The sequence below is a fragment of the Eubalaena glacialis genome, chromosome 5 (assembly GCF_028564815.1).
Source record: "Eubalaena glacialis isolate mEubGla1 chromosome 5, mEubGla1.1.hap2.+ XY, whole genome shotgun sequence".
In the NCBI taxonomy this organism is placed as follows: domain Eukaryota; kingdom Metazoa; phylum Chordata; class Mammalia; order Artiodactyla; family Balaenidae; genus Eubalaena; species Eubalaena glacialis.
Window position 1 is genome coordinate 131,014,059 of NC_083720.1, and position 72,089 is coordinate 131,086,147.

Here is a 72,089-nt window from a genome sequence, read left to right on the forward strand (position 1 = left end):
CCGTTCAGGGTCTCTGATGCAACCTGGATTGACCATATCTAGACCCACAGCTGGATGAGACATCAGGCTGGACACTCTTGGGGCTGAGAGGATTGGTGAGGTTGGGTGAGCAAATGCAGATACTTTAAAGTAATACCGCGGTGTACCCACCCCATGGGTCTCAAATCTCCAGGTTCAAGGGCATCTTCCTACATCAAAACATGCATGGGAAACCCAAAAGATGGTATGCCGTGAGATCGGGAAAGGTTTCTAAAACGCACCTCATTTCTCCTCTCCTTGTGCTGGGGTTCGCCATTCCAGCCGCTTGACTAACCATCTCCCTACTTGGAGAATCAGCACCTTTAACCTCCTGTTTCGTACAGGTTGCAATTTGTCCTGAGGATGAACGGGAAGATGGGGAACCAACGAGAGACTAGCCCTAGGTGTTGGGACAGGCACAGGTCACTCAATTTTCCCATCAGGAAGAAGAATGAACCACAGGCTCAGCCTGCCCCCCAGAACCAAAATAGGGCCTGAAGCAATCCTGAGCTTTTGCGGCCAGCTCCCAAAAAAGCGAGTAGAAATATGGAGCTCAGGGGCACTGCAATTCACAAACGAGCAGAGTTATAAAAGATAACTCTCGTCCACAAATATATTGAGGGAAGGCAACGAAGAGGATTTGAAAGCAAGGCAGATTTGCAGGAAACAGATTTCAGGAGGTAGATTCGACTCGATTTAAAGCACATGAAAAGCGGCAAAACGTTGACAATGATACCCTTGGCCAAAAAGGGCGTATGCGTTTTTTCCTGAATATATTCAGGAAAAAACGCATACGCCCTTTTTGGCCAACCAAGCAAGCCGGAAGGGCAAATCAGTGCTACAAAGAAGTCTCTCTTGCCCTCGGTCAAAAGGGCCATGCTGAAAAAAGTGTAAAAACAGAAAAGCAGGACAGGCCATGGAGACATGGGAGCCTTGCTACGCTGATGGGTGGGATGTAAATTGCCAACAGGCACTCTGGAGAAGTGTACTGTGTGTCCTGAAACAAGTAATAAACACAGCTTAGAGAGCATAGGGCACTTCCACTCATGGGCGTATAAATTGGGAAAACTAAAAATCAACAAGACACAGGCACCCCAAACTTCATGGCTGCTCTGTTTCCAAGAACCTCCACTTCGGTACACCTTCAATATCCCAGGAAAGAGAAAAATGGATAAAGAAATGGTGGTACTTGGCACAATGGAATATCACTCAGCCATGAAATCAATGTCATAAGGCTAGATAGCAGCATGATGAGTGGATTTAGGTACGATGATTCTAAGTGAAATAAGTCACACAGAAAAAGACACTTATCCTAAGATATCGCTTATAGAGGGAATGTCAAAATCGCTACACTTGAACTGAATTACAAAACAGAACAGAGTCACACCTTTAGAAGACACACTATGGCTGCTTAACGGGAAAGGTGAGGTGGGGTGATGCATAAAACAAGGGTTTGAAATTAGCTCAGAGACCGTTCCATAAGCCAAATATGTAATAGACAAGGCCTACTCCCTGCTCAGTGAACTGGACTTAACACCCCCTAGTCACCGCACAAGAATATATCTGACTAGTAAGAATCTGAAAACCTATGTATTGACATCTATCTGCAAGTGAATCAAGAGGGTGTAAAGCGCCATAAACACAGCAGGGAAAAGCAGCGAGGCCCCATTCTAAACATAAATTACTTTAAAAAACCCACAAAACAAAGACAGTGAAAGAGAGAGAAATTCTTACAAAATCCGTTCAGGGTCTCTGATGCAACCTGGATTGACCATATCTAGACCCACAGCTGGATGAGACATCAGGCTGGACACTCTTGGGGCTGAGAGGATTGGTGAGGTTGGGTGAGCAAATGCAGATACTTTAAATAATACCGGGGGTTCCCACCCCATGGGTCTCAAATCTCCAGGTAAAAGGGCATCTTCCTACATCAAAACATGCATGGGAAACCGAGAAGATGGTATGCCGTGAGATTGGGAAAGGTTTCTAAAACGCACCTCATTTCTCCTCTCCTTGTGCTCGGGTTCGCCATTCCAGCCGCTTGACTAAACATCTCCCTACTTGGAGAATCAGCACCTTTAACCTCCTGTTTCGTACAGGTTGTAATTTGTCCTGAGGATGAACGGGAAGACGGGGAACCAACGAGAGACTAGCCCTAGGTGTTGGGACAGGCACAGGTCACTCCATTTTCCCATCAAGAAGAAGAATGAACCACAGGCTCAGCCTGCCCCCCAGAACCAAAATAGTGCCTGAAGCAATCCTGCGCTTTTGCGGCCATCTCCCAAAAAAGCGAGTAGACAAATGGAGCTCAGGGGCACTGCAATTCACAAACGTGCAGAGTTATAAATGATAACTCTCGTCCACAAATATATTGAGGGAAGGCAACGAAGAGGATTTGAAAGCAAGGCAGATTTGCAGGAAACAGATTTCAGGAGGTAGATTCGACTCGCCTTTAAAGCACATGAAAAGCGGCAAAACGTTGAAAATGATGCCCTTGGCCAAAAAGGGCGTATGCGTTTTTTCCTGAATATATTCAGGAAAAAACGCATACGCCCTTTTTGGCCAACCAAGCAAGCCGGAAGGGCAAATCAGCGCTACAAAGATGTCTGTCTTGCCCTCGATCAAAAGGGCCATGCTGAAAAAATGTAAAAATCAGAAAAGCAGGACAGGCCATGGAGACATGGGAGCCTTGCTACACTGATGGGCGGGATGTAAATTGCCAACAGGCACTCTGGAGAAGTGTACGGTGTGTCTTGAAACAAGTAATAATCACAGCTTAGAGAGCATAGGGCACTTCCACTCATGGGCGTATAAATTGGGAAAACTAAAAATCAACAAGACACAGGCACCCCAAACTTTACGGCTGCTCTGTTTCCAAGAACCTTCACTTCGGTACACCTTCAATATCCCAGGAAAGAGAAAAATGGATAAAGAAATGGTGGTACTTGGCACAATGGAATATCACTCAGCCATGAAATCAATGTCATAAGGCTAGATAGCAGCATGATGAGTGGATTTAGGTACGATGATTCTAAGTGAAATAAGTCACACAGAAAAAGACACTTATCCTAAGATATCGCTTATAGAGGGAATGTCAAAATCGCTACACTTGAACTGAATTACAAAACAGAACAGAGTCACACCTTCAGAAGACACACTATGGCTGCTTAACGGGAAAGGTGAGGTGGGGTGATGCATAAAACAAGGGTTTGAAATTAGCTCAGACACCACTCCATAAGCCAAATATGTAATAGACAAGGCCTACTCCCTGCTCAGTGAACTGGACTCAACACCCCCTAGTCACCGCACAAGAATATATCTGACTAGTAAGAATCTGAAAACCTATGTATTGATATCTATCTGCAAGTGAATCAAGAGGGTGTAAAGCGGCATAAACACAGCAGGGAAAAGCAGCCAAGCCCCATTCTAAACACAAATTACTTTAAAAAACCCACAAAACAAAGACAGTGAAAGAGAGAGAAATTCTTACAAAATCCGTTCAGGGTCTCTGATGCAACCTGGATTGACCATATCTAGACCCACAGCTGGATGAGACATCAGGCTGGACACTCTTCGGGCTGAGAGGATTGGTGAGGTTGGGTGAGCAAATGCAGATACTTTAAAGTAATACCGCGGTGTACCCACCCCATGGGTCTCAAATCTCCAGGTACAAGGGCATCTTCCTACATCAAAACATGCATGGGAAACCCAAAAGATGGTATGCCGTGAGATCGGGAAAGGTTTCTAAAACGCACCTCATTTCTCCTCTCCTTGTGCTCGGGTTCGCCATTCCAGCCGCTTGACTAACCATCTCCCTACTTGGAGAATCAGCACCTTTAACCTCCTGTTTCGTACAGGTTGCAATTTGTCCTGAGGATGAACGGGAAGATGGGGAACCAACGAGAGACTAGCCCTAGGTGTTGGGACAGGCACAGGTCACTCAATTTTCCCATCAGGAAGAAGAATGAACCACAGGCTCAGCCTGCCCCCCAGAACCAAAATAGGGCCTGAAGCAATCCTGCGCTTTTGAGGCCAGCTCCCAAAAAAGCGAGTAGAAATATGGAGCTCAGGGGCACTGCAATTCACAAACGAGCAGAGTTATGAATGATAACTCTCGTCCACAAATATATTGAGGTAAGGCAACGAAGAGGATTTGAAAGCAAGGCAGATTTGCAGGAAACAGATTTCAGGAGGTAGATTCGACTCGATTTAAAGCACATGAAAAGCGGCAAAACGTTGACAATGATACCCTTGGCCAAAAAGGGCGTATGCGTTTTTTCCTGAATATATTCAGGAAAAAACGCATACGCCCTTTTTGGCCAACCAAGCAAGCCGGAAGGGCAAATCAGCGCTACAAAGATGTCTGTCTTGCCCTCGATCAAAAGGGCCATGCTGAAAAAAGTGTAAAAATCAGAAAAGCAGGACAGGCCATGGAGACATGGGAGCCTTGCTACACTGATGGGCGGGATGTAAATTGCCAACAGGCACTCTGGAGAAGTGTACGGTGTGTCTTGAAACAAGTAATAATCACAGCTTAGAGAGCATAGGGCACTTCCACTCATGGGCGTATAAATTGGGAACACTAAAAATCAACAAGACACAGGCACCCCAAACTTTACGGCTGCTCTGTTTCCAAGAACCTTCACTTCGGTACACCTTCAATATCCCAGGAAAGAGAAAAATGGATAAAGAAATGGTGGTACTTGGCACAATGGAATATCACTCAGCCATGAAATCAATGTCATAAGGCTAGATAGCAGCATGATGAGTGGATTTAGGTACGATGATTCTAAGTGAAATAAGTCACACAGAAAAAGACACTTATCCTAAGATATCGCTTATAGAGGGAATGTCAAAATCGCTACACTTGAACTGAATTACAAAACAGAACAGAGTCACACCTTCAGAAGACACACTATGGCTGCTTAACGGGAAAGGTGAGGTGGGGTGATGCATAAAACAAGGGTTTGAAATTAGCTCAGACACCACTCCATAAGCCAAATATGTAATAGACAAGGCCTACTCCCTGCTCAGTGAACTGGACTCAACACCCCCTAGTCACCGCACAAGAATATATCTGACTAGTAAGAATCTGAAAACCTATGTATTGATATCTATCTGCAAGTGAATCAAGAGGGTGTAAAGCGGCATAAACACAGCAGGGAAAAGCAGCCAAGCCCCATTCTAAACACAAATTACTTTAAAAAACCCACAAAACAAAGACAGTGAAAGAGAGAGAAATTCTTACAAAATCCGTTCAGGGTCTCTGATGCAACCTGGATTGACCATATCTAGACCCACAGCTGGATGAGACATCAGGCTGGACACTCTTCGGGCTGAGAGGATTGGTGAGGTTGGGTGAGCAAATGCAGATACTTTAAAGTAATACCGCGGTGTACCCACCCCATGGGTCTCAAATCTCCAGGTACAAGGGCATCTTCCTACATCAAAACATGCATGGGAAACCCAAAAGATGGTATGCCGTGAGATCGGGAAAGGTTTCTAAAACGCACCTCATTTCTCCTCTCCTTGTGCTCGGGTTCGCCATTCCAGCCGCTTGACTAACCATCTCCCTACTTGGAGAATCAGCACCTTTAACCTCCTGTTTCGTACAGGTTGCAATTTGTCCTGAGGATGAACGGGAAGATGGGGAACCAACGAGAGACTAGCCCTAGGTGTTGGGACAGGCACAGGTCACTCAATTTTCCCATCAGGAAGAAGAATGAACCACAGGCTCAGCCTGCCCCCCAGAACCAAAATAGGGCCTGAAGCAATCCTGCGCTTTTGAGGCCAGCTCCCAAAAAAGCGAGTAGAAATATGGAGCTCAGGGGCACTGCAATTCACAAACGAGCAGAGTTATGAATGATAACTCTCGTCCACAAATATATTGAGGGAAGGCAACGAAGAGGATTTGAAAGCAAGGCAGATTTGCAGGAAACAGATTTCAGGAGGTAGATTCGACTCGATTTAAAGCACATGAAAAGCGGCAAAACGTTGACAATGATACCCTTGGCCAAAAAGGGCGTATGCGTTTTTTCCTGAATATATTCAGGAAAAAACGCATACGCCCTTTTTGGCCAACCAAGCAAGCCGGAAGGGCAAGTCAGTGCTACAAAGAAGTCTCTCTTGCCCTCGGTCAAAAGGGCCATGCTGAAAAAAGTGTAAAAACAGAAAAGCAGGACAGGCCATGGAGACATGGGAGCCTTGCTACGCTGATGGGTGGGATGTAAATTGCCAACAGGCACTCTGGAGAAGTGTACGGTGTGTCCTGAAACAAGTAATAAACACAGCTTAGAGAGCATAGGGCACTTCCACTCATGGGCGTATAAATTGGGAAAACTAAAAATCAACAAGACACAGGCACCCCAAACTTCATGGCTGCTCTGTTTCCAAGAACCTCCACTTCGGTACACCTTCAATATCCCAGGAAAGAGAAAAATGGATAAAGAAATGGTGGTACTTGGCGCAATGGAATATCACTCAGCCATGAAATCAATGTCATAAGGCTAGATAGCAGCATGATGAGTGGATTTAGGTACGATGATTCTAAGTGAAATAAGTCACACAGAAAAAGACACTTATCCTAAGATATCGCTTATAGAGGGAATGTCAAAAGCGCTACACTTGAACTGAATTACAAAACAGAACAGAGTCACACCTTTAGAAGACACACTATGGCTGCTTAACGGGAAAGGTGACGTGGGGTGATGCATAAAACAAGGGTTTGAAATTAGCTCAGAGACCGTTCCATAAGCCAAATATGTAATAGACAAGGCCTACTCCCTGCTCAGTGAACTGGACTTAACACCCCCTAGTCACCGCACAAGAATATATCTGACTAGTAAGAATCTGAAAACCTATGTATTGACATCTATCTGCAAGTGAATCAAGAGGGTGTAAAGCGCCATAAACACAGCAGGGAAAAGCAGCGAGGCCCCATTCTAAACATAAATTACTTTAAAAAACCCACAAAACAAAGACAGTGAAAGAGAGAGAAATTCTTACAAAATCCGTTCAGGGTCTCTGATGCAACCTGGATTGACCATATCTAGACCCACAGCTGGATGAGACATCAGGCTGGACACTCTTGGGGCTGAGAGGATTGGTGAGGTTGGGTGAGCAAATGCAGATACTTTAAATAATACCGGGGGTTCCCACCCCATGGGTCTCAAATCTCCAGGTAAAAGGGCATCTTCCTACATCAAAACATGCATGGGAAACCGAGAAGATGGTATGCCGTGAGATCGGGAAAGGTTTCTAAAACGCACCTCATTTCTCCTCTCCTTGTGCTCGGGTTCGCCATTCCAGCCGCTTGACTAACCATCTCCCTACTTGGAGAATCAGCACCTTTAACCTCCTGTTTCGTACAGGTTGTAATTTGTCCTGAGGATGAACGGGAAGACGGGGAACCAACGAGAGACTAGCCCTAGGTGTTGGGACAGGCACAGGTCACTCCATTTTCCCATCAAGAAGAAGAATGAACCACAGGCTCAGCCTGCCCCCCAGAACCAAAATAGGGCCTGAAGCAATCCTGCGCTTTTGCGGCCAGCTCCCAAAAAAGCGAGTAGACAAATGGAGCTCAGGGGCACTGCAATTCACAAACGTGCAGAGTTATAAAAGATAACTCTCGTCCAAAAATATATTGAGGGAAGGCAACGAAGAGGATTTGAAAGCAAGGCAGATTTGCAGGAAACAGATTTCAGGAGTTAGATTCGACTCGATTTAAAGCACATGAAAAGCGGCAAAACGTTGACAATGATACCCTTGGCCAAAAAGGGCGTATGCGTTTTTTCCTGAATATATTCAGGAAAAAACGCATACGCCCTTTTTGGCCAACCAAGCAAGCCGGAAGGGCAAGTCAGTGATACAAAGAAGTCTCTCTTGCCCTCGGTCAAAAGGGCCATGCTGAAAAAAGTGTAAAAACAGAAAAGCAGGACAGGCCATGGAGACATGGGAGCCTTGCTACGCTGATGGGTGGGATGTAAATTGCCAACAGGCACTCTGGAGAAGTGTACGGTGTGTCCTGAAACAAGTAATAAACACAGCTTAGAGAGCATAGGGCACTTCCACTCATGGGCGTATAAATTGGGAAAACTAAAAATCAACAAGACACAGGCACCCCAAACTTCATGGCTGCTCTGTTTCCAAGAACCTCCACTTCGGTACACCTTCAATATCCCAGGAAAGAGAAAAATGGATAAAGAAATGGTGGTACTTGGCGCAATGGAATATCACTCAGCCATGAAATCAATGTCATAAGGCTAGATAGCAGCATGATGAGTGGATTTAGGTACGATGATTCTAAGTGAAATAAGTCACACAGAAAAAGACACTTATCCTAAGATATCGCTTATAGAGGGAATGTCAAAATCGCTACACTTGAACTGAATTACAAAACAGAACAGAGTCACACCTTTAGAAGACACACTATGGCTGCTTAACGGGAAAGGTGAGGTGGGGTGATGCATAAAACAAGGGTTTGAAATTAGCTCAGAGACCGTTCCATAAGCCAAATATGTAATAGACAAGGCCTACTCCCTGCTCAGTGAACTGGACTTAACACCCCCTAGTCACCGCACAAGAATATATCTGACTAGTAAGAATCTGAAAACCTATGTATTGACATCTATCTGCAAGTGAATCAAGAGGGTGTAAAGCGCCATAAACACAGCAGGGAAAAGCAGCGAGGCCCCATTCTAAACATAAATTACTTTAAAAAACCCAAAAAACAAAGACAGTGAAAGAGAGAGAAATTCTTACAAAATCCGTTCAGGGTCTCTGATGCAACCTGGATTGACCATATCTAGACCCACAGCTGGATGAGACATCAGGCTGGACACTCTTGGGGCTGAGAGGATTGGTGAGGTTGGGTGAGCAAATGCAGATACTTTAAATAATACCGGGGGTTCCCACCCCATGGGTCTCAAATCTCCAGGTAAAAGGGCATCTTCCTACATCAAAACATGCATGGGAAACCGAGAAGATGGTATGCCGTGAGATCGGGAAAGGTTTCTAAAACGCACCTCATTTCTCCTCTCCTTGTGCTCGGGTTCGCCATTCCAGCCGCTTGACTAACCATCTCCCTACTTGGAGAATCAGCACCTTTAACCTCCTGTTTCGTACAGGTTGTAATTTGTCCTGAGGATGAACGGGAAGACGGGGAACCAACGAGAGACTAGCCCTAGGTGTTGGGACAGGCACAGGTCACTCCATTTTCCCATCAAGAAGAAGAATGAACCACAGGCTCAGCCTGCCCCCCAGAACCAAAATAGGGCCTGAAGCAATCCTGCGCTTTTGCGGCCATCTCCCAAAAAAGCGAGTAGACAAATGGAGCTCAGGGGCACTGCAATTCACAAACGTGCAGAGTTATAAATGATAACTCTCGTCCACAAATATATTGAGGGAAGGCAACGAAGAGGATTTGAAAGCAAGGCAGATTTGCAGGAAACAGATTTCAGGAGGTAGATTTGACTCGCCTTTAAAGCACATGAAAAGCGGCAAAACGTTGAAAATGATGCCCTTGGCCAAAAAGGGCGTATGCGTTTTTTCCTGAATATATTCAGGAAAAAACGCATACGCCCTTTTTGGCCAACCAAGCAAGCCGGAAGGGCAAATCAGCGCTACAAAGATGTCTGTCTTGCCCTCGATCAAAAGGGCCATGCTGAAAAAAGTGTAAAAATCAGAAAAGCAGGACAGGCCATGGAGACATGGGAGCCTTGCTACACTGATGGGCGGGATGTAAATTGCCAACAGGCACTCTGGAGAAGTGTACGGTGTGTCTTGAAACAAGTAATAATCACAGCTTAGAGAGCATAGGGCACTTCCACTCATGGGCGTATAAATTGGGAACACTAAAAATCAACAAGACACAGGCACCCCAAACTTTACGGCTGCTCTGTTTCCAAGAACCTTCACTTCGGTACACCTTCAATATCCCAGGAAAGAGAAAAATGGATAAAGAAATGGTGGTACTTGGCACAATGGAATATCACTCAGCCATGAAATCAATGTCATAAGGCTAGATAGCAGCATGATGAGTGGATTTAGGTACGATGATTCTAAGTGAAATAAGTCACACAGAAAAAGACACTTATCCTAAGATATCGCTTATAGAGGGAATGTCAAAATCGCTACACTTGAACTGAATTACAAAACAGAACAGAGTCACACCTTCAGAAGACACACTATGGCTGCTTAACGGGAAAGGTGAGGTGGGGTGATGCATAAAACAAGGGTTTGAAATTAGCTCAGACACCACTCCATAAGCCAAATATGTAATAGACAAGGCCTACTCCCTGCTCAGTGAACTGGACTCAACACCCCCTAGTCACCGCACAAGAATATATCTGACTAGTAAGAATCTGAAAACCTATGTATTGATATCTATCTGCAAGTGAATCAAGAGGGTGTAAAGCGGCATAAACACAGCAGGGAAAAGCAGCCAAGCCCCATTCTAAACACAAATTACTTTAAAAAACCCACAAAACAAAGACAGTGAAAGAGAGAGAAATTCTTACAAAATCCGTTCAGGGTCTCTGATGCAACCTGGATTGACCATATCTAGACCCACAGCTGGATGAGACATCAGGCTGGACACTCTTCGGGCTGAGAGGATTGGTGAGGTTGGGTGAGCAAATGCAGATACTTTAAAGTAATACCGCGGTGTACCCACCCCATGGGTCTCAAATCTCCAGGTACAAGGGCATCTTCCTACATCAAAACATGCATGGGAAACCCAAAAGATGGTATGCCGTGAGATCGGGAAAGGTTTCTAAAACGCACCTAATTTCTCCTCTCCTTGTGCTCGGGTTCGCCATTCCAGCCGCTTGACTAACCATCTCCCTACTTGGAGAATCAGCACCTTTAACCTCCTGTTTCGTACAGGTTGCAATTTGTCCTGAGGATGAACGGGAAGACGGGGAACCAACGAGAGACTAGCCCTAGGTGTTGGGACAGGCACAGGTCACTCCATTTTCCCATCAGGAAGAAGAATGAACCACAGGCTCAGCCTGCCCCCCAGAACCAAAATAGGGCCTGAAGCAATCCTGCGCTTTTGAGGCCAGCTCCCAAAAAAGCGAGTAGAAATATGGAGCTCAGGGGCACTGCAATTCACAAACGAGCAGAGTTATAAAAGATAACTCTCGTCCACAAATATATTGAGGGAAGGCAACGAAGAGGATTTGAAAGCAAGGCAGATTTGCAGGAAACAGATTTCAGGAGGTAGATTCGACTCGATTTAAAGCACATGAAAAGCGGCAAAACGTTGACAATGATACCCTTGGCCAAAAAGGGCGTATGCGTTTTTTCCTGAATATATTCAGGAAAAAACGCATACGCCCTTTTTGGCCAACCAAGCAAGCCGGAAGGGCAAGTAAGTGCTACAAAGAAGTCTCTCTTGCCCTCGGTCAAAAGGGCCATGCTGAAAAAAGTGTAAAAACAGAAAAGCAGGACAGGCCATGGAGACATGGGAGCCTTGCTACGCTGATGGGTGGGATGTAAATTGCCAACAGGCACTCTGGAGAAGTGTACGGTGTGTCCTGAAACAAGTAATAAACACAGCTTAGAGAGCATAGGGCACTTCCACTCATGGGCGTATAAATTGGGAAAACTAAAAATCAACAAGACACAGGCACCCCAAACTTCATGGCTGCTCTGTTTCCAAGAACCTCCACTTCGGTACACCTTCAATATCCCAGGAAAGAGAAAAATGGATAAAGAAATGGTGGTACTTGGCGCAATGGAATATCACTCAGCCATGAAATCAATGTCATAAGGCTAGATAGCAGCATGATGAGTGGATTTAGGTACGATGATTCTAAGTGAAATAAGTCACACAGAAAAAGACACTTATCCTAAGATATCGCTTATAGAGGGAATGTCAAAATCGCTACACTTGAACTGAATTACAAAACAGAACAGAGTCACACCTTCAGAAGACACACTATGGCTGCTTAACGGGAAAGTTGAGGTGGGGTGATGCATAAAACAAGGGGTTGAAATTAGCTCAGAGACCGTTCCATAAGCCAAATATGTAATAGACAAGGCCTACTCCCTGCTCAGTGAACTGGACTCAACACCCCCTAGTCACCGCACAAGAATATATCTGACTAGTAAGAATCTGAAAACCTATGTATTGACATCTATCTGCAAGTGAATCAAGAGGGTGTAAAGCGCCATAAACACAGCAGGGAAAAGCAGCGAGGCCCCATTCTAAACATAAATTACTTTAAAAAACCCACAAAACAAAGACAGTGAAAGAGAGAGAAATTCTTACAAAATCCGTTCAGGGTCTCTGATGCAACCTGGATTGACCATATCTAGACCCACAGCTGGATGAGATATCAGGCTGGACACTCTTGGGGCTGAGAGGATTGGTGAGGTTGGGTGAGCAAATGCAGATACTTTAAATAATACCGGGGGTTCCCACCCCATGGGTCTCAAATCTCCAGGTAAAAGGGCATCTTCCTACATCAAAACATGCATGGGAAACCGAGAAGATGGTGTGCCGTGAGATCGGGAAAGGTTTCTAAAACGCACCTCATTTCTCCTCTCCTTGTGCTCGGGTTCGCCATTCCAGCCGCTTGACTAACCATCTCCCTACTTGGAGAATCAGCACCTTTAACCTCCTGTTTCGTACAGGTTGTAATTTGTCCTGAGGATGAACGGGAAGACGGGGAACCAACGAGAGACTAGCCCTAGGTGTTGGGACAGGCACAGGTCACTCCATTTTCCCATCAAGAAGAAGAATGAACCACAGGCTCAGCCTGCCCCCCAGAACCAAAATAGGGCCTGAAGCAATCCTGCGCTTTTGCGGCCATCTCCCAAAAAAGCGAGTAGACAAATGGAGCTCAGGGGCACTGCAATTCACAAACGTGCAGAGTTATAAATGATAACTCTCGTCCACAAATATATTGAGGGAAGGCTACGAAGAGGATTTGAAAGCAAGGCAGATTTGCAGGAAACAGATTTCAGGAGGTAGATTCGACTCGCCTTTAAAGCACATGAACAGCGGCAAAACGTTGAAAATGATGCCCTTGGCCAAAAAGGGCGTATGCGTTTTTTCCTGAATATATTCAGGAAAAAACGCATACGCCCTTTTTGGCCAACCAAGCAAGCCGGAAGGGCTAATCAGTGCTACAAAGAAGTCTCTCTTGCCCTCGGTCAAAAGGTCCATGCTGAAAAAAGTGTAAAAACAGAAAAGCAGGACAGGCCATGGAGACATGGGAGCCTTGCTACGCTGAGGGGCGGGATGTAAATTGCCAACAGGCACTCTGCAGAAGTGTACGGTGTGTCCTGAAACAAGTAATAAACACAGCTTAGAGAGCATAGGGCACTTCCACTCATGGGCGTATAAATTGGGAAAACTAAAAATCAACAAGACACAGGCACCCCAAACTTCATGGCTGCACTGTTTCCAAGAACCTCCACTTCGGTACACCTTCAATATCCCAGGAAAGAGAAAAATGGATAAAGAAATGGTGGTACTTGGCACAATGGAATATCACTCAGCCATGAAATCAATGTCATAAGGCTAGATAGCAGCATGATGAGTGGATTTAGGTACGATGATTCTAAGTGAAATAAGTCACACAGAAAAAGACACTTATCCTAAGATATCGCTTATAGAGGGAATGTCAAAATCGCTACACTTGAACTGAATTACAAAACAGAACAGAGTCACACCTTTAGAAGACACACTATGGCTGCTTAACGGGAAAGGTGAGGTGGGGTGATGCATAAAACAAGGGTTTGAAATTAGCTCAGAGACCGTTCCATAAGCCAAATATGTAATAGACAAGGAATACTCCCTGCTCAGTGAACTGGACTCAACACCCCCTAGTCACCGCACAAGAATATATCTGACTAGTAAGAATCTGAAAACCTATGTATCGATATCTCTCTGCAAGTGAATGAAGAGGGTGTAAAGCGGCTTAAACACAGCAGAGAAAAGCAGCCAAGCCCCATTCTAAACATAAATTACTTTAAAAAACCCACAAAACAAAGACAGTGAAAGAGAGAGAAATTCGTACAAAATCCGTTCAGGGTCTCTGATGCAACCTGGATTAACCATATCTAGACCCACAGCTGGATGAGACATAAGGCTGGACACTCTTGGGGCTGAGAGGATTGGTGAGGTTGGGTGAGCAAACGCAGATACTTTAAAGTAATACCGCAGTGTACCCACCCCATGGGTCTCAAATCTCCAGGTACAAGGGACTCTTCCTACATCAAAACCCAGAAGTTTTGCATGGGAAACCCAGAAGACGGTATGCCGTGAGATCGGGAAAGGTTTCTAAAACGCACCTCATTTCTCCTCTCCTTGTGCTCGGGTTCGCCATTCCAGCCGCTTGACTAACCATCTCCCTACTTGGAGAATCAGCACCTTTAACCTCCTGTTTCGTACAGGTTGTAATTTGTCCTGAGGATGAACGGGAAGACGGGGAACCAACGAGAGACTAGCCCTAGGTGTTGGGACAGGCACAGGTCACTCCATTTTCCCATCAAGAAGAAGAATGAACCACAGGCTCAGCCTGCCCCCCAGAACCAAAATAGGGCCTGAAGCAATCCTGCGCTTTTGCGGCCATCTCCCAAAAAAGCGAGTAGACAAATGGAGCTCAGGGGCACTGCAATTCACAAACGTGCAGAGTTATAAATGATAACTCTCGTCCACAAATATATTGAGGGAAGGCAACGAAGAGGATTTGAAAGCAAGGCAGATTTGCAGGAAACAGATTTCAGGAGGTAGATTCGACTCGCCTTTAAAGCACATGAACAGCGGCAAAACGTTGACAATGATGCCCTTGGCCAAAAAGGGCGTATGCGTTTTTTCCTGAATATATTCAGGAAAAAACGCATACGCCCTTTTTGGCCAACCAAGCAAGCCGGAAGGGCAAATCAGCGCTACAAAGATGTCTGTCTTGCCCTCGATCAAAAGGGCCATGCTGAAAAAAGTGTAAAAACCAGAAAAGCAGGACAGGCCATGGAGACATGGGAGCCTTGCTACGCTGATGGGCGGGATGTAAATTGCCAACAGGCACTCTGGAGAAGTGTACGGTGTGTCCTGAAAAAAGTAATAAACACAGCTTAGAGAGCATAGGGTACTTCCACTCATGGGCGTATAAATTGGGAAAACTAAAAATCAACAAGACACAGGCACCCCAAACTTTACGGCTGCTCTGTTTCCAAGAACCTCCACTTCGGTACACCTTCAATATCCCAGGAAAGAGAAAAATGGATAAAGAAATGGTGGTACTTGGCACAATGGAATATCACTCAGCCATGAAATCAATGTCATAAGGCTAGATAGCAGCATGATGAGTGGATTTAGGTACGATGATTCTAAGTGAAATAAGTCACACAGAAAAAGACACTTATCCTAAGATATCGCTTATAGAGGGAATGTCAAAATCGCTACACTTGAACTGAATTACAAAACAGAACAGAGTCACACCTTTAGAAGACACACTATGGCTGCTTAACGGGAAAGGTGAGGTGGGGTGATGCATAAAACAAGGGTTTGAAATTAGCTCAGAGACCGTTCCATAAGCCAAATATGTAATAGACAAGGAATACTCCCTGCTCAGTGAACTGGACTCAACATCCCCTAGTCACCGCACAAGAATATATCTGACTAGTAAGAATCTGAAAACCTATGTATCGATATCTCTCTGCAAGTGAATGAAGAGGGTGTAAAGCGGCATAAACACAGCAGGGAAAAGCAGCCAAGCCCCATTCTAAACATAAATTACTTTAAAAAACCCACAAAACAAAGACAGTGAAAGAGAGAGAAATTCGTACAAAATCCGTTCAGGGTCTCTGATGCAACCTGGATTAACCATATCTAGACCCACAGCTGGATGAGACATAAGGCTGGACACTCTTGGGGCTGAGAGGATTGGTGAGGTTGGGTGAGCAAACGCAGATACTTTAAAGTAATACTGCAGTGTACCCACCCCATGGGTCTCAAATCTCCAGGTACAAGGGACTCTTCCTACATCAAAACATGCATGGGAAACCCAGAAGACGGTATGCCGTGAGATTGGGAAAGGTTTCTAAAACGCACCTCATTTCTCCTCTCCTTGTGCTCGGGTTCGCCATTCCAGCCGCTTGACTAACCATCTCCCTACTTGGAGAATCAGCACCTTTAACCTCCTGTTTCGTACAGGTTGCAATTTGTCCTGAGGATGAACGGGAAGATGGGGAACCAACGAGAGACTAGCCCTAGGTGTTGGGACAGGCACAGGTCACTCCATTTTCCCATCAGGAAGAAGAATGAACCACAGGCTCAGCCTGCCCCCCAGAACCAAAATAGGGCCTGAAGCAATCCTGCGCTTTTGCGGCCAGCTCCCAAAAAAGCGAGTAGAAAAATGGAGCTCAGGGGCACTGCAATTCACAAACGAGCAGAGTTATAAAAGGTAACTCTCGTCCACAAATATATTGAGAGAAGGCAACGAAGAGGATTTGAAAGCAAGGCAGATTTGCAGGAAACAGATTTCAGGAGGTAGTTTCGACTCGATTTAAAGCACATGAAAAGCGGCAAAACGTTGACAATGATACCCTTGGCCAAAAAGGGCGTATGCGTTTTTTCCTGAATATATTCAGGAAAAAACGCATACGCCCTTTTTGGCCAACCAAGGAAGCCGGAAGGGCAAATCAGTGTTACAAAGAAGTCTCTCTTGCCCTCGGTCAAAACGGCCATGCTGAAAAAAGTGTAAAAACAGAAAAGCAGGACAGGCCATGGAGACATGGGAGCCTTGCTACGCTGATGGGCGGGATGTAAATTGCCAACAGGCACTCTGGAGAAGTGTACGGTGTGTCCTGAAACAAGTAATAAACACAGCTTAGAGAGCATAGGGTACTTCCACTCATGGGCGTATAAATTGGGAAAACTAAAAATCAACAAGACACAGGCACCCCAAACTTCATGGCTGCTCTGTTTCCAAGAACCTTCACTTCGGTACACCTTCAATATCCCAGGAAAGAGAAAAATGGATAAAGAAATGGTGGTACTTGGCACAATGGAATATCACTCAGCCATGAAATCAATGTCATAAGGCTAGATAGCAGCATGATGAGTGGATTTAGGTACGATGATTCTAAGTGAAATAAGTCACACAGAAAAAGACACTTATCCTAAGATATCGCTTATAGAGGGAATGTCAAAATCGCTACACTTGAACTGAATTACAAAACAGAACAGAGTCACACCTTCAGAAGACACACTATGGCTGCTTAACGGGAAAGGTGAGGTGGGGTGATGCATAAAACAAGGGTTTGAAATTAGCTCAGACACCGCTCCATAAGCCAAATATGTAATAGACAAGGCCTACTCCCTGCTCAGTGAACTGGACTCAACACTCCCTAGTCACCGCACAAGAATATATCTGACTAGTAAGAATTTGAAAACCTATGTATTGATATCTATCTGCAAGTGAATCAAGAGGGTGTAAAGCGGCATAAACACAGCAGGGAAAAACAGCCAAGCCCCATTCTAAACACAAATTACTTTAAAAAACCCACAAAACAAAGACAGTGAAAGAGAGAGAAATTCTTACAAAATCCGTTCAGGGTCTCTGATGCAACCTGGATTGACCATATCTAGACCCACAGCTTGATGAGACATCAGGCTGGACACTCTTCGGGCTGAGAGGATTGGTGAGGTTGGGTGAGCAAATGCAGATACTTTAAAGTAATACCGCAGTGTACCCACCCCATGGGTCTCAAATCTCCAGGTACAAGGGCATCTTCCTACATCAAAACATGCATGGGAAACCCAAAAGATGGTATGCCGTGAGATCGGGAAAGGTTTCTAAAACGCACCTCATTTCTCCGCTCCTTGTGCTCGGGTTCGCCATTCCAGCCGCTTGACTAACCATCTCCCTACTTGGAGAATCAGCACCTTTAACCTCCTGTTTCGTACAGGTTGCAATTTGTCCTGAGGATGAACGGGAAGACGGGGAACCAGCGAGAGACTAGCCCTAGGTGTTGGGACAGGCACAGGTCACTCCATTTTCCCATCAGGAAGAAGAATGAACCACAGGCTCAGCCTGCCCCCCAGAACCAAAATAGGGCCTGAAGCAATCCTGCGCTTTTGGGGACATCTCCCAAAAAAGCGAGTAGACAAATGGAGCTCAGGGGCACTGCAATTCACAAACGTGCAGAGTTATAAATGAGAACTCTCGTCCTCAAATATATTGAAGGAAGGCAACGAAGAGGATTTGAAAGCAAGGCAGATTTGCAGGAAACAGATTTCAGGAGGTAGATTCGACTCGATTTAAAGCACATGAACAGCGGCAAAACGTTGACAATGATGCCCTTGGCCAAAAAGGGCGTATGCGTTTTTTCCTGAATATATTCAGGAAAAAACGCATACGCCCTTTTTGGCCAACCAAACAAGCCGGAAGGGCAAATCAGCGCTACAAAGATGTCTCTCTTGCCCTCGATCAAAAGGGACATGCTGAAAAAAGTGTAAAAACCAGAAAAGCAGGACAGGCCACGGAGACATGGGAGCCTTGCTACCCTGATGAGCGGGATGTAAATTGCCAACAGGCACTCTGGAGAAGTGTACGGTGTGTCCTGAAACAAGTAATAAACACAGCTTAGAGAGCATAGGGCACTTCCACTCATGGGCGTATAAATTGGGAAAACTAAAAATCAACAAGACACAGGCACCCCAAACTTTACGGCTGCTCTGTTTCCAAGAACCTTCACTTCGGTACACCTTCAATATCCCAGGAAAGAGAAAAATGGATAAAGAAATGGTGGTACTTGGCACAATGGAATATCACTCAGCCATGAAATCAATGTCATAAGGCTAGATAGCAGCATGATGAGTGGATTTAGGTACGATGATTCTAAGTGAAATAAGTCACACAGAAAAAGACACTTATCCTAAGATATCGCTTATAGAGGGAATGTCAAAATCGCTACACTTGAACTGAATTACAAAACAGAACAGAGTCACACCTTTAGAAGACACACTATGGCTGCTTAACGGGAAAGGTGAGGTGGGGTGATGCATAAAACAAGGGTTTGAAATTAGCTCAGAGACCGTTCCATAAGCCAAATATGTAATAGACAAGGAATACTCCCTGCTCAGTGAACTGGACTCAACACCCCCTAGTCACCGCACAAGAATATATCTGACTAGTAAGAATCTGAAAACCTATGTATCGATATCTCTCTGCAAGTGAATGAAGAGGGTGTAAAGCGGCATAAACACAGCAGGGAAAAGCAGCCAAGCCCCATTCTAAACATAAATTACTTTAAAAAACCCACAAAACAAAGACAGTGAAAGAGAGAGAAATTCGTACAAAATCCGTTCAGGGTCTCTGATGCAACCTGGATTAACCATATCTAGACCCACAGCTGGATGAGACATAAGGCTGGACACTCTTGGGGCTGAGAGGATTGGTGAGGTTGGGTGAGCAAACGCAGATACTTTAAAGTAATACCGCAGTGTACCCACCCCATGGGTCTCAAATCTCCAGGTACAAGGGACTCTTCCTACATCAAAACCTGCATGGGAAACCCAGAAGACGGTATGCCGTGAGATTGGGAAAGGTTTCTAAAACGCACCTCATTTCTCCTCTCCTTGTGCTCGGGTTCGCCATTCCAGCCGCTTGAGTAACCATCTCCCTACTTGGAGAATCAGCACCTTTAACCTCCTGTTTCGTACAGGTTGCAATTTGTCCTGAGGATGAACGGGAAGATGGGGAACCAACGAGAGACTAGCCCTAGGTGTTGGGACAGGCACAGGTTACTCCATCTTCCCATCAGGAAGAAGAATGAACCACAGGCTCAGCCTGCCCCCCAGAACCAAAATAGGGCCTGAAGCAATCCTGCGCTTTTGCGGCCAGCTCCCAAAAAAGCGAGTAGAAAAATGGAGCTCAGGGGCACTGCAATTCACAAACGAGCAGAGTTATAAAAGGTAACTCTCGTCCACAAATATATTGAGAGAAGGCAACGAAGAGGATTTGAAAGCAAGGCAGATTTGCAGGAAACAGATTTCAGGAGGTAGTTTCGACTCGATTTAAAGCACATGAAAAGCGGCAAAACGTTGACAATGATACCCTTGGCCAAAAAGGGCGTATGCGTTTTTTCCTGAATATATTCAGGAAAAAACGCATACGCCCTTTTTGGCCAACCAAGCAAGCCGGAAGGGCAAATCAGTGTTACAAAGAAGTCTCTCTTGCCCTCGGTCAAAAGGGCCATGCTAAAAAAAGTGTAAAAACAGAAAAGCAGGACAGGCCATGGAGACATGGGAGCCTTGCTACGCTGATGGGCGGGATGTAAATTGCCAACAGGCACTCTGCAGAAGTGTACGGTGTGTCCTGAAACAAGTAATAAACACAGCTTAGAGAGCATAGGGCACTTCCACTCATGGGCGTATAAATTGGGAAAACTAAAAATCAACAAGACACAGGCACCCCAAACTTCATGGCTGCTCTGTTTCCAAGAATCTCCACTTCGGTACACCTTCAATATCCCAGGAAAGAGAAAAATGGATAAAGAAATGGTGGTACTTGGCACAATGGAATATCACTCAGCCATGAAATCAATGTCATAAGGCTAGATAGCAGCATGATGAGTGGATTTAGGTACGATGATTCTAAGTGAAATAAGTCACACAGAAAAAGACACTTATCCTAAGATATCGCTTATAGAGGGAATGTCAAAATCGCTACACTTGAACTGAATTACAAAACAGAACAGAGTCACACCTTCAGAAGACACACTATGGCTGCTTAACGGGAAAGGTGAGGTGGGGTGATGCATAAAACAAGGGTTTGAAATTAGCTCAGACACCGCTCCATAAGCCAAATATGTAATAGACAAGGCCTACTCCCTGCTCAGTGAACTGGACTCAACACCCCCTAGTCACCGCACAAGAATATATCTGACTAGTAAGAATCTGAAAACCTATGTATTGATATTTATCTGCAAGTGAATCAAGAGGGTGTAAAGCAGCATAAACACAGCAGGGAAAAGCAGTGAAGCCCCATTCTAAACATAAATTACTTTAAAAAACCCACAAAACAAAGACAGTGAAAGAGAGAGAAATTCTTACAAAATACGTTCAGGGTCTCTGATGCAACCTGGATTGACCATATCTAGACCCACAGCTGGATGAGACATAAGGCTGGACACTCTTGGGGCTGAGAGGATTGGTGAGGTTGGGTGAGCAAACGCAGATACTTTAAAGTAATACCGCAGTGTACCCACCCCATGGGTCTCAAATCTCCAGGTACAAGGGACTCTTCCTACATCAAAACATGCATGGGAAACCCAGAAGACGGTATGCCGTGAGATTGGGAAAGGATTCTAAAACGCACCTCATTTCTCCTCTCCTTGTGCTCGGGTTCGCCATTCCAGCCGCTTGACTAACCATCTCCCTACTTGGAGAATCAGCACCTTTAACCTCCTGTTTCGTACAGGTTGCAATTTGTCCTGAGGATGAACGGGAAGATGGGGAACCAACGAGAGACTAGCCCTAGGTGTTGGGACAGGCACAGGTCACTCCATCTTCCCATCAGGAAGAAGAATGAACCACAGGCTCAGCCTGCCCCCCAGAACCAAAATAGGGCCTGAAGCAATCCTGCGCTTTTGCGGCCAGCTCCCAAAAAAGCGAGTAGAAAAATGGAGCTCAGGGGCACTGCAATTCACAAACGAGCAGAGTTATAAAAGGTAACTCTCGTCCACAAATATATTGAGAGAAGGCAACGAAGAGGATTTGAAAGCAAGGCAGATTTGCAGGAAACAGATTTCAGGAGGTAGTTTCGACTCGATTTAAAGCACATGAAAAGCGGCAAAACGTTGACAATGATACCCTTGGCCAAAAAGGGCGTATGCGTTTTTTCCTGAATATATTCAGGAAAAAACGCATACGCCCTTTTTGGCCAACCAAGCAAGCCGGAAGGGCAAATCAGTGTTACAAAGAAGTCTCTCTTGCCCTCGGTCAAAAGGGCCATGCTGAAAAAAGTGTAAAAATAGAAAAGCAGGACAGGCCATGGAGACATGGGAGCCTTGCTACGCTGATGGGCGGGATGTAAATTGCCAACAGGCACTCTGCAGAAGTGTACGGTGTGTCCTGAAACAAGTAATAAACACAGCTTAGAGAGCATAGGGTACTTCCACTCATGGGCGTATAAATTGGGAAAACTAAAAATCAACAAGACACAGGCACCCCAAACTTTACGGCTTCTCTGTTTCCAAGAACCTTCACTTCGGTACACCTTCAATATCCCAGGAAAGAGAAAAATGGATAAAGAAATGGTGGTACTTGGCACAATGGAATATCACTCAGCCATGAAATCAATGTCATAAGGCTAGATAGCAGCATGATGAGTGGATTTAGGTACGATGATTCTAAGTGAAATAAGTCACACAGAAAAAGACACTTATCCTAAGATATCGCTTATAGAGGGAATGTCAAAATCGCTACACTTGAACTGAATTACAAAACAGAACAGAGTCACACCTTCAGAAGACACACTATGGCTGCTTAACGGGAAAGGTGAGGTGGGGTGATTCATAAAACAAGGGTTTGAAATTAGCTCAGACACCGCTCCATAAGCCAAATATGTAATAGACAAGGCCTACTCCCTGCTCAGTGAACTGGACTCAACACTCCCTAGTCACCGCACAAGAATATATCTGACTAGTAAGAATCTGAAAACCTATGTATTGATATCTATCTGCAAGTGAATCAAGAGGGTGTAAAGCGGCATAAACACAGCAGGGAAAAACAGCCAAGCCCCATTCTAAACACAAATTACTTTAAAAAACCCACAAAACAAAGACAGTGAAAGAGAGAGAAATTGTTACAAAATCCGTTCAGGGTCGCTGATGCAACCTGGATTGACCATATCTAGACCCACAGCTTGATGAGACATCAGGCTGGACATTCTTCGGGCTGAGAGGATTGGTGAGGTTGGGTGAGCAAATGCAGATACTTTAAAGTAATACCGCAGTGTACCCACCCCATGGGTCTCAAATCTCCAGGTACAAGGGCATCTTCCTACATCAAAACATGCATGGGAAACCCAAAAGATGGTATGCCGTGAGATCGGGAAAGGTTTCTAAAACGCACCTCATTTCTCCGCTCCTTGTGCTCGGGTTCGCCATTCCAGCCGCTTGACTAACCATCTCCCTACTTGGAGAATCAGCACCTTTAACCTCCTGTTTCGTACAGGTTGCAATTTGTCCTGAGGATGAACGGGAAGACGGGGAACCAGCGAGAGACTAGCCCTAGGTGTTGGGACAGGCACAGGTCACTCCATTTTCCCATCAGGAAGAAGAATGAACCACAGGCTCAGCCTGCCCCCCAGAACCAAAATAGGGCCTGAAGCAATCCTGCGCTTTTGGGGACATCTCCCAAAAAAGCGAGTAGACAAATGGAGCTCAGGGGCACTGCAATTCACAAACGTGCAGAGTTATAAATGATAACTCTCGTCCACAAATATATTGAGGGAAGGCAACGAAGAGGATTTGAAAGCAAGGCAGATTTGCAGGAAACAGATTTCAGGAGGTAGATTCGACTCGATTTAAAGCACATGAAAAGCGGCAAAACGTTGACAATGATGCCCTTGGCCAAAAAGGGCGTATGCGTTTTTTCCTGAATATATTCAGGAAAAAACGCATACGCCCTTTTTGGCCAACCAAACAAGCCGGAAGGGCAAATCAGCGCTACAAAGATGTCTCTCTTGCCCTCGATCAAAAGGGACATGCTGAAAAAAGTGTAAAAACCAGAAAAGCAGGACAGGCCACGGAGACATGGGAGCCTTGCTACCCTGATGGGCGGGATGTAAATTGCCAACAGGCACTCTGCAGAAGTGTACGGTGTGTCCTGAAACAAGTAATAAACACAGCTTAGAGAGCATAGGGCACTTCCACTCATGGGCGTATAAATTGGGAAAACTAAAAATCAACAAGACACAGGCACCCCAAACTTTACGGCTGCTCAGTTTCCAAGAACCTCCACTTCGGTACACCTTCAATATCCCAGGAAAGAGAAAAATGGATAAAGAAATGGTGGTACTTGGCACAATGGAATATCACTCAGCCATGAAATCAATGTCATAAGGCTAGATAGCAGCATGATGAGTGGATTTAGGTACGATGATTCTAAGTGAAATAAGTCACACAGAAAAAGACACTTATCCTAAGATATCGCTTATAGAGGGAATGTCAAAATCGCTACACTTGAACTGAATTACAAAACAGAACAGAGTCACACCTTTAGAAGACACACTATGGCTGCTTAACGGGAAAGGTGAGGTGGGGTGATGCATAAAACAAGGGTTTGAAATTAGCTCAGAGACCGTTCCATAAGCCAAATATGTAATAGACAAGGCCTACTCCCTGCTCAGTGAACTGGACTTAACACCCCCTAGTCACCGCACAAGAATATATCTGACTAGTAAGAATCTGAAAACCTATGTATTGACATCTATCTGCAAGTGAATCAAGAGGGTGTAAAGCGCCATAAACACAGCAGGGAAAAGCAGCGAAGCCCCATTCTAAACATAAATTACTTTAAAAAACCCACAAAACAAAGACAGTGAAAGAGAGAGAAATTCTTACAAAATCCGTTCAGGGTCTCTGATGCAACCTGGATTGACCAAATCTAGACCCACAGCTGGATGAGACATCAGGCTGGACACTCTTGGGGCTGAGAGGATTGGTGAGGTTGGGTGAGCAAATGCAGATACTTTAAAGTAATACCGCGGGGTACCCACCCCATGGGTCTCAAATCTCCAGGTAAAAGGGCATCTTCCTACATCAAAACATGCATGGGAAACCCAGAAGATGGTATGCCGTGAGATCGGGAAAGGTTTCTAAAACGCACCTCATTTCTCCTCTCCTTGTGCTCGGGTTCGACATTCCAGCCGCTTGACTAACCATCTCCCTACTTGGAGAATCAGCACCTTTAACCTCCTGTTTCGTACAGGTTGTAATTTGTCCTGAGGATGAACGGGAAGACGGGGAACCAATGAGAGACTAGCCCTAGGTGTTGGGACAGGCACAGGTCACTCCATTTTCCCATCAAGAAGAAGAATGAACCACAGGCTCAGCCTGCCCCCCAGAACCAAAATAGGGCCTGAAGCAATCCTGCGCTTTTGCGGCCAGCTCCCAAAAAAGCGAGTAGACAAATGGAGCTCAGGGGCACTGCAATTCACAAACGTGCAGAGTTATAAATGATAACTCTCGTCCACAAATATATTGAGGGAAGGCAACGAAGAGGATTTGAAAGCAAGGCAGATTTGCAGGAAACAGATTTCAGGAGGTAGATTCGACTCGCCTTTAAAGCACATGAACAGCGGCAAAACGTTGAAAATGATGCCCTTGGCCAAAAAGGGCGTATGCGTTTTTTCCTGAATATATTCAGGAAAAAACGCATACGCCCTTTTTGGCCAACCAAGCAAGCCGGAAGGGCAAATCAGCGCTACAAAGATGTCTGTCTTGCCCTCGATCAAAAGGGCCATGCTGAAAAAAGTGTAAAAACCAGAAAAGCAGGACAGGCCATGGAGACATGGGAGCCTTGCTACGCTGATGGGCGGGATGTAAATTGCCAACAGGCACTCTGGAGAAGTGTACGGTGTGTCCTGAAACAAGTAATAAACACAGCTTAGAGAGCATAGGGTACTTCCACTCATGGGCGTATAAATTGGGAAAACTAAAAATCAACAAGACACAGGCACCCCAAACTTTACGGCTGCTCTGTTTCCAAGAACCTCCACTTCGGTACACCTTCAATATCCCAGGAAAGAGAAAAATGGATAAAGAAATGGTGGTACTTGGCACAATGGAATATCACTCAGCCATGAAATCAATGTCATAAGGCTAGATAGCAGCATGATGAGTGGATTTAGGTACGATGATTCTAAGTGAAATAAGTCACACAGAAAAAGACACTTATCCTAAGATATCGCTTATAGAGGGAATGTCAAAATCGCTACACTTGAACTGAATTACAAAACAGAACAGAGTCACACCTTCAGAAGACGCACTATGGCTGCTTAACGGGAAAGGTGAGGTGGGGTGATGCATAAAACAAGGGTTTGAAATTAGCTCAGACACCGCTCCATAAGCCAAATATGTAATAGACAAGGCCTACTCCCTGCTCAGTGAACTGGACTCAACACCCCCTAGTCACCGCACAAGAATATATCTGACTAGTAAGAATCTGAAAACCTATGTATTGATATCTATCTGCAAGTGAATCAAGAGGGTGTAAAGCGGCATAAACACAGCAGGGAAAAGCAGCCAAGCCCCATTCTAAACACAAATTACTTTAAAAAACCCACAAAACAAAGACAGTGAAAGAGAGAGAAATTCTTACAAAATCCGTTCAGGGTCTCTGATGCAACCTGGATTGACCATATCTAGACCCACAGCTGGATGAGACATCAGGCTGGACACTCTTCGGGCTGAGAGGATTGGTGAGGTTGGGTGAGCAAATGCAGATACTTTAAAGTAATACCGCGGTGTACCCACCCCATGGGTCTCAAATCTCCAGGTACAAGGGCATCTTCCTACATCAAAACATGCATGGGAAACCCAAAAGATGGTATGCCGTGAGATCGGGAAAGGTTTCTAAAACGCACCTCATTTCTCCTCTCCTTGTGCTCGGGTTCGCCATTCCAGCCGCTTGACTAACCATCTCCCTACTTGGAGAATCAGCACCTTTAACCTCCTGTTTCGTACAGGTTGCAATTTGTCCTGAGGATGAACGGGAAGACGGGGAACCAACGAGAGACTAGCCCTAGGTGTTGGGACAGGCACAGGTCACTCCATTTTCCCATCAGGAAGAAGAATGAACCACAGGCTCAGCCTGCCCCCCAGAACCAAAATAGGGCCTGAAGCAATCCTGCGCTTTTGGGGACATCTCCCAAAAAAGCGAGTAGACAAATAGAGCTCAGGGGCAGTTTAATTCACAAACGTGCAGAGTTATAAATGATAACTCTCGTCCACAAATATATTGAGGGAAGGCAACGAAGAGGATTTGAAAGCAAGGCAGATTTGCAGGAAACAGATTTCAGGAGGTAGATTCGACACGCCTTTAAAGCACATGAACAGCGGCAAAACGTTGACAATGATGCCCTTGGCCAAAAAGGGCGTATGCGTTTTTTCCTGAATATATTCAGGAAAAAACGCATACGCCCTTTTTGGCCAACCAAACAAGCCGGAAGGGCAAATCAGCGCTACAAAGATGTCTCTCTTGCCCTCGATCAAAAGGGACATGCTGAAAAAAGTGTAAAAACCAGAAAAGCAGGACAGGCCACGGAGACATGGGAGCCTTGCTACCCTGATGGGCGGGATGTAAATTGCCAACAGGCACTCTGGAGAAGTGTACGGTGTGTCCTGAAACAAGTAATAAACACAGCTTAGAGAGCATAGGGCACTTCCACTCATGGGCGTATAAATTGGGAAAACTAAAAATCAACAAGACACAGGCACCCCAAACTTCACGGCTGCTCTGTTTCCAAGAACCTCCACTTCGGTACACCTTCAAATCCCAGGAAAGAGAAAAATGGATAAAGAAATGGTGGTACTTGGCACAATGGAATATCACTCAGCCATGAAATCAATGTCATAAGGCTCGTTAGCAGCATGATGAGTGGATTTAGGTACGATGATTCTAAGTGAAATAAGTCACACAGAAAAAGACACTTATCCTAAGATATCGCTTATAGAGGGAATGTCAAAATCGCTACACTTGAACTGAATTACAAAACAGAACAGGGTCACACCTTTAGAAGAGACACTATGGCTGCTTAACGGGAAAGGTGAGGTGGGGTGATGCATAAAACAAGGGTTTGAAATTAGCTCAGAGACCGTTCCATAAGCCAAATATGTAATAGACAAGGCCTACTCCCTGCTCAGTGAACTGGACTTAACACCCCCTAGTCACCGCACAAGAATATATCTGACTAGTAAGAATCTGAAAACCTATGTATTGACATCTATCTGCAAGTGAATCAAGAGGGTGTAAAGCGCCATAAACACAGCAGGGAAAAGCAGCCAAGCCCCATTCTAAACATAAATTACTTTAAAAAACCCACAAAACAAAGACAGTGAAAGAGAGAGAAATTCTTACAAAATCCGTTCAGGGTCTCTGATGCCACCTGGATTGACCATATCTAGACCCACAGCTGGATGAGACATCAGGCTGGACACTTTTGGGGCTGAGAGGATTGGTGAGGTTGGGTGAGCAAATGCAGATACTTTAAAGAAATACCGCGGGGTACCCACCCCATGGGTCTCAAATCTCCAGGTAAAAGGGCATCTTCCTACATCAAAACATGCATGGGTAACCCAGAAGATGGTATGCCGTGAGATCGGGAAAGGTTTCTAAAACGCACCTCATTTCTCCTCTCCTTGTGCTCGGGTTCGCCATTCCAGCCGCTTGACTAACCATCTCCCTACTTGGAGAATCAGCACCTTTAACCTCCTGTTTCGTACAGGTTGCAATTTGTCCTGAGGATGAACGGGAAGATGGGGAACCAACGAGAGACTAGCCCTAGGTGTTGGGACAGGCACAGGTCACTTCATTTTCCCATCAGGAAGAAGAATGAACCACAGGCTCAGCCTGCCCCCCAGAACCAAAATAGGGCCTGAAGCAATCCTGCGCTTTTGCGGCCAGCTCCCAAAAAAGCGAGTTGAAAAATGGAGCTCAGGGACACCGCCATTCACAAACCTGCATAGTTATAAGTGATAACTGTCTTCCAAAAATATATTGAGGGTAGGTAACAGAGAGGATTTTAAATCAAGGCAGAATTGCAGGAACCATTTTTGGCTGGACTGGAAATAATATTCCTTTACGTGCTAAATGGTATCTAGAGAGTGGGATAGGTTTAATAAATACCCTAACCCTAACGCGTACCCTAACCTTAACCCATACCCTAACCCTAACACGTACCCTAATCCTAACCCATACCCTAAACCTAGCCCTATCCGTAAAACTAACCCTAACCCTAACCCTAACCCTAACCCATACCCTACGCCATACCCTAACCCATACCCTAACCCGTACCCTAAGCCGTACCCTAACACTAACCCTAACCCTAACCCTAACCCTAAGTTACCCTTGACTGCTTCTGCCTCCAATAGATTTCCTAAGCACTAGTGTTTTAATGAACAGGTTAAAAATAGAATCGTAATGTGATTTCTTTATAATGTGTGTGTTCCTTATCTTATCCTAGTGTCTAAAATCTCCATGGCTGGACCCCAAATAATATTCCTTTACGTGCTAAGGGGTATCTAGAGAGTGGGATACGTTTAATAAATACCCTAACCCTAACGCGTACCCTAACCCTAACCCATACCCTAACCCTAACACGTACCCTAATCCTAACCCATGCCCTAAACCGAGCCCTAACCCTAAAACTAACCGTAACCCTAACCCATACCCTACACCGTACCCTAACCCATACCCTGACCCATACCCTAACCCGTACCCTAACCCTAAGCTACCCTTGACTGCTTCTGCCTCCAATAGATTTCCTAAGCACTAGTGTTTTAAGGAACAGGTTAAAAAGAGAATCCTAATGTGATTTCTTTATAATGTGTGTGTTCTTTTCTTATCCTAGTGTCTAAAATCTTCTCCAAGGCTGAACCCCAAGTAATATTCCTTTACGTGCTAAGTTCTATCTAAAGAGTGAGGTAGGTTTAATAAATACCCTAACCTTAACACGTACCCTAACCCTAACCCATACCCTAACCCTCACACGTACCCTAATCCTAACCCGTTCCCTAAACCTAACCCTAACTCTAAACCTAACCCTAACCCTAACCCATACCCTATGCCGTACCCTCACCCGTACCCTAACCCATACCCTAACCCGTACCCTAACCCGTACCCTAAGCCGTAACCTAACTCTAACCCTAACCCTAACCCTAAACTACCCTTGACTGCTTCTGCCTCCAATAGATTTCCTAAGTACTAGTGTTTTAAGGAACAGGTTAAAAAGAAAATCCTAATGTGATTTCTTTATAATGTGTGTGTTTTTTATCTTATCCTAGTGTCTAAAACCTCCTCCATGGTTGGACCCCAAATAATATTCCATTACGTGCTAAGTGGTATCTTGAGAGTGGGATAGGTTTAATAAAGACCCTAACCCTAACGCGTAACCTAACCCTAACCCATACCCTAACCCTAACACGTACCTTAATCCTAACCCACGCCCTAAACCTAGCCCTAACCCTAAAACTAACCCAAACCCATACCCTACGCCATACCCTAACCCATACCCTAAGCCATACCCTAACCCTAACCCTAACCCTAACCCTAAGCTACCCTTGACTGCTTCTGCCTCCAATAGATTTCCTAAGCACTAGTGTTTTAAGGAACAGGTTAAAAAGAGAATCCTAATGTGATTTCTTTATAATGTGTTTGTTCTTTATCTTATCCTAGTGTCTAAAATCTTCTCCATGGCTGAACCCCAAGTAATATTCCTTTACGTGCTAAGTGGTATCTAGAGAGTGAGATAGGTTTAATAAATACCCTAACCCTAACGCGTACCCTAACCCTAACCCATACCCTAACCCTCACACGTACCCTAATCCTAATCTGTTCCCTAAACCTAGCCCTAACTCTAAACCTAACCCTAACCCTAACCCATACCCTATGCCATACCCTCACCCGTACCCTAACCCGTACCCTAAGCCGTACCCTAACCCTTACCCTAACCCTAACCCTTACCCTCAACTACCCTTGACTGCTTCTGCCTCCAATAGATTTCCTAAGCACTAGTGTTTTACGGAACAAGTTAAAAAGAAAATCCTAATGTGATTTCTTTGTAATGTGTGTGTTCTGTATCTTATCCTAGTGTCTAAAATCTTTTCCATGGCTGGAACCCAAATAATATTCCTTTACATGCTAAGTGGTATCTAGAGAGTGGGATAGGTTTACTAAATACCCTAACCCTAATGCGTACCCTAACCCTAACCCATACCCTAACCCTAACCCGTACCCTAATCCTAACCTGCACCCTAAACCTAGCCCGAACCCTAAAACTAACCCTAATCCTAACCCTAACCCATACCTTAAGCCGTACCCTAACCCTTACTCTAAGCCGTAACCTAACCCTAACCCGAACCCAAACCCTTACCCTAACCCTAAACCCTAAACCCAACCCTAACCCTAACCCTAACCCTGACACTCTCCCTAATTAAGGCCGTGACACTGTCTTTAAATAATGTCCTGATGCAGTTCTTACCTGAGATGCTGATGCTCTCACTAAGACCTTGAAGTCTCTATCTGAAAAGCTGACACTGTCTGTAACTAATTTCCTGACTTTTTCTTTAACTAACCTCCTAATTTTGTCCCTAAATAATGCCCTGAAACTGGTCCTAACTATGGCCCTGATGCTGACCCTATCTTAGGCCCTGACAATGTCCCTAATAGACTTAGATGTCCCTCACTGTTGTCCTGATCCTAATGCCCTGAATATGTGCCTACGTAAGTCTCTGACCCTGTCCTAAGGCCCTGACCCTGTTCCTAAGTAAGGGCCTTGACGCTGTCTCTACAGAATGCCCTGACACTACCCCTAAATAATGGTCTGACACTGGTCCCAAGTATGGACCTGATCCTGTCCATAACTAAGGCCCTGAAGTTGTCCCTCATTAAGTCTCTGACACTGCCCTTAATAAGCCCCTGACCGTGTCCCTAGCTAATGGCCTAAGCTATAACTTACAAAGTCCCTAACACTATCCCCAAGATGCTGACACCCTCCCTAACTTAGGCTTTGATGCTGTCCCTTAGTGCTTAAGTGGTCACCAAATAACACCCTGATTCTATTACTAAGGCCCTGAATATATCCCTAAGAAAGTCTCTGAAGTGTCCCTAACTAACGGCCTAAACTGTCTCTTACTAAGGCCTTCAAGTTATCTCTGAGGGCCTGACAACACTGTCCCTAACAAAGGGCCTGTTGCTGGCCCTAACTAACGTCCTGATGCTGAACCTTACTGAGGCCCTGATGCTCTTCCTAACTAAGGCCTTGATGCCGATTCTACCTGAGGCCCTAAAACTGTCTGTGACTAATGGCCTGACTCTTTCCCTAACTAACACCCTAATTTTGTCCCTCATTAATGCCCTGACAATGGTCGACACTACAGCCCTGATGCTGGCCCAATCTAAGACCTTGACGATGTCCCTAATAGCCTTAGATGTCCCTCACTGTTGGCCTGACCCTGTCCCTAACCAAGGCCCTGACCCTCTTCCTAAAGCTGTGATGATGTCTCTACCTGAGGCACTGACACTGTCTATAATAATGGCCGACTCTTTCCCTAACACCCTGATGCTGCCCCTAATAGCCTCATGTATCTCTCAGTAATGCCCTAATCCTGTCCATAACTAAGGCCCTGAATATGTCCTTAAGTAAGTCTCTGATGCTGTCCTTAACTAAGGCCCTGATACTCTCTATACCTAAAGCACTGACACTATCTATAATAATGGCCTGACTCTTTCCCTAACTAACACCCTGATGCTATCCCTAATTGAGGCCCTGAAGATGTCCCTAATACCTTTAGGTGTTCCTCAGTATCACCCTGATCCTGTCCATAACTAAGGCCCTGAATATGTCCCTAGGTACATCTCTGACGCTGTCCCTAACTAAGGCCCTGATGCTGTCTCTACCTCAGAACCTGACATTCTAATGTCCTGACTCTCCCTAACTAACATCCTGACGCTGCCCCTAAGTGAGGCCCTGACACTCTTCTTAACTAAGTACTTGCCGCTGTCCCTACCTAAAACCCTGACACTGCCTGTAACTAATGACCTGACTCTTTCCCTAATTAACACCCTAGTTTTGGCCCTAACTAAAGCCCTGACACTGGTTCTAATTATGGCCATGATGCTGGCTCTAAGGCCCTGAAGATATCCCTAAGTAACAGCCTGAATTGTGTCTAACTAAGGCTCTCACGTTATCTCTAACTTAGGCCCTGACGCTGTCCCTTATAGTCTAAGCTGTCATTAAATAATGCCCTGATCCTGTCCATAACTAAGGCTCTGAATATGTCCATAAGTACATCTCTGATGATGTCCCTAACAGCCTGAACCGTCTCTTCAAGTTATCTCTGAGGATCTGACACTGGCCCTTACTAAGGCCTCACCCCGGGGTTGTCCCAGGCTGCTGGGCAGTTTTCTCTTGTCCTCATCTCTAGCCAGCTGCCTGCCATTGGCCACTCTAAGATTCTGCGATGCAGTGGTCCCACGTGGGATGTGCCTGTGTAGGCTCACCTGCGGGAGGAGAGTCATGGCCACTCCGCCCTCCAGGGGACTGCGGCTCAGGGTAGGAATCGCTCAGCCAGCGTCTGGACACAGGGTTCTGTGTCCTTGTTTGTTGTAAACCCCTTGGAGTTACCTCTAACATTTTTTAAATGGATCTCCCCCTCAGCATATTTATGATTTAAATTATTTACCACATTAAAATTCAGGAATGACATTATTAGAATGAGCAGGAAGACACAGGATGCCCCCCCCCAATGATCTATTACTGGGAGGATTTAAAATTCTAATGAGAAAACACTCACTCTCCTCATCCTCTTGGGCGTCAGCACAAGGCGGGAATCAGCTGCATTCTTTATTTATCCCTCTGATTTTCCAGAACCTTTCCTTCAAGGAGAAATCTCTGGGCTCTGTGGGAACTGTGAGTGGTGACCATCCAGTAAATCTGAGACTGAAAAGAAAGAGGAAAAGAGATAGAGGAGGAGATGAGAATTGGTGATGGGGAGAAACAGGGGCATCCACGTTCAATCTCAGGCTGAGAGTCTGGGTTAATCTCCAACGAACCTAAGGACCACCAGGAGCTGGTCCCACTGGCCTTGTCACCTGGTATGGGGATTGGGGACAGCCAAACCACCATGGCCACTTTCAGAGAAATAAAGAAGGTGGGAGGGCACCCCTGGGAGCCAGGTTGAAAATGGTCATGCTGTGAAATAATAAGATGCCCTTTTCAGAAAAGTGAAGACGGTTCTCTTGGTTCTCAAAGACTTGCAAATACTGTGTCCTTCTGGAGGCATGCTGAAGGCTTCAGCCTTTGAGGGCAGTAATGGGAGTGCATCTGGGCTCAAAACCATCCAGCACTCACTCCTTGAGGGTGCAGAGGATGACCAGTGTCCACCCCTCGGGTGCTGTGGGTCCTGAGATCCCCTGATCACCGAGGACGGGAGGGGCCGCACAGACACTCCACTGGACCACCGGGGGCTTGGCTGGTGGGCTACAGTCCTTTATCAGATACATGGTTTGCAAACATCTTGTGCCATTTTGGATGGTGGATTATCTTATTCCTTGCTCCTTTTATACACAACTGTTTTTCATTTTGAGGAAGTCCAATTCATCTATCTTGTCTTTTGTTGCTTGTGCTTTTGGTAGCAGATCTAAGAAATCATGACCAAATCCAAGGTCATGAAGATTTACTCTCATGTTTTCTTCTACGAGTTTTATAATTTTGGTTCTTGCATCTAGGCCTTTGGTCCATTTTGCATTGATTTTTGTATATGGCGTGAGGGGAGGTAAGGGTCCAAGTTTATTCTTCTGCATGTGGGTATCCAGTCGTTCCAGAACCTGTGCTAACTGTTTGGGAGAAAATACGTGCAAATGATGCGACCAACAAGGGCCTAATTCTAAAATATACAAACAGCTCATACAACTCAAAAAAGAAAAAAGAATCAAAAAATAGGCAGAAGGTCTAAATAGACATTTCTGCAAAGACATACAGATGGCCAATAGGCACATGAAAAGATGCTCCACATCGCTAATTATTAGAGAATGCAAATCAAAATTACAGTGAGTTATCACCTCATAGTGGTCAGAATGGCCATCATTAAAATGTCTAGAAATAAATGCTGGAGGGGGTGTGGAGAAAAGGGAACCCTCCTACACTACTGGTGGGAATGTAAATTGATGCAGCCACTATGGAAAACAGTATGGAGGTTCCTCAAAAACTAAAAATAGAATTACCATATGAACCAGCAATCCCACTCCTGGGCACATTTCCAGACAAAACTATAATTTGAAAAGATACATGCACCCCAGCATTCACAGCAGCACTATTCACAATAGCCAAGACATGGAAGCAACCTGAATGTCCCTCAACAGATGAATGGATATAGAAGATGTGATACATATATACAATGGAATATTACTCAGCCATAAAACAGAATGAAATAATGCCATCTGCAGCTACATGGATGGACCTAGAGATTATCATACAAAGTGAAGTAAGTCAGACAGAGAACGACAAATACCATATGATATCACTTATATGTGGGTTATAAAATGAGACCCAAATGAACCTATCTACAGAACAAAAACAGACTCTCAAATATAGAAAACAGACTTGTGGTTGTCAAGGGGAAGACAGGCGAGAGAGATGGATTGGGAGTTTGGGATTAGTAGATGCAAATTATTATATATAGGATGGATAAACAAGGTCTTACGGTACAGCACAGGGAACTATATTCAATACCCTGTAATAAACCATAATGGAAAAGAATACGAAAAATATGTATATATGTATGTATGTATATATGAATCACTTTGCTGTACAGTAGAAATTAACACAACATTGTAGGTCAACTATACTTCAGTATCAATTAGTTTGAAGGCACTTTTATAAATTAGGCCTTATTTCTCTTGTCCTTTCATCCTGGGACAAATGTATAACAGAAACTAACCTGGATTACTCCGGGATGAACTCATATCACACAGAACTTTAATTGTTGAACAAACCATGAATACCAGTTACACCATGGGATGTCCTGATCCAATATGAAGTTTGTATACCTTGTATCAAGCCTGCAGATTCCACTAAATTTGGAAATTCAAACTGAAATGAAGCCACCTATCCCATGACTTCTCCACAACTAGTTATACAACATCAATTGGAAACCATATACAATCAAATGAATGCAGACAGAAACAACTATAGCCTTCCTTTTTTTTTCCTTTTAGATAAAGACGGTATTTAAGGTGATGTCTTGGGCCGTTTCAGGGTGTTACTCAATTTCCTGGGTATCTGCCATGCACACAGGAAGTACACGTTAGTTAACTTGTTTGTGCAACTATATGAAGGTAGTTAATACCACAAAACTGTATACGTAAAGTGAATTAAATGCTAAAGTCATGTTTTGTATTTTTAATGACAAAGAAAAAAAAAGTGTAGCGCTGATATTTGTTACAGAAATGAACATTAAAAACAGTCTTAGTGAAAAAGCCATACAGAAAAGGCCACCTAGATCCCATATTCATCTTGTCTGCTTCAAATCCATCAAGGTTGTCCAAATGAGGGGGAAACTCAGTAATGGTTCCAGAAAAAGAAAACTGGATCAGGATGGAAAAAGACATTTTCATACAGTTGGGACAGCAGGTGAAAGTTGAAGTGGGGCTGAGTATTAAATTATAATGTGGACACCAGGATTTCCTCATTTAGGGGTTATGTGCTGGTTCCTTGGGCAAAACACACTGAGCATTTTGTGTGAAGTGGCAAATGTGAGTACTTTTTGCCATTATTGCAACTTTTCTGTACATTTTAAATTACTGGAAAGTAAATTACTTTTCTAGACAACCATGTCAGTATCATGCCAGAAAATCAGATAAGACAGACATCAAATTTTGTTATAGGGGCCAAGACTCACCCAGACCAAGTTCAACCAAAGTTGTGATACTTATTTCCCTTGTAGGAGTCCGCATGGTATTAAGAGGCACTGTGGGAAGAGTATATTAGTAGCTACCATGTCTTGGGTCCTGTGGATTACCTGGGGTGCAGTAGAAACTGAGATTTTAGTATTGCAATTTTTCACATTACTTCAAAAAATATGTTAAAAAATAAATTCAGTAAAGTTGCAAAATATGGAATCAATATACACAAATCAGTTTTGTTTCTATACACTAATAATGAACCACCAGCAAGAAAAATTAAGAAAACAATCCCATTTACAATTCCATCAAAAAGAACAAACTATTTAGCAATAAATTTAACCAAGGACATGAAAGACGTATACTCAGAAAACTATAAAGCATTGATAAAGAAACTGAAGACACAATAGAAAACAATATTCCATGCTCATGCATCAGAAAAATTACTATTATTAAAATGTTTATTCTACCCAAAGCCATCAACAAACAGTACCAGGAAAACTAGACACCAGACTCCAAAGAACGACACTGGTCACTATCTACACTGCACATAAAACTAACTAAAAGCGCACAGTATTCCACATTAAACCCTTTCTCTCCTGAGGCCCCTGAAGATGCACCCCACCCACCCAGCAGTCAGCTGCACAGGAAGATTCTCCACACTTGCTCATTTTTTCCTCTTGTGGAGTCTCCTCACCAGTGGTTCTTGAGAAAACCCAGCTCCTGTCAGTGTGGATAATGCCTCATGGTCCAGAAACCTAAGCCCTGACAGGAGACAAAGCTCCTGTCTGCTTGTCACAGAGCAAAGTCTGTGGGCAGGGTGCACCTGTGTTCCCAGGGTCAGACAGGTGGGTTCGGCGCCCCCTGTGGGACGTCAGAGAAGTGCCGGGAGCGCCGCACTCACAAACCCAGAGGCCTCATCAGGAAGGCAGTTCTGCTGTATATACTAAAGTTTGGAAATCCAAACTGAAATGGAGCCAAGTATCTCACTGTATCTTCTCAAAAGATGGTTAAGGAGCAATTCATTACAAACCATATGTAATGAAATGAATGTAGACACAAACTTTACAACTTAAACCAAAATTCACTCAAAATTGCCCATAGACAAATTTAAATTACCAAACTATAAAAATCCTAGAAAAAAAAAAAGGTAATCTACATGATTTTGGATCTGGTGACCTTATTCAGAAAACCGGAAGACAAACCACAAACTGCAAGAAACTATTTCCAAAACACATATCTGATAAAGGATTTGTACTCAAATTATGCCAACAACGCCATTAAAATTTGGTAAAGATTGAAACACACACCTGGCCCAAGAAGATAAACAGGCAGTAAATAAGCATACAAGAATATACTCAAGACGCTGGTGGAATGCATGCACAACCAACTTCGGAAGACAGTTTGGCAGTTTTTTCCAAATCTAAAAAGTCTCACCTTAGGATCCAAGAAGTGTACCTCTTGTATTTAGACAACTGCTTTGAAAAACTGTGTTCAAACCAAAACTAGCATCAAGTAATGCACAGCAGCTCTATTCATAATGGCTAAAAGCTTAAAGATATCAGGATGTCCTTCTGTAGATGAATTCATAAGCAAATTAGGGCACATACATGTCAAGGGGAGAAGAATACACCACCCCAAAATATGCCCATTTGACAAAAGGATTATTTTGCACTGATTAATTTAAGAAACAGCAGACTCAAGAGAATCTTTCAAAACCAAGTAGAAAATGCCCTATTAGGAGGTAAATTTATATTTATTAAGGATATCTCCATTTGTAAGGGTATGTCCCTCTCTGGACCAGGAATTGAATGATAACTAAGTATCAAGAAAAGCTTGTTGGGACTTCCCTGCTGGTCCAGTGGTTAACACTCCATGCTCCCAATGCAGGGGACCAGGGTTCAAGCCCTGGTCAGGGAACTAGATCCCGCATGCTGCAATTAAGAGCTCACATGCCGCAACTAAAGATTCCACAGGCCGCAACTGAGACCCAGCGCAGCCAAATAAATAAATGTTTTTTTTTAAAAAAAAAAAAACCTTGTCAACGAAATAGGCCTGGATGTAAATCTGTGTAACAACCATACCCTTGTTTACTGTGCTTTGCCTAATAACCTCCCTTAAATGGCTTCCTCCATTCCCTAATATCTTTCTTTTGTTCTCAGCGGAAGATAGCATTTAAGGTAACTGCTTGGGCCATTTCAGGGAGTGACTCAGTTTTCCTGGGTATCTTTCAAGTATACAGGAGGTATGCATGGTATATATTAAACTTCTGATTGTTTTCTCTAGTTTTTCTCTTTTTCATTACAAGGGAGATCTCAATAAAGAACATAGAAGGGTAGAGGGAAAATTATTTTTCCTCTAATATACATGCAATGCAATAGTATTCAGAGATATAAAGGAATGGACCATCAACCCGTGCAAAAAAAAAAAAAAAGATACATCTAACACTTACATTGCTAAGTGAAAGAATCCAGTCTGAAGTGCTACACACTGTATGGCCTCATTTATATGACATTCTAGAAAAGGCAAAACTGACACGGTAAACAGTGTATGGAATATGTGGTTGAAATAGTCCACATGATAGTTTAGTGGTGAATACCTGTCACTATGCATTTGTCTACACCGACAGATTTTTACAACCCAACAAGTAAATTACAATCTATTCAAACTTAGCTACTTAGGATATGGGAGTGTCAAAGACTGGAATACAGAATGTAACAAAGAATCTAACTGATTCAGAAATGTATGAAAAAACTCACTGTTGGTAGTGGGACAAATGGGCTGACCTAAGTTAACTTTGGAAATACACAGAACCTGTAGGCCAAAGACAAAATGTGCCATACATACACGGTGGACTCTATGTTCTTTCCATGAGGGGTAGTAGCTAATAGTACTGAAACTACTATATCAGTAATTGAATGGAACAAGCACTGAATTTAATAAATGACAAATGGTGGAAGCCAGGTTTCCTACCACTGGAGTGGGATGTTACAGTCAAACAAAGGGAGAAGGTTACAATATCCATGTCATAACAGATCCGGTTGGAGATACCAGTATAAACTATCTTTAGCCTACACATAGTTCCACATGGAAATCTTTATAATTATGTGTATATGCATAGGCTGGGATACATGCATATATTTCACGCACTGTCAGCTGAGCATATTTAGCTCCCACATGTAAGTTTTTAATACCATTCTCTAATAAACAGAACAAGGGCTCTTTGAAGAAAGGGCTGATGCTAGGACTGAGACAGTAAATATATGAAGCAGGATAATCTTAAAATATCAGAAAGTAAAGAAGTACCCAAAATTTTAAAAACCCACAAAAGAAAAATTATGTAAAATGAAAGCAGGAGCAAATGCAAAAATCTCTCAACAGCCAAAGCAAGAATTAACTAAGCAGTCTAATAATGTAGTGCTGGATTATAACCAAAAGTTTATAATAATTATTCACGTGTCCAAACTGGTAAAAATAAATTACATAGTTTTTGATGAATGGTGTTAAATAGAAATCTCCTATGCAGAAAGCTTCTAAACAATTTATATAGCCACTCAGCTGTCCATCAAGGGTGTGAAGCTAACCCCTCTCTCCTCAAGTGTGGGTTCTGCATTATGACTTCCTCCTAAATAAGACACACAGGATGGACATGGGAAAATATTAACTTCACTGTGGGAACACTTGACAAACACTACCTCAGCTAGGTGACCAAAGTTGAGAATATAAGTGAGAAGTTCCCTTGAGAGCCTGTCCTCTTGATATACAGTGAAGAGGAAGCACTTCACCTCTGTGATCTGCTTTTTCAAAGCCAAGTCTAACCACGACAAAAACACCAAGCAAATCCCAGTGCCCGGCAGTCTATAAAATACCTGACCAGTCCTCCTCCACACTGTCAAGGTCATGGAAACAAGGAGAGTCTGAGCAACTGTCAAAGCCCAGAAGAGACTAAACAGACATGATGACCCCATGGCCTTTGAGATCCTGGAACAAGGAAAGGTATAACAAAGGGAACATGAATAGGGACTTCGGTTAATAATAGAGTATCAATATTTGTTCATTATTTGTCATGATTCTGTAGAAAATTAGACAGGAAAAATTAAATGTCAAATAAGAGAAACCTACTGTAACAAACTGGAAATCCAGAAGAAACGGGTGATTTCTTTGTAAAAACTCATTACCAAAATGAACACTAAATTAAGGAAAATACAAAAAGACCAATTAATCACTGAGGAACCTCTTCCCCATACTGGTTATCCTATCACTGTTCCAGGGTTTCCCTCTCCCGGGACAGGGAAGGAACAGGGACAGAGCTGTTTGGCAGCTCCACTAATATCTGGTCCCACCCAGAATCTTCATCTCCCCCAGCCATGCCTACCCAGTGAGGACACCTGAGGAAGGATCAGGGATTATTGATTCAGATGTATCAACTACAATTTTTTCTTTTCCCAGCGACTGGACACACTTACTGAAGTAAAATAAATTAGTATTTACTTACTGTCCTCCCAAGACTGCAAGAAGTTCTTTCACTTACTGACAAGTCAGGATCGTTGGTGGTGGTAAACTCAAGTCTCTTTCCTTGGGCATCAGGTCCTCACATCTCAGAGGCTGGCCCAAAACAGCCCATGTGCCCTCAGAAGACACACAGACCTCATTCCTGCCCCTGAGAGGTGGGAGCCCTTGAGTTATGCCATCTCCCTGGCCATATTAATTGCCCATCCCTGAAAAACAATACTGCTCATTTTCTAGTATCTTCTCTCTCATTTACTAAGTGAAGAAACCAAATGCTAGGGTGGTAAGGAAACTCTTGTGCAATGAAGTAATGGGAGGCTCAAGAATTATTCCATGCCATGGAACCCATAATTGGCAGGCTTTCCAGAGGCCACATGGATGCATATGGCTCTCCAAGACAATGCAGCCTCAGTGTGAACCTCCCATTGGGAAGTCCAGGTGCTCCCATATCTTTGATTCTTAATGAATATGAATGTCAAAAGTTTCTAACGACTGAAAAGACAAAGGATTGCAGGGCCATGGTCTCCTGTACGGTTGTTGTGTCAGGGACACACTCCAATGTTTAGAGGATTATTACTTCTCTTGGCAGCCTATGAGGCTGTGAGGGGGAGGCCTTTTTCTCAACCACATGGATGTTGGTAGTTGAAACTTCTCAAAGGAATGTCTACACTGCCCAGGTAGCTGTTGAATTGCCCGGCATCATGGTCAGCTCCGTAACTATACATGAGGGTCTGACAATGCCCAGGCTGGACTGAGCTAGAGGACCACAGATGCCTGCCTGGATAGTCAGAGGTCAAGGGCTGTCCTGCCTGAGGCTTGATCATCTACTCATGCCCACTCAGATGGGACAAAGGATGCCTCCAGTGCCAGGAGGGCCCCACCAGCCCTTAAGAAGGCAGCATCTGGGGGCTGGCAGGTCACTGCACCCAGTCCTGTATAAATCCACACATGTCCACTGAGTGCCCTCCTGTTTGGGCTGTGCTGGAATCTGGGGCTGCCCAGGCAGAGTAGGGCCAGCATCACCCTTCCCAGGTAGGAGGGCAGAAGGAAACCATGCATGACTTCTGACACCCTCTCCAATCCTTGACAGAGGTTGAGTTGGATAAGAAACAGTCCGAGACAAGAACAGACATTTCATTCTTCTTTCAGAGCCCAGGACTGAGGGAAGGGAGGCCAGAAAAACAGTTATTGACCTCAGCTCCCTGATTCTTGTTTGACCCTGGGCAAGTCCTATCCATTCTGGAGGCTTGAGAGAGAAAGAGAGGGGAGGGCAATGAGGGCCAATTGTGCTTAAACCTAACTCTAACCTTTACCCTAAGAACCCTAACCTCTAACCTTAACCCCCTTACAACCCTAGCCCCAGACCCCTAGACCCTCGCCCCTGACCCCTAAACTCTAATCCCCGGCCCTGACCCTTTAACCACAACCCTCTACCATGACTCTCCAACAATGACCCATAACCCTAAACCATGACCCCTGAACCCTCACACTGACTCAATCCCAGGCCTAAAGCCCGGCCTAGTGGGTACCGAGGGATGACTGTATGAACTCTCAAATAAACCAAGGAACTAAATCTTCCTGACCATGAATTTAGCAATGGTTTCTTAGATTTGACAGTAAAGCATAAGAAATGAAAGAAAAAAATAGATAACTTGGATTTCCTCAAGATTACAAACCTTTGTGCAACAAAAGAGGCTCTCCAGAAAGTAAAAAGACAGCCCACAGAATGGAAGATAATATTGGCACATTATATATCTGATAAGACTCTTTTTTTTTTTAAACGTCTTTATTGAAGTATAATTGCTTTACAATGGTGTGCTAGCTTCTGCTTTACAACAAAGTGAATCAGTTACACATATACATATGTTGCCATATCTCTTCCCTCTTGCATCTCCCTCCCTCCCACCCTCCCTATCCCACCCCTCTAGGTGGTCACAAAGCACCGAGCTGATCTCCCTGTGCTATGCGGCTGCTTCCCACTAGTTATCTATTTTACATTTGATAGTGTATATATGTCCATGACACTCTCTCACCCTGTCACATCTCACCCCTCCCCCTCCCCATATCCTCAAGTCCATTCTCTAGTAGGTCTGTGTCTTTATTCCCATCTTGCCACTAGGTTCTTCATGACCTCTTTTTTTTTTCCCCTTAGATTCCATATATATGTGTTAGCATATTGTATTTGTTTTTCTCTTTCTGACTTACTTCACTCTGTATGACAGACTCTAACTCCATCCACCTCATTACAAACACCTCCATTTCATTTCTTTTTATGGCTGAGTAATATTCCATTGTATATATGTGCCACATCTTCTTTATCCATTCATCCGATGATGGACACCTAGGTTGCTTCCATGTCCTGGCTATTGTAAACAGAGCTGCAATGAATATTTTGGTACATGACTCTTTCTGAATTATGGTTTTCTCAGGGTATATGCCCAGTAGTGGGATTGCTGGGTCATATGGTAGTTCTATTTTTAGTTTTTTAAGGAACCTCCATACTGTTCTCCATAGTGGCTGTATCAATTTACATTCCCACCAACAGTGCAAGAGTGTTCCCTTTTCTCCACACCCTCTCCAGCATTTATTGTTTCTAGATTTTTTGATGATGGCCATTCTGACCGGTGTGAGATGATACCTCATTGTAGTTTTGATTTGCATTTCTCTAATGATTAATGATGTTGAGCATTCTTTCATGTGTCTGTTGGCAATCTGTATCTCTTCTTTGGAGAAATGTCTATTTAAGTCTTCTGCCCATTTTTGGATTGGGTTGTTTGTTTTTTTGTTATTGAGCTGCATGAGCTGCTTGTAAATCTTGGAGATTAATCCTTTGTCCGTTGCTTCATTTGCAAATATTTTCTCCCATTCTGAGGGTTGTCTTTTGGTCTTGTTTATGGTTTCCTTTGCTGTGCAAAAGCTTTTAAGTTTCATTAGGTCCCATTTGTTTATTTTTGTTTTTATTTCCATTTCTCTAGGACCTGGGTCAAAAAGGATCTTGCTGTGACTTATGTCATACAGTGTTCTGCCTATGTTTTCCTCTAAGAGTTTGATAGTGTCTGGCCTTACACTTAGGTCTTTAATCCATTTTGAGTTTATTTTTGTGTATGGTGTTAGGGAGTGTTCTAATTTCATACTTTTACATGTACCTGTCCAATTTTCCCAGCACCACTTATTGAAGAGGCTGTCTTTTCTCCACTGTATATGCTTGCCTCCTTTATCAAAGATAAGGTGATCATATGTGCGTGGGCTTATCTCTGGGCTTTCTATCCTGTTCCATTGATCTATATTTCTGTTTTTGTGCCAGTACCAAACTGTCTTGATTACTGTAGCTTTGTAATATAGTCTGAAGTCAGGGAGCCTGATTCCTCCAGCTCCATTTTTCGTTCTCAAGATTGCTTTGGCTATTCGGGGTCTTTTGTGTTTCCATACAAATTGTGAAATTTTTTGTTCTAGTTCTGTGAAAAATGCCAGTGGTAGTTTGATAGGGATTGCATTGAATCTGTAGATTGCTTTGGGTAGCAGAGTCATTTTCACAATGTTTATTCTTCCAATCCAAGAACATGGTATATCTCTCCATCTATTTGTATCATCTTTAATTTCTTTCATCAGTGTCCTATAATTTTCTGCATACAGGTCTTTTGTCTCCTTAGGTAGGTTTATTCCTAGGTATTTTATTATTTTTGTTGCAATGGTAAACGGGAGTGTTTTCTTAATTTCACTTTCAGATTTTTCATCATTAGTATACAGGAATGCAAGAGATTTCTGTGCATTAATTTTGTATCCTGCTACTTTACCAAATTCATTGATTAGCTCTAGTAGTTTTCTGGTAGCATCTTTTGGATTCTCTATGTATAGTATCATGTCATCTGCAAACAGTGACAGCTTTACTTCTTCTTTTCCAATTTGGATTCCTTTTATTTCTTTTTCGTCTCTGATTGCTGTGGCTAACACTTCCAAAACTATGTTGAATAATAGTGGTGAGAGTGGGCAACCTTGTCTTGTTCCTGATCTTAGTGGAAATGGTTTCAGTTTTTCACCATTGAGGACAATGTTGGCTGTGGGTTTGTCATATACGGCCTTTATTATGTTGAGGAAAGTTCCCTCTATGCCTACTTTCTGCAGGACTTTTATCATAAATGGGTGTTGAATTTTGTCGAAAGCTTTCTCTGCATCTATTGAGATGATCATATGGTTTTTCTCCTTCAATTTGTTAATATGATGTATCACGTTGATTGATTTGCGTATATTGAAGAATCCTTGCATTCCTGGAATAAACCCCACTTGATCATGGTGTATGATCCTTTTAATGTGCTGTTGGATTCTGTTTGCTAGTATTTTGTTGAGGATTTTTGCATCTATGTTCATCAGTGATATTGGCCTGTAGTTTTCTTTCTTTGTGACATCTTTGCCTGGTTTTGGTATCAGGGTGATGGTGGCCTCGTAGAATGAGTTGGGGAGTGTTCCTCCCTCTGCAATATTTTGGAAGAGTTTGAGAAGGATAGGTGTTAGCTCTTCTCTAAATGTTTGATAGAATTCGCCTGTGAAGCCATCTGGTCCTGGGCTTTTGTGTGTTGGAAGATTTTTAATCACAGTTTCAATTTCAGTGCTTGTGATTGGTCTGTTCATATTTTCTATTTCTTCCTGGTTCAGTCTCGGCAGGTTGTGCATTTCTAAGAATCTGTCCATTTCTTCCAGGTTGTCCATTTTATTAGCATAGAGTTGCTTGTAGTAATCTCTTATGATCGTTTGTATTTCTGCAGTGTCAGTGGTTACTTCTCCTTTTTCATTTCTAATTCTATTAATTTGAGTCTTCTCCTTTTTTCTCTTGATGAGTCTGGCTAATGGTTTATCAATTTTGTTTATCTTCTCAAAGAACCAGCTTTTAGTTTCATTGATTTTTGCTATTGTTTCCTTCATTTCTTTTTCATTTATTTCTGATCTGATCTTTATGATTTCTTTCCTTCTGCTAGCTTTGGGGTTTTTTTTGTTCTTCTTTCTCTAATTGCTTTAGGTGCAAGGTTAGGTTGTTTATTCGAGATGTTTCCTGTTTCTTGATGTAGGCTTGTATTGCTATAAACTTCCCTCTTAGAACTGCTTTTGCTGCATCCCATAGGTTTTGGATCGTCGTGTCTCCATTGTCATTTGTTTCTAGGTATTTTTTGATTTCCCCTTTGATTTCTTCAGTGATCACTTCGTTATTAAGTAGTGTATTGTGTAGCCTCCATGTGTTTGTATTTTTTACAGATCTTTTCCTGTAATTGATATCTAGTCTCATAGCGTTGTGGTCGGAAAAGATACTTGATACGATTTCAATTTTTTTAAATTTACCAAGGCTTGATTTGTGACCCAAGATATGATCTATCCTGGAGAATGTTCCATGAGCACTTGAGAAAAATGTGTATTCTGTTGTTTTTGGGTGGAATATCCTATAAATATCAATTAAGTCCATCTTGTTTAATGTATCATTTAAAGCTTGTGTTTCCTTATTTATTTTCATTTTGGATGATCTGTCCATTGGTGAAAGTGGGGTGTTAAAGTCCCCTACTATGATTGTGTTACTGTCGATTTCCCCTTTTATGGCTGTTAGTATTTGCCTTATGTATTGAGGTGCTCCTATGTTGGGTGCATAAATATTTACAATTGTTATATCTTCTTCTTGGATCGATCCCTTGATCATTATGTAGTGTCCTTCTTTGTCTCTTGTAATAGTCTTTATTTTAAAGTCTATTTGTCTGATATGAGAATTGCTACTCCAGCTTTCTTTTGATTTCCATTTGCATGGAATATCTTTTTCCATCCCCTCACTTTCAGTCTGTATGTGTCTCTAGGTCTGAAGTGGGTCTCTTGTAGACAGCATATATATGGGTCTTGTTTTTGTATCCATTCAGCCAGTCTGTGTCTTTTGGTGGGAGCATTTAATCCATTTACATTTAAGGTAATTATCGATATGTATGTTCCTATTCCCATTTTCTTAAATGTTTTGGGTTTGTTATTGTAGGTGTTTTCCTTCTCTTGTGTTTCTTGCCTAGAGAAGTTCCTTTAGCATTTGTTGTAAAGCTGGTTTGGTGGTGCTGAACTCTCTCAGCTTTTGCTTGTCTGTAAAGGTTTTAATTTCTCCATCAAATCTGAATGAGATCCTTGCTGGGTAGAGTAATCTTGGTTGTAGGTTTTTCTCCTTCATCACTTTAAGTATATCCTGCCACTCCCTTCTGGCTTGCAGCGTTTCTGCTGAAAGATCAGCTGTTAACCTTATGGGGATGCCCTTGTGTGTTATCTGTTGTTTTTCCCTTGCTGCTTTTAATATGTTTTCTTTATATTTAATTTTTGATAGTTTGATTAATATGTGTCTTGGTGTGTTTCTCCTTGGATTTATCCTGTATGGGACTCTCTGTGCTTCCAGGACTTGATTAACTATTTCCTTTCCCATATTAGGGAAGTTTTCAACTATAATCTCTTCAAATATTTTCTCAGTCCCTTTCTTTTTCTCTTCTTCTTCTGGGACCCCTATAATTCGAATGTTGGTGCGTTTAATGTTGTCCCAGAGGTCTCTGAGACTGTCCTCAGTTCTTTTCATTCTTTTTTCTTTATTCTGGTCTGCAGTAGTTATTTCCACCATTTTATCTTCCAGGTCACTTATCCGTTCTTCTGCCTCAGTTATTCTGCTATTGATCCCATCTAGAGTATTTTTAATTTCATTTATTGTGCTTGTCATCGTTTCTTGGTTCCTCTTTAGTTCTTCTACGTCCTTGTTAAATGTTTCTTGCATTTTGTCTATTCTATTTCCAAGACTTTGGATCATCCTTACTATCATTATTCTGAATTCTTTTTCAGGTAGACTACCTATTTCCTCTTCATTTGTTAGGTCTGGTGTGTTTTGACCCTGCTCCTTCATCTGCTGTGTGTTTTTCTGTCTTCTCATTTTGCTTATCTGATAAGACTCTTTACCGAGAATATACCCAGGACTTTTACAACTCATCAACAAAAAGACAAACAATAAAATTTTTGAAACAGACAAATGACTTGCATGGACTGCTCTCCAGGCAAGACATACAAATGGTCAACAAGGACATGAAAAGATGTCAAACATCAGTAGTCATGATGAAAATGCAAATTAAAGCCACAGTGTGATGCCCCTTCACACACACTAGAATAAAAATAAATTTTTAAATAAATTTTTAAATCAATTTTTAAATATATAAATAAAAATAACAAATGTTGGCAACAATGTAGAGAAATTAGAACCCTTAAAAGTTACTTGTGGAGATGTACAATGGTGTAGTCTATGTGTACAAAACTTTAGCATTTACTCAAAAATATAATTACCATGTGGTTCAACAACTCCACTCCTAGATATATACCCAAAATATGGAAAACAGGTGTTCAAACAAAAACTTGTTCACCAATTATTCATAGCAGCACTGTTCACAATAGCCCAAGGTAGAAAAGATTTAAATGTCCATCAGCAGGTAAACGGATAAGCAAAATAAGGTAGATCCATAAGCTGCATTATTCTGTCATATAAAAGAATAAAGTAAAATTATACAGCCACTGTGGAATACTGTATGGTGGCTCCTCAAAAACATGGAAAATGTATGATCCCTTGATTCTGCTCCAGGGTGTACACCCAAAATATTAGAAAGCAAGGACTGGAACAGATATCTGTACCCCATATTCATAGCAACATGATTCACAATTTCCAGCCAAAAGGTGGAAGCAACACAACACATCCTTCAACAGATGAATGGATAAGTACAGTGTAGTATATACACAATGGAATATGATTCAACCTTTAAAACTAAGGTAATTCTCACACATGCTACAATGTGGATGAACCTTGAAGTCATTATGCTAAGTGAAACAAGCCAGACACAAAAAGGACAAACGTTCTATGATTCCACGAGTATGAGGTATCCAGATAAGTCAAATTCAAAGACAAAGTAGAATAAGGTTGCCAGGGGTTGAGGTGAGTTAGTGTTTAATGCCTACGGTTTCATATGGGGAAAATATCTGGAGATGGATGGTGAGGATATTTTTACAACAATGTGAATGTAGTTAATGCCATAGAACTGTATACTTAAAAATGGTTTAAATGGGGCTTCCCTCGCGGCACAGTGGTTAAGAATCCGCCTGCCAATGCAGGGGACATGGGTTCAAGCGCTGGTCCTGGAAGATCCCGCATGCCGTGGAGCAACTAAGCCCGTGTGCCACAACTACTGAGCCTGCGTTCTAGAGCCTGCAAGCCACAACTACTGAAGCCCGTGTGCCTAGAGCCTGTGCTCCACAACAAGAGAAGCCACCGCAACGAGAAGCCTGCACACAGCAATGAAGAGTAGTCCACGCTCGCCGCAACTAGAGAAAGACTGCACACAGCAACAAAGACACGACACAGCCAAAAAATAAAAAATAAAATAAAATTTTTAAAAAGCTTTAAAAAAATGGTTTAAGTGGTAAATGTTATGTGTTTTTAATCACGATGGAAAAAATGAATGAAATAATCATCAATGTTACAATGTGGATAAACACTGCAAACATCCTAAGTGAAAGAAGCCACACAGAAAAACCACCCAGATCATGCTCATCTTGTACACTTTAAGTCCAGCAAGGTTTTTAAAGTGAGGAAAAGCCCCAGTGATGGTTCCAAGAAAAGAAAACTGGATTCGAATGGAAAATACATTTCCACAAAGCTGGGGCAGCTGGTGAAAGTTGAAGCAGGTCTGGGGATAGGATTATAATGTGGAAACCATAATTATTCCTCATTTTGGGGTTATGTGCTGGTTCCCTGGGAGAGTGGCCCTCCCACTCTCACAGGGTAAAACAAACTGGAGTATTTTGTGAATGTGGAAAACTTGATACTGCTATTTGAAGTTTTTTATACACTTGAAATTTACTAGAAAATAAAGTACTTATCAAAACAACCATGCCATACCACGCCAGAAATACAGACATCAAACTTTGTTATAGAGGCCAAGCTCTACCCAGATCCAGCTCACCCACAGTGGTGATGCCAATCACCCTTGTAGGAGTCCACATACTACAAGAGGCACCATTGGAAGATTACATTGAGAGCCACTATGTCTTGGGTGCTGTGGATGACCTAGATGTAGTTGAAACAGTGGCATTTCTGAATTCTAGTTTTCCATATTCAACCACCAAAAAACTGTTACAACTAAAAAATGAATTCAGTAAAGCTGCAGGATACAAAAAAAAGAAAAATCAATGCACAAAAATCATTTGTGATTCTATACACTGATAATGAACCATCAGAAAAAGAAGTTTTTTTTAAAAATCCCACTTACAATTGCATCCAAAAAGATAACTAGGAGTAAATTTAACCAAGGACGTGAAGGACCTGCACACTGAAAACTGGAAGACACTGATAAAGGAAACTGAACAGACAAAAATAAATGGAAAGATACCCCGTGCTCATGGGTAAAAAGAATATTGTGAAAATATGCATTCTAAGGTGGGACGTTCCTGGCCGTCCAGGGGTTGGGACTCTGTGCTCCCACTGCAGGGGGCGCAGGTTCGATCCCTGGTTGGGGAACTAAGATCCCGCATCATGCATGCCACATGGTGTGGCCCAAAATTTTTTTAATTTTAAAAAATATGCATTCTAGCCAAATTAATGTACACATTCAACACGATCCCTACCAAAAGTCCAACGACATTTTCCATAGAAACAGAGCAAACAATCTTAAGATGTGTGTGGAACCACAAAGGACCCAGAAGAGTCAAAGCCACCCTGAGGAAGGAGAACGGGCTGGAGGCATCTCGCTCCCTGACTTCACACTTCATTACGAAGCTACAGTCCCAAAAAAGTGTGGAATTGGCACAAAAACAGGCGCACAGACCAGACGAACAGAGCAGAGAGCCCAGGAATCAACCTACAGGTATGTGATCAGTTAATTCACGAGAAAGGAGCCAAGAACATACACCAGGGAAAGGACAGTCCCCTCAATAAATGGTGCTGGGAAAACCAGGCTCCACACGCCAAAGAACAACACCGCACTCTGTCTACACCACACACAAAAGCGGCCAAAAACCCAGTTTTCCACATCAAGCCCTTCCTCTCCTGGGTCCTCTGAAGACAGACACCCTCAGCGGTCAGCCATGCACAGGAACCTTCTCCCCACATTTCCTCACCTTTTCCCTCAGTGGCGTCACCTCCCGGCAGGTCCTGAGGAGACCAGGCTCCTCTCAGCATGAACTGGACCCCACAGTGTCCCCAAGCTGAAGCCTCAGGGGATCCTGAGGAGACTCGGCCTCTGTTAGTGTGGACTCGACCCCAGCTTGTCCTGAAACCTGGCCGTCAGCGTGGATGCAACCCGCGTGTCCCAGAAGCCAAAGCCCCAGTGGGTCCTGAGGAGACAGGGCTCCTCTCAGCATGAACGTGAACAGCATGATCTGAACAGAGACATCCCGCCAAAAAAAGATATACAGATGGTAAACATCATACAGAAACAAGCTCAACATCATATACCATTAGGGAATTACAAATTAAAATCATGAGATATCACAGCACACCTATTAGCACTGCTAAACTCCAAAAATGTGAAAATACCAATTGCTAGAGGGTGAGGAACAAAAGGAGCTCTCCCTCATAGCTGGGGGGATGCATGTGCAGCCACTTTGTAAAACAATTTGGCAGTTTTTTCCAAAGCTAAACAAGTCTCACGTTGGGATCCAACAATCATGCTTCCAGTATTCAGGCAACTGCTTTGAAAATCTATGTCCAAATGCAAACAAGGATGCAATTATGCACAGCAGCACTTTCATAATGGCTAAAAACTTGAAGAAATCAGGATATCCTTCAAAAGATGAATGTATAAGCAAATTGGGGTAGATCCATGTCACGGTGAGTAGAATATGCCACCCCAAAATATGTCTCTCTGGCATAAGGATTATTGGTCTGCTTTAAAAAAAAGGGGGGCTTCCCTGGTGGCTCAGTGGTTAAGAGTCTGCCTGCCAATGCAGGGGACACGGGTTCGAGCCCTGGTCCGGGAAGATCCCACACGCCGCAGAGCAACAAAGCCCATGCTCCACAACTACTGAGCCTGCGCTCTAGAGCCCACGAGCCACAACTACTGACCCTGTGTGCCACAACTACTGAAGCCTGCACACCTAGAGCCTGTGCTCTGCGCCAACAAAAGCCACAATGAGAAGCCCACGCACTGCAAAGAAAAGTAGCCCCTGCTCTCCACAACCAGAGAAAAGCCTGCACGCAGCAATGAAGACCCAATGCAGCCAAAAATAAAATAATATATTCAAAAAAAAAACTCAGAAAACTGAGACTGCTGTTTTATGAAAGACATTTACAATACAGAAGTCGCCATTTATAAGGGGATGTTCCTCTTTGCACCAAAAATAGAAGGATAATTAAATCTTAAGTAACTCTTTTCAATGGAGAAGTCCTGACTTAAATGTGCAAACAATCATACCCTTGTTTACTGTGCTTTGCATGATAACCTGCCATAAGTGGTCTTCCTCCCTTCCCCAGCATATTTCTTCTGTTTTTAGCTGAAGAGCTATTTAAGGGGATGGTTTTGGTCATTTCAGGGAGTGACTCAGTTTTCCTTGCTATCCCCCCTGTATTCAGAAGGTAGACATGTAATTAAACTTCTGCTTTTCTCCTGGTAATCTGTCTTTTATTACAGGGGCAGGGTGGCCTCAACCAAGAACCTGAAAAAGTAGAGGGAAAATTGTTTTTCCGCCCATACACATGCAGTGGAATACTACTCAGCAGAAAGGAATGCACCATCAGCCTATGGAAAGACATGGATAAATCCTCAGTATATACTGCTAAGTGAAAGCATCCAGGCTGAGGAGGCTGCACACAGTATGACCCCATTGGTGACATTCTGGGAAAGGCAAAGCTACATAGATGATAAGCAGATCATGGGGTGGGGGGTTTGAAGTATTCCATGTGACATTCTAGGATGGATACCTGTCACTATGCATTTGTCTAAGCCCACAGATGTGTATAGCCCAAGGGGCCAATCATAATCTATTCAAATTTAGTTATTTAGAATGTAGGCATGTGTCAGGATGGAATACATAATGTGACAGAGTCTAACTGTGTTAGAAATATATGGAAACAACTCACTGTAGGGGATGGGATAAAAGGTGCTGACCTAAGTTACCTTTGGAAATGAATGGAATCTGTAGACTAAAGGCAAAATGGACCGTATATAAAGAGTGGGCTTTATTTTACGAAGTTCTTTCCAGGGTGTAGTAGCTAACAACTCTGAAACCTCTGCACATGTAACCTGGAAAGGAGCAATGCATACATAAATGGCAGATGGTGGGAGCCAGGCTCCTCATTGTGGGAACGGGAAGTTACAGATAAGCAAGGGGAGAGCCTCTGCCCTCGTAAACCTGGATCTGGGCTTCCTGGGAGGACGCTGACTGGCCGGGGGAAACACACAGATCTTCACGCTGGGAAGACCCTGCAGACACAGGAACTTCACACCCCATCTTTCCACCCATACCTGCTGGAAACACTCAGCCCTCCATCATCAGTCAATTGCAGCGTTTAAGACATTCTCACCCCCAGGCAGATAAAGGAACATGAGGGTCTTGCTTACCCCTAAGCTGTCCCAGAATCCAGGCCCTGGGGGTGGAGCCAGGATGGGGGTGCCTGGGCTCCTGACCAGCAGGTGAGAGGAAGGAGGAAGACCAGTCCCGAGGACAGAGGTTCCCTCAAGTCTGTGAGCCCAGGAGCCCCGATGGGATTCATTCCCAGTGCGGACATGGGCAGGGCCTGCAGTGGTTCTGTGTTCCCCCTGGGCCCCTTTGATGAAGCCATGGCAACACTGGGCCCAGATGTCTCCTGGCGGTGTCTCAAACTCTGACACAGCGGTTTTACAAAGGAACAAGAGAATGGAGCTGAGCCCCTGACGGCCACTCCTTTCTGGCTCTGAGTTGCTTCCAACAGGACCGCAATCACCTGCACATAGTCTGCTGTGACCTACCTGCCCCCATTGGCCTTTCCTCTCCCTCCCTGCGATGAGTCCCGTGACATTTCCAGCCTGGACCCCTCTCCCAGACCAGACGCCTCTGTCCAGTCACTGCACCCCCATCTCACCTTGGGGGCTAACAGGGCCCTCAGGGGACCGGGATCCTGCAGGTCTCCACACCCAGGAGCAGCCCCACCTTCCCAGGTTGCTGAGCCCAGGCACCGGGTGTAATCGAGTAGGACCCTACGGGGCCTTCCCAGGACAGACCTCTCCCCCACATCCTCTGCTGGAGCTCCTCTCTGAAGTACCTGGATAACAGCATCTGATGCACGCTTCCTGAGTTGTTTTACAGATGCTGAAACCACCACCAAACGGAAGAAATTAACTACCTGATGATCATGAACAGGTAGCCCCGGAACTTCTGGTGCCTAAGAATTTAGAGTGTTAACCGCCTGTTACCTCACCATCAACCAGAGAATTGTGCACCAGCTGATCACATACACTGCGACCCCCCTCCATCACTTGGCCTTTAAAATTCCTTTGCTGAAATCCTTCAGGGAGTTTGGGGTTTTAGAGCACAAGCCGCCTCTCCTCCTTGTATTGGCACTTTTACAATTAAAGCTGCACTTCCCTTCACCACACCCGGTGTCAGTAGACTGGATTTACTGCATTCGGGCAAGCGGACCCAAGTTTCGTTTGGTAACACTGGGGTCTCCCAGGCTCCCACTCTCCTTGTGCCCCACTGACTGTCATCTGCTCCTCCAGAGTCTTGTTGCAGCAGAAATAGAAATGAAGTTTTCCCTCCCCTGAGAACAAGGAAAACAAAGGGAACAGCGAATAGGCTAGAGAAGAAACATAATCTGGCCTGAAAGAGTTAATCACTCCTTGTTTTACTTTGTCACTAATTTGTAGTAACTAGATGTGTACTTTACAAAGCTAACCTCACTCCCTGACGCTATGTCATTTACATTCGGCACCCATCACCCCTAACTCTGTGTGAGTTACATCCCCTGCCTCTCACTCCCTAACCTTATTATGTCCAGCACTTACATTCTATACGCCCTTCATAACAAGTCACCCCCTATAGTTTTTGCATTTCAGAAACAAGGTCACTGGTCGATAAACCAGAGGCAAACGGACGCAATTACCAGACTGCCGGACCCCAATTACCGGGCAGCCTGATGCCAGCTATGACTGTTTTGAAATAATGCAAAGGAAAGGAGGAATGCAAGACCTTCACTACTTTGATCCTCATCCTATACCCCGGACTGCGAGAGCGCCACGTATAAAATCTTCCCTGATTCTCAAGGAGGGGTGCCCAGTTCTTGAGGCGCTAGCTGGCTGTGTCTTCCCTGTTGTCTGGCAGAAGAATAAAGCCATCTCTCTCTTCCTCCAAAATCCCTGTCTCCATATTTCTGTTTGGCCTCGGTGCACAGGGAAGCCGAGATTTCAACAACAGTCTGTGGCCAGTTCCCACACTAATTCACCTCTACACCCACAGCCCTGGCCCAAGCCCGATCTTGTGCCTGGTTCCTCCATCAGGCCCTGGTAAAACTCCCTGCCCACACGGTGCACCTCACATCCCACCCCAACGTGGTCTTTCTGAAGCATAAACGAGACTGTGACCCTCTCCCACCCCAACGTGGTCTTTCTGAAGCATAAACGAGACTGTGACTCTCTCCCACCTGTAATCCCCCAAATGTTTCCCCACTTCCACTAGGGTATCTGCTGGGAGAGACATCTGCCAAGGCCCTGAGAGTCCCCGGCATCCCCACGAGGCTGCTGGCTCCTGGGTTCCCTGACAGTGAGCACCTCAGCTGGCCAGGCGACATGGCAGGAAACCCCAGAACTGCTCACCTCAGGAGGGGACTGGCACGGCCACTGCCTGATCAGAGAGAGCAGAGAAGGGCTCCCCAGCTGGGACACAGACTCTGCACGAGTGGCCTCTCCCTGAGCCAATACATCACCTCGTGTGACTTGAGGGAAGGAAGGACCGAGGCACACTTGGCTCCTAAGGAGGATGGGATAGGCTCAGCCATGTCCCCACAAATTCACATGCTGAATCCCTAACCCCCAGGACCTCTGGATGTGGCTGTATTTGGAGATGGGATTTTTAAAGAGGTGATCAAGGTAAAAATGAGGTCACTAGGGTGGATCCTAATCCAATAGGATTGGTGTCCTACAAGGAGAGATTAGGACACAGAGAGGCACAGGGGGAGACCATGACGACCTGCGGAGAAGACGGCTGTCTAAGCACCAAGTAGAGAGGCCTCAGGAGAAGCCAGTCTGCACACACCTTGATCTCAGACAGCATCCAGGACTGGGAGATAGGCCTGTTATTCAAGCTGCCCAGTCTGTGGTATTTGTTATGGAGGTCCTGAGCAGACTCACACGCAGGGTAACTCAGGGCTCAGACTGGACAGAGCCCACTCTCCATCCCCCTGTACGTGAGTTACAGGATCCTCAGGATCTGAGGAGGGGGTCCTTGAGGAGAGGCACAAGATAGAAGATGCTAGGCATTAACATGACTGCATTCATGTTAAACGTGCCTGAAGTCCATTCACACGAGATGGTTTTGTCCTGTATGTACATCGGCACCTTCGGTCTGAACTGCAGATCTTTAGCTTCACCACCTCCACTGAGAGCATTAGCTTCACCTGCTGTGGACCGTCTCCTATAGGATTTCCAGAACCACAAAGCATCGAAGCTTCACAGGATCCAGAGTCTGTGCGGTAGCGTCCGGGCGACCCTCACAGCAGGGCCGCGCAGCTGCCCATCAGAACCCATTTCCCTTTTTCCTGTTCACAGCTACCCTGCACCTCCCAGCCTTCCCACCCCTTACAGCTAGGGCGTAGTGTCTCGTGTTACCAAGGGGAAGGGGTGGAGGTGGTGAGGGCCTTGGCCAGCCTGCATTCTAGGACGGAGGGCATGATGCCCACCTGGTCACCCCACCCTGCTGGTTGGAGCCCTCACCTGGAAGCAGGGAGGAGAAACAAGGGGGACAGAGCCTGGGACCTGACACCCACCTGCCCTGGACTCTCACAAGAAGGGGACAGAGACAGCTTGAGCTTCAGCCCAGTTTTGGGAGATACTTTGTTCCAGCAACAAACTTCTGCCTTAAAAGCCAAGGTGCTTTACAAACCCCTCCCCAGCTGTCACAGAAAGTCAGGCTTAATCTCATCACACTTTTCTCAAACCCCAGCTCACGGTGAGACCACCTCTCAGGTGATGGTGCTTCAGAGAAGCCCCTTTAAAAGATCCCTGGAGTTCAGCTCTCCCAGCCCTGCCGTCAGTTTAAGGGAGAAGTTTCCTTGACAACCTTGACAAACCTGCTCAGTTTCCTTGACAACCAAGCTTCACAATCTCCCAAACTCTTCTCCTTCAAACATCCCTATTCTAGGCTTGATGAGCCTAAAGTGACAGTGCTGTCATCATGTGCCAGAGAGTGACTCCTCCAAGCCCGTAGTTCCTGGTTACATGATGCTATTGATGATGAAATCCCAGAAGAGCCAGCTTTGCAAGGTAACCACTTCTGGACTCGGCACTGGGTCCCTTTCCACGGACAGAGTGGAGTGGCTGTTTCCACGGGGTCCGTGGGGGAAGAGCTCACCTAATGCTGCCAGGACTTCATCCCTTCCAGGTGATTCCAGGGTCCTCATTCTCCCCAGACCCCCACCCACATGGCTGCTGTCTGTGCCAGTCTATACGGGACCTTGGTAATCTCCTAAAATGAGGGTTATTTTATACACAGGTAATGGGTTGAATGCTGACCCCAAAAGATGTGCCCCCCCAGAACACGTGAACAGGACCATATCTGGGAAAAGGGTCTTTGTATATGTAGTTAAGTATCTCAGGGTGAGGTCATCTTGGGTTAGGGTGGCCCTCAATCCAACTGAGAGAGTCCTTATGAGAAACAAAAGAAGAGAAACACAGACTTAGAGAAGCCACGTGAAGACAGAGGCAGAGACGGGAGGGATGCAGCCACAGGCCTGGGGACACCTGGAGCCCCCAGAAGCTGGAAAAGGCAGGAAGAACCCTATCCTGGAGCCTTTGGAGAGACTTCCGTCCTCCAACACCTTGATCTCAGATGTCTGGTCTCCAGGACTGGGGGAGGATGAATTCCTGTTGTTTTAAACCACCCATCTTGTGGTCATTTGTTACAGAAGCCACAGAACGGTCACACAGACCCTGCTCTGTAGGATCCTGGAAGTGTGGGTCTCATTAAAGGCCAACAGAGGCTGGATTGTAGAGCCCTTAGAGTCAGCATTGGGCCCCAGAAATCCTAAAGCAGTGGCTGGACACCAGAACGTTGAGGGGTCAGTCAGAAGCCCAACCCTAAGGGTGCCGTCTGCACACGGTCTCCCCAGGTTTTTATGCCTGTACATGCATAAAATAAGTATTTCCATCCTGATTCAGGACCTCTGTTATCACCGTTCACGTTGCTAATTAAGAACCCACTAGTTACACAGATGAAAACCCTATCAGGACACTTGCTCCAGTGGTAAACAATTCTGAATTTGGTCACAGGTGGGGAATCGTCTCCCATGCAGCCAGCAGCCCCCACACAAGGAGCGTCCTCATTGCAAAGCTGGGGGACCGTGAGGAGGCGTCTCTGAGTAAACGTGAGCTGAGCCCCAGGCCAACTGCTGCTGAACTTTTCCCACCCTTCCCAGGTAAAACACCTGAATGTATACAAGGACTTCAAAGCCTAGAGGAAGGGGCTTGGAGTCACACCAGCAACAACACGCAGGCCGACTTGGTGCCTGCAGGCCAGCCAGGATGGTCCTGGCCCCGGGCACTCTTCTGGAAGCTTTCCATTTCCCTGCCTGAGGTACCCCTCCTGTCCCAGCCCCCACTGCTTTTTTCCTTCCTCACCTCTGCCCGGGTAGAAATTCCAGCAGCAGGTATGGGTGACACATCCTCTTCTTTAGCAGGTGGCAGCCTGGCAACTCCTGCAGAAAGTCCAGCAGAGCCCCACTCACACCGGGCCACCCATAGAGCCGTGGGCCCTACTCCCTCCCACCAGCCCAGCCCCGAGACTGCTGATGGGGCAGAGAATATGGCGTCAGGCACAGCTGCAGGGGCTTTTGCTGCCTGGAGGGGTGTTTATATTGACCTCAACCCAGGCACACCTGTGGAGGGCTGGCCGGCCGGGTCAGGCTGCCCAGGTCAGCCAATCCTCGCCCCTCAGGGGCTCAGAGTTGCAGAAAATGGGCCTTGCTGCACCGGCCAGGTCCAAGGAACAGGTGTAGGGTCCTGAGAGTCAGGATAGACAAGAGGCGGCAGCCCTGGCTTGTTTTCTAATCATTTTATCTGGTCCATGAGTGGGAGACAACTTCAAGAAGACCCTCTCCTAATGAGAGGAACCCAGGAGTCAGGGAGAGGAGGGGTGGTGGGTGGAGACAGAAGCCTGGTGCCCTGGCTGCAGTGGAAACCCCTGGAAGACCAGGCGGAGGGAGGCCACACAGAGTGAAGCCCAGGGTCACAGACCTGTCGGAGCTGCTGTTTGTTAGTTCAAGCCCTGCTCTGAGGTGCTCTGTGTCAGCTCTGAGCAACAGGTGAGCTGGGGGTGCTCTGCAATGAGGGCTATGTGCACGGTTCCTGTGTGCCCAGCCCTGCCGGGGTACCTGCCCAGGGGAGCTCCATATGCAGGGAGGGGCCTGCCCACGAGAACCCTGTGGGCTGCTGGGTACCTGCTCAGGTGAGCTCCATATCCTGGGAGGGGCCTGACCACGAGAGCTCCGGGTGCTGGAAGGGGTGTGTGTGTATGAGCGTCCTCTCTGTGCAGCCGGCACAGAGTTGCTTAGCAACTTCCCTGTGGGCGGTGCTGGGATGAAATGAGAACCAGGAGATGCTGCGGGCCCCATGAACCCCTGTCCATCCAGAGTGATGAGGTCAGTAGGTGGGTGCTGGCCACTGTGCTGCGTGAGGGAGGCCCCACGGGTACCTCTTGTGTCTTCCTCCTGACACCAGGGAGGTCTCCCCAGGACAGAGCAGACAGCCTGCTTGGGGCAGGTGGGAGCTCCTGGTGACACTGCAGGGGACATGAGAGGGACGGACCAGGCAGGAGGAGGTGGGAGCCCAGGCAGAGCCATGGGGCTCGGGGCCGAGGGGGTTCTTCTGGGTCTGAGCTGGGAGTGGACGTGCAGGTGGTGAGTGTGATCCAAGAAAGCTGCCCTGGTGATGTGAGGCTGAACCTGTGTCAGAGTGACAAGCCTTCCGGATGATCCCAGAACACGATAGTGAGACGGGTCCTGTTAGAAGAAGGTAAGTGAATCCCCCCAAGAGGAGGCTCTGTGAGCTGGTCCTGGGAGGGGGGGGCGAAGGGAACAGGTGTGGAAGCTGCGGGGAGTGGGCAGTCCCCCTGGGCAGGTGGCGGGTGCAGACCCCACTCCGTGGTCCCACACCTGTGCTTCCGGCTGGATTACTTGGCTTCTCAGAGCCTCAGCTTCCCAGTCACTATCGGGTGATGGTAGCATGGATTGACTAGTAATTTCCTCAGAACAGGGTAGAAAGGGAAATGGAAAGTGGACATTCCACAGAACACTGTCAGTATGGGAATCGCAGGCCCTGTTTCCCGCAGGTCTGTCTTCAAGATCAGGAGAGCAAATCCGAGCAGACTTGCAGCAGAGCCTGGGGATGGGCTCCGTTTGGTGGGTCCCCCAGTTTCCTGAATCTCGGAAGGGGCAGCTCCAGTGGACAGTGGCAGGTTCATCCCACACCTGGAAGCATCCAGACCTCAAGGCCCAGCAGCCCCCGAACCCTGTGTCTGGGCCCCCGGGAGGCAGACAGGACAGGCCGGCCTCCTCCTCAGCCCTCTTCCTGCCCAGAACAGGTGAGGTCCAGGCCGTCATTAGGAAGAAGCAGGGATGGGGGTGTCCCATGTGGGAAGAGGACACGGAGCAGCTTGTGTACGTGGACGTCCACACCAGGAATGTGGGGCGGTGGGATGTGGGCACTGGGAGGGGCAGACGGTGGGCCTGAGGAAGCAGGGCGGGGCCGGGAGTCCTGAGGAGGGGGTGTGCGAGCTTTGCCTGTGCCAGGCCTCATACTCCACGGGGCTTCTCTCCCCTGGTCACTGGGGAGGAGGAGCCAAGCAGCGTTGGTGGGGTGACCACACGCGTCCCCAGGCCCTGCCAGCATCGGACCTTCAGGCTCGGGGTTGGGGAGCCTGAGGAGCGCAGGTCCAGCCGTGCCCACCAGGGAGGCCTGGAGGGGTCGGGCAGGAAGCACTGGTGTGGTCATCCCCTGTGTGGAAGCTCCCGAGCCAGTGTCCAGTGGGAGCTCTCACCTCACACGTGGGTTTCACGTCCACAGCTCAGATCACCTTCTAGCCGCTTGGTTTGTTTTCCAGACACAAAGTCCTAATATCTCCTATGTCCCCTGCCTGTGAAAAGGCGCGTCTGATCTGGCACCAGATGCTGCCCCTGGTCCCTCCTGACTGGATGCCCAGCAGCCAGTGTCACCGCGTCATGAATGTCAGGGGGTGTCAGGCGTGGGGGGACGAGAGCACACGGTCCAGGCCCACGAGGGGCCGTGCCGTCCACGGAGCCGGTGCTGTGGCTGTACGTGTGCCATGCCCCCACCCCACAGGCAGAGACCACCGTCCCCTTACAGACTGTTACCAAGTGAAGTCACATGGACCCTGCTTGGGCCCTCGCCTGGCGAGGCACTCTGCCTCAGCAGGGAAGGTTTCCTTTTTCCATGTGGGTTCAAGTAGGCAAATAACAAAACCAAAGCTGAGACCACCACAGCACAGGCTCTGTTCAGTGGCCAAAGAATGGAGAAATGGGAACAAAGTTCACAGACCAACTTCTCGCCCTCCTGGAGAGAGTGGTTTAATTTTAAAGAGTAAAGACAAAGGGAGGAGGAGTGAGGCTAATGATGGGGATGAAGAGGCCTTCCAGGGAAGGGGCAGGGATTTTCCCAAGCGAGTGGGGTACCACCTCCTTTCACCCGTCTTTGGTCCTTCAAGTCCAGTCATGGCCACTGATAGGTGTGTCACTTAATATGCTGATATAGTAAATTCAACATGTGATGAGACTCAGGGTCTGTTGGAGGTCACATTCGTTGCCATCTTGGTCCCAGCTGGTTTCATCTGTTTGTTTGTAGCTTCCTTTCTTATCTCTGGACCCCTTAACTTAAATACTTAGGTGAACTCCTGCCGAAGTTGGGGGGTGGAGGACAGCCCTGTGAAAGGTGGGTCCACGGGTTCTGAGCAGGGCCTGGAGCAGCTCTGACAACAAGAGGAGGAGGCTGAGATGGGCGGTCAGTCTGACGCCCGCACTGGGGCCTGTGGTCGGCATGCGGAGGTGGTCAGCTGGGGCACGTGTCACGGAAGGTTCTCGGTGTTTACACAGAAGATGTGAACGTAGGCCCAGATGCAGAGCTGCCTGCAGACGCTGCTACGGAACCCCCTGATTCTTTCCTGAGAAAACTGGTGGGGGGGCATTCAGGCAACAGGGCAAACAGCTTGCTCTGGACGTTCTTGTGGGGAAGTGGGGACTTAGCAATAGGGGCTCAGCCCGCATAACCCCAGAAGCCCTCCCAGGACAGCCCCAGAACCGCTTCTGGAATGGCAAGGAGAAGTGGGTCTTCCACCTACTAGACGTGGAGGAAAGAGCTGGGGTTTGCAGGGCCGCCCTCACCTTCAGGGACTGGCTGGGAGGCTCACAGGACCCAGCACATGCTTGTGGCTTGTGTGCTCACAGCTGAGATGGGTCACAGCACGCAGTAGGGATGCACGGGAGGGAGGGCCCCTGCTCCGGTCACCTCATGACCCTTCATGCCCACTCCTTCCCTCGAGGGTCTCTAGGATGTCTCTTCCCCCAGCGACGAAGGGCAGAACCATGACAGTTACCCCCACCCCCGTCCCCCCAGGGAGGCTCATTAGAGACTTGGCACCCGGCTGGGGGCTGGTCACGTGGTGTTGTCTGCCCTCACCCTCCAAAATGCCAGTGCCCAGAAGGGGAGCCGGGGCTCAGCATGAACCACATGGTTTGTGCAAACAGCACAGGTGCAGGGAGCTGCCCCTAAAGGGAGGAGGGAGGGTTTAGATCAGGGAAGGGAGCTGCTCACCAGCTGCATTAGCTTCCTGGGGCAGCTGTAATAAACGACCACAAACGGAGGCTCAGAGCAACAGAAACCTGTCCTCTCTCAGTCCTGGAGACCAGACGTCTGAGGTCAAGGTGTCCCAGGGCCGCTCTCCCTCTGGAGGCTCCAGGGGAGGGTCCTGCCTGCCTCTTCCAGCTTCTGGAAGCTCCAGGCATCCCTGGGCTTGTGGCCGCATTCCTCCCGTCTCTACCTCCGTCTTCACATGGTGTCTCCTGTGTGTCTGTGTCTCTCCACTTGTCTCTTAGAAGGACACTGTCACTGATTTAGGGCCACCCTGATCCAGGATGACCTCATCTTCAGATCCGTAACTAATTATACCTGAAAAGACCCTACTTCCAAATAAGGTTCCATTCTCAGATTCTGGGGGGCATGACGTGGACATAACTTCTGGGGGACCCCCATTCAACCCACTATAGCACCCAGTTCCCAGATGCCAGCCGATCTTCCTCAGGACAGCATCAGGCTGGTGATGTTCTGTCTTTCTGCACGGAGTTGCCTCTGGTTTCTGGTGGTAACAGTGAGGTTGGGTGGGGAGCGCTTCCGGCTGACCTCCCGGTCATTCCAGGGACCACGCTGATGTGTCCTTCCTGGGAGAGTGCGAGCACGGCCAGGGTTCCCTGTGAACACTCCACACTGACCGCTCGGTGGTCAGACACCTGCATGGGCTGGACCGGTCCCTGGACCTCTGCACCTTCTAGCACATCCACAGCCTGGTGGACTCTGTGCAGGCCTATGACCAGGAAGTGGGGACCGGCAGGATGGGTGGGAGCCCTCCTGCCTGCCACGTGGCCTCCAGCCCACCACAGACCCTCCAGTCCTGCCATGGACACCCCCATCGCATTAACCCCCAAGAGGGCTTCTGGGAGGGGTGAGAATTCGACCATGAAGAAGACAGGGCAGGCCCTAACTGCAACAGGTGAAGGCAAGGACTGGGGGTGCTTGGCTATTTGTCCCCCAAAGACCCAGGATGTGGGCTCTTACTTGGTGGGTCCACCTCCACCTGGGCTCACCTGGGGGGGTCGCTGCAGGAAGAGCATGTCCTTGGGTGATTTTCCAAATCTCCCCACATCAGCCTCACCCCCTGGGCCCCCCTGACCCCATTAATAGACTTTAAATAGTGTCTCTCATCCATCAGGCCTACGTGGGAGATTTTAATATTGTGTGGGAGTCCAGTGACCAGGGCCCATGTGTCCTGTGTGTCTCGGGAGGGGAGGGAGTCTCGCTCTCACATTCCTGCCCCAGTGCACCTGGGGTTGGGGACAGGAGACCCAGGCTTTGTTCTGGCAGAAGCTCCCTTTCTGTGAACAAGTCTTCCCCCCATCCCATTATCCTCACTGGAGGCTCAGGAGGCCACAGCATCGGGGCACCTCCAGCACCAGGACTCCACCCTAGGGAATTTCTCAAGAGCAAGGACCAGGCCTGGAGGCAGAGGGGAGGAGGGAGCCAGCCTCTTCAGGATCCCCGGGGCTAGGATGCCTCTTACCTAGGAGGGCCTTGGACTCAGTTTAACTTCCATCCGGGGTCTCCTACCCTCCCCTGGTAGAGGGACCCTTCAGATTCCAGGGCCCCAAGATCCTCCCCACCGACTTCTGACCCCACCTGCAGAGTCGGGGACCCAGAGACCCCCTCCCCGGCTTCTTTTTTCTTGGAGGCTCCCAGAATTCCCTGAAGATGTTATACTCAGGGTTCATTATGCTGAAGGATGCAAGTTAAAATCAGCAAGGATGGGGGGATGAGCAAGGTCCACCTTCCTCGGCTGTGGCAGCCCAGGGAAGCCCACCTGAGTCCTGAAGTGCAGGGTTTATTGGGGTCTGTCACGTCAATGTGGGGACCACCATGTGCCTGACCTTGGCCTCCAGCCCCTGGGGGCAACTCAGGAAGCCCCACCGTGTATCACGCCGTCAGCGAAGACCAGCCTGGAGCGAGGCCCATGGAGCATGGACACTCCCAAAAGACTCAAGGTGACCTCCTAGAGCCAGGAGCAGAGGCCCGGCCTCTCTGTGGGCTGGTGAACCCACACCACACAGGCCCTGGTGCAGTGCCCGTTCCATGTGGTCAACATGGGTGCACGCGGGTCAGCCAGTGTCTGTGTGTCTCAGCCTGTGACCGCTGACCACACTGTCCTGCTCTGCTTCCAAGAACGAGGCCAATGGAGGGACAACGTGTGTGGGAACAAAGCCGGGTCATGGTCAGGCTGGGTGAGAAAGGGTCCAAGGAGTGAGAACCCGGCTGCCCTTGCCTGGTGAGCTGAGAGCTGACGTTCGCCCTGTGGTCAGTCCATCTCCCCACATCCCGAGGTAGAGCGGCCTTTCCTGCACCCTGGGGCAGGGTCATGCCTGTGTATACAGCAGGACGCACAGCAGTGCACGCAGCAAGCCCGATGTCTGCCCTTGCCATGTAGTCAGGGGCTTGGTGAGGGTGGAACATCATGACAGAATGTGGGCCGACCCCAGGGGGGATGTAGGGCTGAAGTGTTTGGGACCCTCTGGAGGGAACCCTCACCTGTCTGCACAGGTGGATTGAGGACACAGACCAAGGGTGGGCAGGCGGGCAGCCCAGTCCTGGGTCATCCCTGAGGCTGGAGGAGGGGTGTGGAGCGGGGGGTGATGGCGATGGGGATGAGGGGCTGATCGCCGGACAGTGTGGAGACAGATCATTCGAGGCAGCAGGGAAGGTGGAAGACTGTGCCCAATGGCAGGATGGAGAGACCAGCAGGCTGCGCTGCAGGCGCGGGTAGCAGGGCTGCTCCCTGCAGGGCAGCGCCAGAGCCCCACACTGCTGAAAACCATGGGGTGTCCGGACAGAACCCCAAAGGATGGGGGGCCATATGGGCGGGAAGAGTTTGGAAAAGTCACCTTATCTCCACATGTCCTGGGAGAGGGTTCCCTGCTCCAGCCTCTTTCCTTAGAGTCTCCCCACCTGGGGAAGTCAGCACACTCAACAGCTGGTCGTGCAAGGCTTGGAATTCATCGGGAGGATGAAAGGGAAAAGGGGGGAAGGAATGAGAAATAAGCTCTATGTATTTGGACAGCACATGACACTCTAATTTCCAATCAGGAAGAGGAATTTCCTAAAGGCTCAGGCTGCCCCTGTAACCAGAATGGGGCTTGAAGCAATCCTGCCACTTTGTGGATGGTTTCAGAAACAAGTTGAAGACACTTGCTCAGGGGCACTGCAATCCACAACGCCTGTGACGTTGTAAGTGACAACTATTGTAGAAAAATGTCTTGGGGTAAGTAACTGAAAAGAACTTGAAAACAAGGCAGAATTGCAGGAACCGGATTGCAAGAGGTAGATTGGACTTGCCGTTAAAGCACATGAAAGCTGCTCAATATTGCTTATGATTCAGTTGGCCAAAAAGGGTGTACAGGTTGAAACCCATACGACCTTTGTGGCCAAGCAAACATGCGGGAAACACAAATCAACATGACAAAGATATAGCACTTTGCCCCAGTCAGAATGACCAACCTCACAAAGTGTACAAACAACAAATGGAGGAGAGGATGTGGAGAAAATGGAACCCTGCTACGCTGTTGGTGGGAATGTCAATTGCTAACAGCCACGCTGGAGAAGGGTATGATGTTTCCTAAAAATTCTAAAAAATAGAGCTACAGGGACTTCCTGGTGGTTCAGACATTAAGACTCCAACTGCCAAGGCAGAGGACACGGGATCGAGCCCAAGTCCAGAAAGATAACACATGCCACGGAGGAACTAAACCAATGCACCACAACTACTGAGCCTGTGCTCTAGAGCCCGTGAGCCACAACTACTGAATCCTCACGCCTAAAGCCAGTGCACCACAAGAAGAGAAGTCACGGCAATGAGAAGCCCACACACTTCAACGAAAAGTAGCCCCAACTTCCTGCAACTAGAGAAACCCCACACGAAATGAGGAAGACCCAACACAGGCAAAATTAATTACTTAATTAATTAAAAAACAATAGAGTTACAGAGCATACGGCACTACCACTCCTGGGGATATATTTTGGGATAACCATAAATCAACAGGACACAGGAACTTCAACTATTACTGCAGCACTTTTGCAGGATCCTCGACTTGGAAACAATATAAATGTCCTTGGAAGGAAAAAATGGATAAAGACGATATGGTACTTACGTACAATGGAATAGTACTCAGCCATGAAATCAATGAAATAAGGCCAGTTGCAGCAACTCGAGTGGATTTAGATAAGATCATTCTAAGTGACAAAAGTCAGACACAAAAAGACACTTAGCACAAGATACTATTTATAGGTGGAATATAAAATAGATACACATGAACTAAATTACAAAACAGAAACAGGGTCACATATTTACAAAACACACTTATGGCTGATAAAGTGGAAAGGTGGGGTGGGGTGAGACATAAACCAGAGGGTTGAAATTAACACAGATACCGTTCCAAAGATGAAATAGGTATTCGACAAAATCTACTCTATAGCTCAAGAAGTGGACTCAGCACACTCTAGTCACCAGAAAAGAATACATACGACGGGTAAGAATCTTAAAAGAATTTACGGATGTCTCTCTGTAAGTGAAACAAGTGGATGTGCAGCAGCAAGAAAGACAGCATTGAAAATCACCTTTACCAAATGATAAAAATAAATTTAAAAAAAAAAACAAAAAAAAGACACAGAAAGAAAATGTTACAAAATTCGTTCAGGGGACATGATGCAACCTACATTGACCACATTTAGACCCACAGCTGGATGAGACAAAAAGCTGGACACTCCTGGGGCTGAGAGGATTGGTGAGGTTGGGTGAGCAAATGTAGAACCTTTAAAGTAATACTGTGTGGTACCCATTCCATGGGCCCCAAATCTCCAGGGTAAAGGGCATCTTCCTACAGCGAAAACATGCATAGGAAACCCTGAGGATGGTACCCGAGTGACCGGGAAAGGTTACTAAAACGCACCTCATTTCTCCTCTCATTGTGCTCGGGTTCGCCATTCCAGCCGCTTTACTACCAATCTCCCCATTGGAGACTCAGCACCTTTAACCTCCTGTATTCGTACAGTTTGCCATTTGTCCTCAGGAAGAACGGGAAGAGGGGGAACCAATGAGAGAGTACCTCTAGGTGTTAGGGACAGGCAAAGGTCACTCTAATTTCCCATCAGGAAGAAGAATTAACCACAGGCTCAGCCTGTCCCACGGAACCGGAATAGGGCCTGAAGCAATCTTGTGCTTTTGCGGCCAGCTCCCAAAAAAGCGAGTTGACAAATGGAGCTCAGGGGCACTGCAATTCACAAACCTGCAGAGTTATAAATGATAACAATCATCCAAAAATATATTGAAGGAAGGCAACAAAGGATTTGAAAGCAAGGCAGAATTTGAGGAAACAGTTTTCAAGAGGTAGATTGGCTTCGCCTTTAAATCACATGGAAAGTGGCAAAACGTCGACAATGGTGCCCTTGGCCAAAAACGGCGTATGCGTTTTTTCCTGAATATATTCAGGAAAAAACGCATACGCCCTTTTTGGCCAACCAAGCAAACCGGAAGGGCAAATCAGCGCTACAAAGAAGTCTCACTTGCCCTCGGTCAAAAGGGCCATGCTGAAATAAGTGTAAAAACCAGAAAAGAAGGACAGGCCATGGAGACTTCGAGAATTTCTATGCTGTTGGGCGGGATGTAAATTGCCAACAGCCACTCTGTAGAAGTGTACGGTGTGTCCTGAAACATGTAATAAACACAGTTTAGAGAGCATAGGGCACTTCCACTCATGGGCATATAAATTGGGAAAACTAAAAATGAACAAGACACAGGCACCCCAACCTTTAAAGCTGCTCTGTTTCCAAGAACCTCCACTTCGGTACACCTTCAATATCCCAGGAAAGAGAAAAATGGATAAAGAAGTGGTGGTACTATGGAACAATGGCATATCACTCAGCCATGAAATCAATGTCATAAGGCTAGTTAGCAGCATGAAGAGTGGATTTAGGTACGATGATTCTAAGTGAAATAAGTCACACAGAAAAAGACACTTATCCTAAGATATCGCTTATAGAGGGAATGTCAAAATTGCTACACTTGAACTGAAGTACAAAAGAGAACAGAGTCACACCTTTAGAAGACACACTATGGCTGCTTAACGGGAAAGGTGAGGTGGGGTGATGCATAAAACAAGGGTCTGAAATTAGCTCGGACACCGCTCCATAAGCCAAATATGTAATAGACAAGGCCTACTCCCTGCTCAGTGAACTGGACTCAACACCCCCTAGTCACCGCACAAGAATATATCTGACTAGTAAGAATCAGAAAACCTGTGTATTGATATCTCTCTGCAAGTGAATCAAGAGGGTGTAAAGCGGCATAAACACAGCAGGGAAAAGCAGCCAAACCTCATTCTAAACATAAATTACTTTAAAAAACCCACAAAACAAAGACAGTGAATGAGAGAGTAATTCTTACAAAATCAGTTCAGGGTCTCTGATGCAACCTGGATTGACCATATCTAGACCCACAGCTGGATGAGACATACGGCTGGACACTCTTGGGGCTGAGAGGATTGGTGAGGTTGGGTGAGCAAACGCAGATCCTTTAAAGTAATACCACGGGGTACCCACACCGTGGTTCCCAAATCTCCAAGTTCAAGGGCATCTTCCTACATCGAAAACATGCATGGGAAACCCAGAAGATGGTACGCCGTGTGATCGGGAAAGGTTTCTAAAACGCACTTCATTTCTCCTCTCCTTGTGCTCGGGTTCGCCATTCCAGCCGCTTGACTAACCATCTCCCTACTTGGAGAATCAGCACCTTTAACCTCCTGTTTCGTACAGGTTGCAATTTGTCCTAAGGATGAACAAGAAGACGGGGAACCAACGAGAGGCTAGCCCTAGGTTTGGGACCAGCACAGGTAACTCCATTTTCCCATCAGGAAGAAGAATGAACCACAGGCTCAGCCTGAATCCCGGAAGCCGAAAAGGGCCTGAAGCAATCCTGCGCTTTTGCAGCCAGCTCCCAGAAAAGCGAGTAGACTAATGGAGCTCAGGGGCACTGCAATTCACAAACGTGCAGAGTTATAAATGATAACTCTCGTCCACAAATATATTGAGGGAAGGCAATGAAGAGGATTTGAAAGCAAGGCAGATTTGCAGGAAACAGATTTCACGAGGTAGATTCGACTCGCCTTTAAAGCACATGAAAAGCGGCAAAACGTTGACAATGATTCCCTTGGCCAAAAAGGGCGTATGAGTCTTTTCCTGAATATATTCAGGAAAAAACGCATACGCCCTTTTTCGCCAAACAAGAAAGCCGGAAGGGAAAATCAGTGCTACAAAGAATTCTCGCTTGACCTCAGTCGAAAGGGCCATGCTGAAAAAAGTGTAAAAACCAGAAAAGCAGGACAGGCCATGGAGACATGGGAGCCTTGCTAGGCTGATGGGCGGGATGTAAATTGCCACCAGCCACTCTGGAGAAGTGTACGGTATGTGCTGAAACATGTAATAAACACAGCTTAGGGAGCATAGGGCACTTCCACTCATGGGCGTATAAATTGGGAAAACTAAAATCAACAAGACACAGGCACCCGAACCTTTAAAGCTGCTCTGTTTCCAAGAACCTCCACTTCGGTACACCTTCAATATCGAAGGAAAGAGAAAAATGGATAAAGAAATGGTGGTACTTGGCACAATGGAATATCACTCAGCCATGAAATCAATGTCAAAAGATTAGTTAGCAGCAGGATGAGTGGATTTAGGTACGATGATTCTAAGGGAAATATGTCACACAGAAGAAGACACTTATCCTAAGATAGCGCTTATAGAGGGAATGTCAAAATCGCTACACTTGAACTGAATTACAAAACAGAACAGAGTCACACCTTTAGAAGACACACTATGGCTGCTTAATGGGAAAGGTGAGGTAGGGTGATGCACAAAACAAGGGTTTGAAATTAGCTCACAGACCGTTCCATAAGCCAATATGTAATAGACAAGGCCTACTCCCTGCTCAGTGAACTGGACTCAACAACCCCTAGTCACCGCACAAGAATATATCTGACTAGTAAGAATCTGAAAACCTATGTATCGATATCTCTCTGCAAGTGAATCAAGAGGGTGTAAAGCGGCATAAACACAGCAGGGAAAAGCAGCCAAGCCCCATTCTAAACATAAATTACTTTAAAAAACCCACAAAACAAAGAGAGTGAAAGAGAGAGAAATTCTTACAAAATCCGTTCAGGGTCTCTGATGCAACCTGGATTGACCATATCTAGACCCACAGCTGGATGAGACATAAGGCTGGACACTCTTGGGGCTGAGAGGATTGGTGAGGTTGGGTGAGCAAATGCAGACCCTTTCAAGTAACACCGCGGGGTACACACCCCTTGGGTCTCAAATCTCCAGGTACAAGGGCACCTTCCTACATCAAAACATGCATGGGAAACCCAGAAGATGGTATGCCGTGAGATTGGGAAAGGTTTCTAAAATGCACCTCATTTCTCCTCCCCTTGTGCTCGGGTTCACCATTCCAGCTGCTTCACTAACTATCTCCCTACTTGGAGAATCAGCACCTTTAACCTCCTGATAGTACAGGTTGCAATTTGTCCTGAGGATGAACGGGAAGACGCGGAACCAACGAGAGACGAGCCCTAGGTGTTGGGACAGGCATAGGTCACTCCATTTTCCCATCAGGAAGAAGAATGAACCACAGGCTCAGCCTGCCCCCCAGAACCAAATTAGGGCCTGAAGCAATCCTGCGCTTTTGCGGCCAGCTCCCAAAAAAGCGAGGAGACATATGGAGCTCAGGGGCACTCCAATTCAGAAACGTGCAGAGTTATAAATGAGAACTCTCGTCCACAAATATATTGAGGGAAGGCAACGAAGAGGATTTGAAAGCAAGGCAGATTTTC